Source organism: Miscanthus floridulus, chromosome 18 (genome assembly GCF_019320115.1).
Source record: "Miscanthus floridulus cultivar M001 chromosome 18, ASM1932011v1, whole genome shotgun sequence".
NCBI lineage: Eukaryota > Viridiplantae > Streptophyta > Magnoliopsida > Poales > Poaceae > Miscanthus > Miscanthus floridulus.
Window position 1 is genome coordinate 95864647 of NC_089597.1, and position 71873 is coordinate 95936519.

General features: G+C 48.1%; 2 protein-coding genes across 3 annotated transcripts; both read right to left on the reverse strand.

Moving 5' to 3' along the window:
- Positions 1 to 16459: 16459 nt before the first annotated feature.
- LOC136520952 (probable protein phosphatase 2C 57) lies at positions 16460 to 20653 on the reverse strand. Of its 2 annotated transcripts, none has more exons than XM_066514650.1 (4): positions 20429 to 20653; positions 18911 to 18958; positions 18518 to 18729; positions 16460 to 17270 (listed from the first exon to the last, which is right to left on the reverse strand). In XM_066514650.1, the coding sequence occupies exons 1-4, from the start codon at positions 20522 to 20524 to the stop codon at positions 16703 to 16705; spliced, it is 924 nt and encodes a 307-aa protein (XP_066370747.1). In that variant the 5' UTR covers positions 20525 to 20653; the 3' UTR covers positions 16460 to 16702. The 2 variants fall into 2 exon arrangements, with proteins under 2 accessions (XP_066370747.1, XP_066370746.1); XM_066514649.1 differs by having other exon boundaries at positions 18911 to 19117; positions 20429 to 20644.
- A 20599-nt stretch (positions 20654 to 41252) lies between these two features.
- LOC136524223 (uncharacterized) lies at positions 41253 to 41783 on the reverse strand. Its single transcript, XM_066517672.1, has one exon. The coding sequence runs from the start codon at positions 41781 to 41783 to the stop codon at positions 41253 to 41255; it is 531 nt and encodes a 176-aa protein (XP_066373769.1).
- Positions 41784 to 71873: the final 30090 nt, after the last annotated feature.

Consider the following 71873-nt stretch of genomic DNA (forward strand, 5'->3'; position numbering starts at 1 on the left):
CCCCGACAAGGTGCGGCAAGAACCTAGACAAGCTTAGAAAGAACCCAGGTTGATCAGAAAAGAACCCCAACAAGGAGAAACAGAGATCAAGTCAAGATTAGAAAGAACCCATATTGAAGAAAAACAACCAGACAAGTTGGGAACATAAATCAAGACAAAAAAGAACCTAGAGTGATCAGAAAACAACCCGGATGAGGTACATACAAGCTTAGAAAGAACCTGGACGAAGTGCAAACAACCTGGAAGAGGTACATCAAGAACCAGAGAAGTCTAGAAACGACTTGGATGAATAAAAACAACTCAGAAGAACATCATGGCTTAGTCAAACACTAAGCTCAAGGGTTCGGCATTTGCTTCAACTATGCCTGGGGGCTCAGATTTAAAGACGAAGGACCAAGAATACAAGAACTCAAGACTACAACAAACGACAACACATCAAAACCCTTCATCCGATTTCTTTTCTAAAGAAAAGAACTTGGAGAAGGCTCGGGGGCTACGGGATACATAACCCTAGAAATTTTTTAAGACAAGAATCTAGGCCCTCTAGCTTTTTTGTACCAAAAAAATAAGAGGCTCGGGGGCTACACTCAATGAGTGCAATTTTTTGCAAAATTGCACTCACTGCACTCAAAGGAAAAGAACGCAGAGGACATCAAGACAGAAAGACCCTCTAGCTTTTTGTGCCAAACAGCTGAGGCTCAGGGGCTGCACTCACTAAGTGCACTTTTTTCAGCAAAAGTGCACATCAGTTAGAAGAAGAATCAAAGAAGACCATCTCAAGATTTCACTTCAAGAAGAACCCGGATCAAGTCTACAACAACTCGGCCCTTGAAGCTCAATCATGAAATGCTCAGGGGCTTGTCGATGGGGAACCCTATGGGCCCCCATAGACCGTACTATAGGGAAGTGGGCCTTGGTAACAAGGCTCACAGCCCAATCGCCAAGAAGAGCACGGAGCAAAGCAACGTGTAAGACCAAAACTCCAATTCAGACTATACAAGGAAAGGCGCCTGAAGCATAGCTTAGGACTCTGACCTTGTATCCGAGTAGAACACAAACAACTCCTCTCAGCACCTGGACTATAAAGGGCTGGTGAGGATATCCCTTGTAAACGACTGAACATACCCAATACTCAAAGCAATACGACACAAACAGGCTAACGCCGAACTGGACGTAAGGTTATTACTCGATCAAGTCGAGGGCCTGAACCAGTATAAATCGTGAGTCTCTTTGCGTAACCGCCAAGTTCCACTATTTGTCGAAGCCTGAACAATTGTCCCAGGTACCCCCGTGGCAGGCTATCGGTGGTCAAACATTGACAGCTACAAGAGTTTCTATTCCTAAATGAGAGAGTTATAGGAGTTTCTGCTCCTAATAGCAAGAGGTACGGGAGTTTCTACTTCTAATGGCGAGAGTTACAGGAGTTTCTGCTCATGATGATAGAAGTTTCTTTCATGAGCGTCTCTTTCAACTCTCGGACTCTTGATCTCTTGTGCCCCTGCTCGGCTTCCTAGCTATGTGATAAAAGCAAGACACGCTTCAACATTTAGATGAGCTCTAGTCTCTCTCGTACATGCACCTCACCAATCTCTATCGAGTTGCCTTAGACCTTCCCCGTCACATTTCTCTATGCGCATGGGGAGTTGGGAGAGCAAGCCTCTAGAACCATTGTCCATCAAGCGACACCTGCTCGGGTGTGCGGGCGATCAAGTTTTTGGGGAGCCTCTCCACGACTACTCACTTCTTCAAATCATATTTGTCTTCTTCCTGGTGGTCACCGACATCGTCTTCTTCTTCTTCTTCGGGGTCATTGTCTTCTTTCTAGTGGACGTTCGAGGGACGGCACTGCAAACACCTTCCTGCATCAACTATGGTCCACGACCTCAAGCAACGCACTATGACGACTAGTGCGAATGGAGCCACCAGTGCCTTGAGCATGGGTCCTGCCGCAGGGTATAATTCAATCCTTGATTTTGTTAAATTCAATATCATCTTTTTCGCTATGATCAGTATGTTGTTCATGTTCATATTTGCTACATCTATGAGTAGTATTTTTACACACATGCACATACATGTTGTCATAAATTTGCTATGGTTTTTCTGGATTAAATTTAACTTGAAAATGCCTAAATTCTTAACAATCCAAAAATATAATATTAGGCAATTTTCTCTTAGTGGTTTTGCTGCTGCACTGAAGCCGAATGATTTTGATGGCACAAATTATAAGAGATGGCGTGCTAAGATGGTCCTGTGGTTGACTCCTATGAACTGCTATCACGTTGCACAGGGAAAGCCCAAACAACTTGCTACTGAGGATGAGCAAAAGTTCGTGGCGGCCGATAACCTATTGAAAGCATCTAGGCCCCTAGTTGGGTTTTGGTGATTAATGACAATACATGATTACTGTGACTAACGTGTGTTTTGTAGAAACAATTAAGTTAGGTCATGGTAATGGAGATCGATTGGGCAATCAAGGTTGTCATGCCGCTACGATGAAAATCGTTTCAGTTTTCAAAGGATGGACGACAAGGTTAAGGATGGACTAGTTCTAAGTGTCGATTGGAGTTGGAGAGACACTTAGAGTAGTTTAGGACTTTGTTTTTCCTTTGGCCGTACTATTAAGGGGGGTATGAACAGGTAGCTTGACCTAGGTGAGTTTAGTGAGTTAGGTGTGGTGCACACTTTTTAAAACTAGCACTAGGTAACTCCATAACAACCCTTTGATTCAATGGAGCAAACTTCATTCACATATGATCGAGAGTTGGAAGTGAATGGAGGGTCAAATACTGACCGGATGCTGGCTCTGATGTGACCGGACACTGGCTTAGGGTCCGGTCAGTTCATTTGACTAAGGTGAAAGCATCTGGAAGTGACTGGATGCTGCGAGGTCAAGTCACCGGACGCTGAGGGCCAGCGTCCGGTCGACTCCAGTAAGGTCCCAAAGAGGGGGAATCCTGATCGGACACGTCCGGTCAATGCTGATCGGACACGTCCGGTCAATGCTGATCGAACACGTCCGGTCAATTCTGACCGGACGCTGATCAGGTTCCAGCTACTGATCGGACGCTGCTTAGCAAGTGACCGGATGCTAGGGGTCCTATGTCTGGTCGACATTAGTAAGGTTCTAGTGAGGGGAAAACGTGATCGGACACGTCCGGTCAGTGCTGACCGGACGCTGGCTAGCATCCGGTCAACACTTAACCACTGGAGTTTAGGGTGTGCTGACCGGTGCATCTGGTCAACATGACCGGAGCGTCCGGTCACCCCGCAAAGGCACATAACGGTTCGTTTTTTAGCCGGTGTTATAAATACCACCTCCACTCATGTGTGGGGGTACTTTTGCTCATTCCAATAGCTGAGAAACACCTTAGAGAGTGCCAAGAAGAACAAGGTCCTAGTGAGGTGATTGAGATTTGAGAATCCCAAAGAGAGCCCTCATTAGTGAAGATCAAGAGTAGCAAAGTGTGCATCCACCATTCTCATTAGGCTTGTCATGGTCAAGTGAGAGTTCATGCTTGTTACAGAGGTGATCACCATCACCTAGACGGCTTGGTGGTGATTGGGAGCTTGGTGATCATCCAGAGAGCTTGTGGATGACCCAACTCAAGTTGTGAGCGGTTGTGGGTGATTCACCGCGATGGAGTGTCGAAGAATCAATCCGTAGAGAGCACTTGATCCTTGCACGGATCAAGGAGGAGCTACACCCTTGCGAGGGTGCTCCAACAAGGACTAGTGGGGAGTGGCGACTCTCCGATACCTTGGTAAAACATCGCCGTGTTCCTTCTTCTCTATTTACTTTGAGCAATTCAATACTTGTCTTTACAAATAGATGCTTGTTCTACTTCTATGTCTTGTGAGACTAACCTTTTGAAGGAGAACAATGAGCTCAAAAATGAAGTGAAGAAATTGAGCAACAAGCTAGAGAGGTGCTACAACTCAAAAGTCACCTTTGAGCACATGTTGAAGACTCAAAGAAACTATGGTGACAAGTGTGGCCTTGGCTTCAAGAAGAAGATGACAAAGGGCAAAAGAAAGAGAGAAAGAAAGATGAAGAAGCTACAACAAAGAAAGCTTTCTCATACCATGTGCTACCGGTGTCATGAAGCAGGACACCTTACAAATGATTGCCCTAACAATGAGAAGCTCAAGAAGATAAAAGAAGAAGAGAGGCTCAAGCATGTCAAGTACTTCAAGTGCCGCACTTGGAGTCATCTTACCTCAATGTGCCCAACCAAGCAATTGGTGAAGCAATAAGTGAAGCCTCAACCAAAGCCACAAGTTGAGCAAGAGAAGACACCCCAAGTTCAAATCAAGATCAACCATGAAGATGGTGGTGAATTGATGATAAAGATGAAGAAAACAAGAAGGGGTGGAAAGGCAAGGCATCCAATGCAAACTCAATATGCCAAGATGATGAGCAAGAATGAAGATGAGAAGAAAGATTATGCTTACATCAAGTGCTTCAAGTGTGGAAGTATGGGACACTTTGCCTCTAAGTGTCCTACCAAGCTTGAGAAGAAGGCTCAAGCAATCCATGAGAGGCAAGGCAATGAAAAGCACCATATGAGCAAGGAAGAGAAGGCTCAATCAAAGAGAAAGTGCTACTCATGCCGGGAAAGGGGACACATGGCACATTCATGTCCCCTAGGTAACACTCCTAAGCCTATTTCAATTGATGATGATTCTATGCTTAGGAAGGATGGCAATGGTACCTCTATGGTTGCAATTGCAAAACACCCCGCTATTCATACTAAGGCTATGCCTAAGTATGTTACTCCTAACTTGAGAGGATCCAAACTTGTTTGGGTACCATCAAAAAGTGAATGATTGATTGTAGGTACCATCGGCATTAGAGACTTGATTCAATTGATTTCATATTGATCATCATATATTGAGTCAAGATATAAAGCCTAGTGCACATCCAAACCCAATGCCATGACAAATTGAGTAAAGTCCAAATGTGCTACAACATACAAGTGTCAAATTCAAGTTGTTGGTGATTCATTGGATATACTTGATGACTCGCAAATAATTGAGTTGAAGCTTGCTAGTTGAATGATCATGAGCTAACCAAGGTATATCTCTTGTTGATCATTTCATTTGGGTGCATATGAGTTGATTGAATTGGATAAATATGCAATGTTGCTTGCTATGAGATGTTTGAATGGATAATTGCTTAGTAATCAAGTTTGGATTCATTTGTGTTGGATAAGTTCATAAGATAACATTTAGTAAGTGGTTTGAATGGATATATGTCTTATGAAAGTATTCAAACGAGTTAGTTTCAAGTTTGATTCATATTTGATGAAGTATAGCTCAAGTGATTGAAATCTGTCCTATATTGAAAATCTGAGTGAGCTGTGATCTTAGCCATGTTTGAGTAATCAACACTTATTGGATTGGAATAAAAATTGGTGTACATGCTCTAGACTTATGGTATAAGATGTTGTAAAATTTTCATGAGAATTGGATAAGAAATGCTTCGGTTTTGGAGTAGATCTTGTCAGCTATAGTGCAGCAGTTTTCAGCATGTAGCAGTGGTGGAAGAATTGATATATGGCAGCAATCTAGAAGTCAAATGAAGCTAAAAATTTTACAGCTGCTAGGTAACTTAGTATTGCACACCTCCACCAAATTTAGTGGCATTTGGATTTGTACTTTGGGAGATATGCTTATTTCTTTAAAGGGTACAGAATCTGCTAGAAAAGTGACAAATATTGGATTGATCTAGAGTCACTTTGATTGAAATATCCTCAAGTTGGAAACATTTTATAAGTGTTTGAGGTACCTAAGTTTGGTTTTGAGATGATCTAGAAGCGTGACAAGCAAAGAGTACAAGGCTATTTGATTGTGGAGTGTACTTTGCACACATTCGGTACTCAAATTGAAAGATCAAGATCAAACTCAAGATGAAGTTGAAGTTTAAGTTCTAGTGACTATTGGAAATCATTTGGTAGAAAGAAAATGACTTAAACAAGAAGAAAGAAAAGGTCTTAAAGAAGGAATCAAGGTTACTCACCAAGTTAAGTCCATCACTTGGATCAATCAATCAAGTCATTTCAAGTGAGTATCAAGCATGATTCTTGGAGAGAGGTCACTTCTCCCTAGTGTAGGGGCTTGCTGCCTATGTGTAGGTGAACCAAGTGTGGTACTTGGAAGGCTGACATGTAAGTGGTGATCCGAGGAACATTTGAGATGCTTAGTTGAAGCAATCAAAAAGGGTTGATCAAGAAAAGCAAGCAACATCCAAAAGAGAGCTAGTCATGATATTTTAAGTGGTATTCTCAAATTGATGCTCTCATGCAAGCAAAAATCAAAAGATAAAGCAAGCCAACCACAACAAGAAAGTGCACTTGATCATAAGTGGTATTCATTTCATATGGGTGAAGAATAAAATTCAACATGGTATCTATTGGTCTTCACCAAGCTTATAATTGGACTTCACATTGCTATTGGAGTAATGAATTGGAATCAATGTGACTATCCTCTACTCCAACATAGCAAAGGTATCATTGTAATGTGCATGATCATTTCATCCCTTACTAGTATGCGATTAGTGCATATAGTACATACTTCATAGGATCATGCATAACAATTGAAATGCTTAAATTCATAGCCTACCGCTATTGTTTGAATGATTACTTGATCTAGTGGTTAGTACATGAATTTGTTCATGAGCTAGTGAACCTAAGTACTTGACTCAATTTGGATTGATAACAAGTGACAAGTACAACATTGGCAAGATAACCCTTGCAAGAGGTGCGAAGAAGCTTGTCATTGGTTCAAACCGGACTTGGAAGCTTAGGCAAATCAATTTAGTTCAAGTCAATCATAGAAGCTCATGATAGTGATAAGAGTACAAGCATAAGACAACAATGCAAATGGATATCTAGTTTGTATGTTTCAAATGGTATCTAGACTCAAGTATTTTATCAAGAATCTACAAATAATGTCTAGATCAACTCGCAAGTGATATCCTATAAGTGGTACTCATGAAGATAGCAAATGTTTAAGAAATGGTCTTTATTGATAAATCAAACAAGTGGTTCCATACTAGAAGATTCTTTCAAATGGTATTCACTTCATACAAGTGGTATCGTATCTATACATAGTATCAATAATGCAAGATGATAGTTCCACAAGTGATCCTCAACTTTAAGTGATCATCAAATGAAGAATGCATCCCTCAACTACAAGAGCTCAAGTGTATCAAATGGATGACCCATGCTATCACATAGGGGGAGATATACCATAAATTGATATCAAGATCAAAGATCCTATATGTGGTATTTCAAGAAGCCTTACACAAGATACAAGTGGTACAAGTTACAAGTGGTATCTACAAGTGGTGTCATTCCAACAATCAAGTGATGTCCATAAAAAATGCAAGATTCAAGCCTCAACCATCTACCCCAAACATATACCTTTGCATCAATGAGAAGCTCACCTTTTTATGGAAATTGATGACAAAGGGGGAGAGGTTGTACAAAGATATGAAAGCTTTGAGATTGAGATTGTACAAGGGGGAGAGATAAGATATAAAAGCTCTAAGAAGTAGAGGTTGGACATGGACATGGAGAAAGGGAGCAACATTGAAGAAAAGAGATGGATCAAAATTCTTGGACAAGAGAAGCACACAAGTAGGGGGAGCGAGCTCATGAACTTTGATTGATTGCATTTGATGTGTGCATATTCATGTGCTTGCTTGCATTGCATAAGCTTTCAAATTCAATATGCATGCTTGTGTGGTGTATGCTAGTTGTAGAACTTAAATAATGATTTGATAACTATCATGCATAGGATGATAGCTAGACACTTGGTATGCTTTTCAAGTAATGCTAGTACCTTGCTTTTAATGTTGATCCCACAAGGTATCTAGTGCTTTTATTTTCAAGTGATATCTAGCTAACCATGGTGCTAAGGATGAACTTAAAGGTGCAACTCCGATTGGTATCACGCTTCAAAGGTTTATTCTATACACCTTAGCATCATTTGGTAGTAATTACTCTCCCACAATTTTAATCTATGCATATGTGCGACCTTCAAATCAAACACTCTAGCACATATGTAGGGGGAGCTAATACTACCATCTCGGATTTGTGGTACTTGTCCAAAATCATTTTTACATGGTAAAATTGCTTGGGCAAGCAACATGAATCCAAAAGAGCTTAATTCCCATATCTTTGTAGAGTTGTCATCAATTACCAAAAAGGGGGAGATTGAAAGGTCCTTGTGTGGTTTTGGTAATTGAGTGACAACCTAGGTGGACTAATTGTGTTTATATGAGATACACAGGTGATTAGTCCACAGGTATATGTGTGTGAGCAACATATGCCATGAAGGTGAAAATAGCTTGGAGATGTTGCAAAGCTCACACATGTGATGATGAAGGAGCTCATTGCACATGAGACATGACATTGAGTCATGTGATCAAAGGTGGAGAAGATCAAGACATGACTTAGCTTGATGGACCAGTTGCAAGCATGAAGGGTGAGTCAGAGGCTTTGGAGCGATGGACCACATGGTGGTGAAGCTTGAGCAAGACTAGGCGCCGATGGACGAAGGCAACGGTGAAAAGCAAGTGAAGTCAAGATCGATGAACCAATATGATCACGTGATGATATGAAGTGGATCATATCATTGTTGATCGTGTTGGTGCATGTGTTGCATCAATATTAGAGGAGATGAATTGGAATGCGCAAGGCAAAGGTATAACCTAGGGCATTTTATTTCACCGGTCATAGGTGTATAGAGAAGTTTATGACCGGGTTTAGGATAGATGGCTGTACTATCAAGAGGGGCAAACTTGTTTGTATATCGGTCATCTAGTGCCACTCGAGTGATCTAACTTTGCATTGTCGCTAGGATCGAGTGGCGTGGCAAGTTGAGTGGCTAACACCCTTGAAAATGTTTGTGAAAATATGCTAACACATGTGCACAAGGTGATACACTTGGTGGTTGGCACATTTGAGCAAGGGTGAAGAAGTTGGAGGTGAAAACAAGTTAGTCGCGCTGGTCATAGAGTGACCGGACACGTCCGGTATGGAGATCGGACATGTCCGGTATGTGGCTCAGGACTAGACTGCACAGTGCAACCAGACGCGTCCGGTCGCCACACCGGACGCGTCTGGTGTGAATCCATAAAGATGGTGTTCGGTAGATCTATTGATCGGACGCTGGTAGCGTCCGGTCTGGTGTGACCAGACGTGTCCGGTCGTTCGTGAGTGCTTACTGTACTCGACCGGACACTGAGGCTCAGCGTCCGGTCAGCTTCTAACAGACGCGTTCGGTCGGCCCTGGAGGCTTACCGGACTCGACCGAACACAGCGGCTGAGTGTCCAGTCATTTCGGTACTGTGCGTCCGGTCGTCTTGTCAGAGAGCCATTGGAGGCAATAGTGGGACACGTGGCTGTCTGGCAGCTACCAGACTCGTTCGGTATAGCAACCGGACACGTTCGGTATTCGCGATCGGTGCGTCCGGTGCTGCGTCCGGTCGACCCAAAAAATGCCCAGTGAAGGGGTAACGTCTAGTTTAGCCCATGGGGCTATAAATAGAAGTGATGGTCGGCCTTTGGCCGAGAGCTGAGCACACTAGAGCCTTGGTGGCTTGTGTGGTAGTGCTTGAGAGCCCTCCATCTCACACATACTTGATAGTGATCATCCGATTGTGTGAGTGAGCGATTCTAGTGCGATTGTATCGTGAGGTTGCATCGAGTGGCACTAGGTGATCGAGTTGCAAGCCGGTGGTGCTTGTTACTCTTGGAGGATTGCCACCTCCTAGATGGCTTGGTGGTGGTCTCCGTCGAAGCCCGCAAGAAGCTTGTGCAGCGCTCCGGAGAAGTGCTTTGTGAGGGGCATTGTGCTCGCCCCACGGGAGCCGCGAAGAGCAACTTTAGTAAAGCGTGTCATTGAGCTACCCTCACTTCCGGGATAGGTTCTTGCGGTGCCTGACATGCGGGCTTGGCGGGTGATGCCAATTAGCCGCCGAACTACCAAGTGAGCGGTCGACACAACAGGGACTAGCGTGTTGGCAAACACGTGAACCTCGGGAGAAAAATCACCGTGTCAATCTTGTTCTTCCCGTTGGTTTGCATCCCCGTTACACAAGCTTACGATTATTTTCATATACATTGTGCTTGTGTAGTTGCTTTTGTAATAAGTTAGCTTGTGTAGCTTACTAGTTATCTTCTTGCTTGTGTAGCATAGAAGTAGCTCCTTTGCGTGGCTAATTTGGTTTGTGTAACCTTGTTAGTCACTTTACTTAGTTTGTGTAGCTAAGTATTTGCGCTCTCTAATTTGGCATTGGTTGCCTTGTTATTGAGCATTGCTAGTGAGCATTAGGTGGCTTCGTGCTTTTGCTTACTAGCATGTGTAGGAGCTCCCTTGTTGCTTAGAGTACTAGTGGCATAGGTTTGTGTGACCTTGCTCCTAGAATTGGTTAGGTGAGCTTTAGCTAGCCCGTCACCTTTGTTGCTTGATTAGTATCTTTGGAAGGTGCTAGAGAACATAGATAGAGGGGTGTAGTTTTGGTTAGACCGATAGTTTTAATTTCGCACTTGTTTCGGCTAGCCGACGCGATTAATTTTAGAAAATACTATTCACCCCCTCTAGTCCGCCATCTTGACCCTACAACTGCACCTATCACAGCGACTACAGAGACGCTCCCCTCCTCAGTGGCATCATCAGAGCCGGCTGCTTCAGTTATACCAGCCCAGCCTATAGCAGCACCAGTTACTGATCTGACCCAGACTGCTTCAGCCTCACTTCCAGCTACAGAGGGTCAGACAGCTTAGAGCTCAGGATCGGATGATGATGGCACCCAGTTCCACCTCGCTCCTCGTACCTCAGCGCCCGGTTTGTCCGCTGCAGCCCTGTCGACCGACCCTTAGGTTTTGGTGTTTGACGCCAAAGGGGGAGAGGGTTCAAGTATGTTAGGCTTAGGGGGAGCGACATATCTAGGGGGAGCTTAGTTATTATAATAGCTTATCTATTATATTTGGAGTTTTTATGTGTGAGATACATTATGCATTCACGTTTACTGCTATTTTTATGTGACAGTGATATCTACGTGATCGTGATATATGACATGTGTGCTCTCTACTTTGAAATTCTTTATATGACATATCACTAGTGCTATGCTCATTTACCTTTGCTTCCGCGTTTTACTCTGATGCAAATGAGCTTTATTACTTGTACTTATGCTTATTTCATATCTTTTGAGTACATCATGTTGGCTTGGGTCATATAAGCTTGCCTAACACTTTTGTTCTTATTGCCAAAAGCTTATATAAACCAAGCATGTTAAAAACCTCATCTCTTTCACATACTCGAGGTAGTATTGTCATCAATCACCAAAAAAGGGGAGATTGAAAGCATCTAGGCCCCTAGTTGGGTTTCGGTGATTAATGACAATACGTGATTACTGTGACTAACGTGTGTTTTGCAGAAACAATTAAGTTAGGTCACGGTAATGGAGATCGATTGGGCAATCAAGGTTGTCATGCCCCTACGATGGAAATCGTTTCAGTTTTCAAAGGATGGACGACAAGGTTAAGGATGGACTAGTTCTAAGTGTCGATTGAAGTTGGAGAGACACTTAGAGTAGTTTAGGACTTTGTTTTTCCTTTGCCCGTACTATTAAGGGGGGTATGAACGGGTAGCTTGACCTTGGTGAGTCTAGTGAGTTAGGTGTGGTGCACACTTATTAAAACTAGCACTAGGTAGCTCCATAACAGCCCTTTGATTCAATGGAGCAAACTTCATTTACATATGATCGAGAGTTGGAAGTGAATGAAGGGTCAAATACTGACCGCACTCTGGCTTCGGTGTGACCAGACGCTGGCTCAGGGTCCGGTCAGTTTATTTGACCAAGGTGAAAGTGTTTGGAAGTGACCGGACGCTACGAGGTCAAGTCACCGGACGCTGAGGGCCAGCGTTCGGTCGACTCCAGTAAGGTCCCAGAGAGGGAGAATCCTAATCGGATGCGTCCGGTCAATGCTGACCGGACGCTGACCAGGTTCCAGCTACTGACCTGACGCTGCTCAGCAAGTGACCGGACGCTGGGGGTCCTACATCCGGTCGACATCAGTAAGGTTCCAGTGAGGGGAAAACGTGACCGGACGCGTCCGGTCAGTGCTGACCTGATGCTGGCCAGCGTCTGGTCAACACTTAACCACTGGAGTTTGGGGTGTACTGACCGGTGCGTCCGGTCAACATGATCGGAGCGTCCGGTCACCCCGCAGAGGCACATAACGGTTCGTTTTTCAGCCGGTGTTATAAATACCACCTCGACTCGTGTTTGGGAGTACTTTTGCTCATTCCAACAGCTGAGAAACACCTTAAAGAGTGCCAAGAAGAGTAAGGTCCTAGTGAGGTGATTGAGATTTGAGAATCCCAAAGAGAGCCCTCATTAGTGAAGATCAAGAGTAGCAAAGTGTGCATCCACCGTTCTCATTAGGTTTGTCGTGGTCAAGTGAGAGTTCGTGCTTGTTACTCTTGGTGATCGCCATCACCTAGACGGCTTGGTGGTGATTGGGAGCTTGGTGATCATTCGGAGAGCTTGTGGATGACTCAACTCAAGTTGTGAGCAGTTGTGGGTGATTCACTGCGACGGAGTGTCAAAGAATCAACCCGTAGAGAGTACTTGATCCTTGCGCGGATCAAGGGGAAGCTACACCCTTGCGCGGGTGCTCCAACGAGGACTAGTGGGGAGTGACGACTCTCCAATACCTCGGCAAAACATCGCCGCGTTCCTCCTTCTCTATTTACTTTGGGCATTTACTTTGTGCATTTATTTTGAGTAATTCAATACTTGTCTTTACATCCATAGAATTGCCATTCTAGAGTAGGATTGGAACTTGGGTTGAAAGTCTTTTGTGCGGTAGAACAATTAGAAACACTTTCTAGGCACAAGGGGTTAATTGGGCTAACCATAGGATTTAATTATTACAAAGAAATTTAGAATTAGCTCAATTCACCCTCCCCTCTTGGGCATCTTGATCCTTTCACCTGTTTCAAGGCGCTGTGATTAGTGCACTTCATAGCAAATATGAGGACAATTACATCATATGCGCGACAGACAAAGAGTTATGGGATGCACTTGATGCTCAGTTCAGTGTTTTCGATGCTGGTAGTGAGCTGTACATCATGGAGTAGCTATATGACTACAAAATGGTTGATAACCGTTTAGTAGTGGAACAGGCTTATGAGATACAGGCGCTGGCTAAGGAACTCGAACAGTTTCCTTGTGTGTTGCTTGACAAGTTTGTGGCCGGCAGTATAATCGCTAAGCTGCCGAAGGATTTTGCTACTTCTCTAAAACACAAGAGACAACAGTTTAGCGTTGCTAAGGTTATTGGGTCTCTTAATGTTGAGGAGAGGACGAGAGCAAAAGACACATGTGGAAAATGAGTTGAGTCTTCTACAGCTAATATGGTGCAGAGAAAAAACAACAATGCATCTCGTAACAAGAAAAAGAAGAACAAGCAAGAGAACAACTCGAAGCCAAATCAAACAACCAGTTTTAAGAAAAAAAAGAACAAAAAAGGCGGTTGCTTTGTTTGCGGGAGCGATGAGCACTGGGCAAGTGCATACCCAGACCGCAAATTCAAGCAAGAAGATAAAGCTGCAAGCATGGTTGTTAGCGAGGCTGAAGGAGCAACATCTGGGTATAAAAATTCTTTACCTACTGTTCTTTCTGTCTATCATTCGTCTGAGTGGTGGATGAATACTGGGGCTAACATAAATATGTGTACTGATGCTTCTTTGTTTTCTTCTTATTTGGCCGACAGGACTGGAGCCTTACTGATGGGGAACGGGTCCCATGCGCGTGTTTTTGGTATTGGTACAGTTATTCTGAAGTTTACTTCGGAAAAGATGGTGCTGTTGAAGAACGTGCAGCATGTCCCCTCCACAAAAAAAGAATCTAGTTAGCGGCTCTCAACTATGTCGAGATGGTTATAAAATTATCTTCGAGGCTAATAAATGTGTACTGTCGAAGTATGGAACATTTGTTGATAAAGGTTATGATTGTGGGGGCTTGTTCCATTTATCTTTGCATAATGATGTGTGTAATAAGGTTGTGAACAATGCTATTATCTCTGATGAGTCAAATATTTGGCATTTATAGGTCTATCATGTTAATTTTGGTTGTCTATCATGGCTAGTAAATTCAAATTTAATTCTAAAATTTAATTTAATTTAATTTATATGTTCTAGGCCAGTTCAGTAATACAAAAATAATATAAGTTCAAGGCTAATATATTTGGCTCGTTAACTATACGAGCTAAAATGCTGACTCAGTTCACTGAAAAATATAAAAGAGCCAGCCCAGTCGAATGAGCTGCCGGGCTGCGAACGTTTCGTCCAGCCCGATGTGCATGCATACATAGCTATGAATTTGCGTGCAGTGTCTACATCTGATTAGCAAAAAAAAAAAAAAAAAAAAAAAAAAAAAAAAAAAAAAAAACTGAGCAAAGTCAGAGGAAGTGAAAGGGGCATTTCCTTTTGTTTTTCTGCCTGTCATGGCCTTGCTCGCTGATGGTTTACAGTCTTACGGGCCGCCGAAAGCAGCAACAACCCTGTAAACGTCAACTGGGCTAACAATGTTATACGTGTCGCCGAGCAACTTGCGCAGCCCAGTCTGAACAGGAGAATCCCGTACGTTTCTGCAGTTTTTCTTTCCCGAGACGTTTCTGCGGAATTTAAGCCTGGTTTAGTTTCACTCCAAATTCCTAAAAAGTGCTACAGTACCTATCACATCGAATGTTTGCGGCCTATATAGAGCATTAAATGTAGACGAAAAAAAACTAATTGCACAGTTTTGTGGAAAAATTGCGAGACGAACGTTTTGAGCCTAATTAGTCAATGATTGAACATTAGTTGCCAAATAAAAACGAAAGTGCTACAGTAGCCCAAAATTCCAACTTTATGAAACTAAACACACGCATACTGATTCTTGTGAGACTAGTGCACTATGCAAAAAAAAAAGATTTTCTATCATATCAAACTTGTGGTACATGCATGGAGTATTAAATGTAGACAAAATCAAAAACTAATTGCACAGTTTGCTTTAACTTTGCGAGGCGAATCTTTTGAGCCTAATTAGTCAATGTTTGGACAATAATTCACAAATACAAACGAAAATGCTATAATGGAGAATCGTGTACTATGTAAAGTTTATAGGTGCAAACTTTGCCGAACTAAACGCGCCCTATCGTGAATTCTTTCATATCCAAACATACCATGGCAACGTACATACGAGTCATCACTCTGAGTTCCGTCAAGGTTCGTTGAGTGTTTGATTAGTTCAGCATTCGTTTCTTCACCCTGTTTGTTTGTTGGTTTCAGCCAGCCAACAGTGTTTCTCTTTCACAATAAACCAGCACCAGTCAGTCTAAACTAGCCCAGAAACCAACCAGCGAACATGCCGCTTGTTTCGTCCTTCTAATGATTGAGAAGTACTGAAGTAGTAACACCTGGATGAACCCTTGCATGAGGCAACTGGCATGACCAAATCACTCAACGTGATGGTGAAAATCAGTGGGACTTTGTTATAGGCTTCATTTTAGATGCACATGTATTCACCTTAATCCATGTGTTAGAGTGGATTATAGTGTAACTTAGTTTATTTCGACTCCAATCCATTTTAACACATATGGGCAGGGTTTTCAATTTCAGTTTTAGAAATATTTCGCCACCACCGAAATTACTGAATTTCAGGCGAAATTTCGCTGAATTTTTTTAGACTTAAACATAAAGCCTGTTTTTTTAGATCTAAACAAAATAGTAGCATGATTTATGACTATACATGTACTAAGTAGAAGAATATCCAATATAAACAATAGAAAATATAAGTCTACAGTTGTATAGCACATTAATTAGTGTGATACGAAATTTTGGATTTTTTCGACCACCACAGAAATTCACGAAATTTCGACGAAATTTTGAACCCTGCAGTGGGTTGAGTACATTCAAACAATCCCTTAATCCACATATGTTGAAATGAATTAAAGTAAAAATTAGTTATTTTTCTACTCAAATACACCCTAATACACGTGAATTGAGGTGCATGTAACCGTGATTGAATCAGGTGCAAAAGCAAGTTCAATCACGTGTCGCCAAGATTAGCTAGAGCCTGATAGCGATAATCACCTGGTTTCCCCTCGTTACTTTTCTCAATGATGATTGCAGTACCAACAACAAAGCATCCAACCAGAAGCAAAAGCATACCCTGGTCTGTCGTCTCGCCCAGCACTCTGGATATACATTTTGGGCCAGGCAATCCATGTATCTTGAAGCGGAAAAAACTGCTCGGCTACTGCAGTTACAAACATGTCTATGTCTGTCTTAGAAAATTCAACCACTTAGCAGCAAAAATAGCAGCTTTCCAAGTTAATAACTATCCAAAGCGAACAACGGAAAATATTCAAGGGAGCCTTTTACCAGGACCAACCACCAATTTTATGGAGACTTACGAAATGCCGACTAGTCATTCAAGGCTTACAAAGTCAACATGTCCCAGAAACTGATAAATAATACTCTTTAACTGCTGATACAATTAGCCGCAGCATATTTTACAACTCTGGATCACTCAACAACAGCCATCTCAGCGAAATTATGAGATAGCACATGCTAAACCTATTTCCCAAGCTAAGCTATGGAAAAGGTCAAAACTTATAGTGGGGCTGCTAGAACCCCCATGTCAATCGGCCAAGCTATCAAGGAAGCTCTGTAGCTCCCTCAGGCCCTCTGCAGATATGCTTCTCTGTACACGAGGCCTAGGAGTTGTTAGAACAGGAGGCGGCCTAGAGTTGAAGCAGACGACAACCACAGAAAGGTTATCACCACTCTTCCTCTTGATGGCCTCATCAACTAGTTCTTTACAGCAAGTGGCCGGGTCATTGTGCTCTTGGAGCTTACGGCGGGCAAAATCTACCACATTTTGGCTGCGGAATACATCCCAGATCCCATCACAACCCATGATCAGGAACTCGTCCTCTTCAGTCAGATCTGTTGTCATTACCTCAGGCTCGGCACTGAGAGGGCCAAGACCATCACATGCTTTCATGCCTTCCATATGCCAATCCCCGATTGCTCGCGCGACATTAAGCTGCCCGTTCAGGTACTCATCATCGACATATCCACCCAATGCCTCAATACGCATCTTCTCCCTGTTGCAAGATGGTTTGTGATCCCTGGACATCTCTATTGCCTTTCCACGACGACAAAGTACTGCTCGACAATCACCAGCATTCGCGACCAGAAGTGACCTGTTGAGCACCCAGAGACAGAAATATGCCAGCAGCTGAGGATGAAGTGAAAAGCATGTGCAAAATTTAACAGATCAGAACTCACAAATTTAATTATTCACAAAATTAGCTATCTTCAGGACATTCATTAAACGAGAACACATGAATATTGTTGAGAAAAAACACATGCATGCACCATAAAAATTTGCAAATATGCAGTCACCAAAGGGCAGGGGATGCAGATCCTTGTAGGCAGAGCCAGCCGAAAATTTTAGCTAGGGCATACTAAATGAACAAATCGCATATACCAGCGCAGTGTCATCAAGTCTAGCAACAGGCCTAGTATCCTACACAATATACTAAGTTCAAACTCTCCGTTAATGGCAGACAAACTGTTTACAGCACTGAGTTCCATGCAAATTGCTAATGACGCATTTAGCGAGAGAAAATTTTAAGCCCAACCAGTAATGTTTGAGAAAATTTCAAACCTATTATGTTTGCTTAAGGCCAATGGGGACAAATTGAGCAAAACTTATTGTACAGAGAGCAATAAAGAAGTAATTCCCTAACTTGTTATATTTCCCACTTGACCAGCTCTCCAGTAGCCTTGCTTCCCATCGAGGACGATAGCGCCGAGCATGACGAGCTGATGGACGATTGTGCTGCTGCGTCTCTTCTTCCATTGTTAGGTTGGCCTCTTTTCGTTCCGGGCCTGCTAGCCAGTTAGGCTATGGACCAGTAAGCCCAACGAGCCATACCCCTTCAGCAGACAGTAGTAGTAGTTTCTTGCCCGATCGTTTAGACGCTGAGTTCGACCGCCGCCGAGTCACTGAGCTTTGCAGTTGCAGCGGTCATGGAGATGAGGGAAAACTGAATGGGGTAATGAAGTTGGCTGGCTAGTAGCTGGGGCGGCCGCCCCATGTTGCCCAGGGTGGCTCCGCCCCTGCTTGTAGGGAAAAAGTGAAGGCACATGTAGCTCATTTGCAATTAAGCGCGCGAGTGCAATGTGTTAGAACAGATTTGGCCAGGTGGGACAAAAGGGTACATGATGCCATAAACAGCAAATAGTAAAGGCTCAAATGATAAACTTCAGATAGCAGTTACCATGTGTCATATCATGTGATGTCAGAATTGATTTTGGCAGATTGGATTAAAAAAAAACAGCTCCCATCGTCCATATGTAGTGAGAAACTTCAAATAGCAGTTACACCTATTCTATACAATGACTTTGTATGGATCACAGTTGCAGAAGTTAATGAGAGCATTACCTCCCAACCACAAGTGCTGCAAGAGCAGTTGTACCAGAAGCAAGAGAGCAGTTCAGAGAACAAGCATCTGCAAAAGCAGCATCAACCTGCAAGAATGCAGAGGATACTGCTTTCACTATCTCCCTAGGAAAACCCTCATCCTCGACAATAAACCTTGGTAAATTGTTGCACACAAAATCAGCTGCATGCTTTCCACCATGCCCATCAAAAACCTGAATAAAAAATGGAAATAAGGTTAAACACGCAGGAAATGCTAGCCAGATGGATGGACCAAATTATTTTCCAAATAGGATGCCTATACTGTTTCTCTAGCCAAATGACTAAAACCAGCTAAGATATATAGCAGTATTGACAAAGGAGATTGGACACTGCCACAATTCATTAGGAACATACCCCATAAAAGGCACTGGGGCCTTCGCCAGAACTTTCAAATCCGAAGTCCTGCATGAAATTATCAGAGCAGATAAAGACATCCTCCATTGTGTGCCTTGAGCCAATATCAGCCCACCCACCAGATCGTACAACTGGAATAAATTCAGTGTCTATGCTTTCAAAAGCTCTCTCATTTTCAGCCTTCGTATTGTTTGCAGGACTCCTCACCTTCAAAACCAGTGTCACTTATCAAACATACAAGAAAAGGATACACACTTTCAAACTGAGGTAAAAGGCCTTGTTTTATTTCCTTTTTTTTCACTATAATTAAAAGGTAAAAGACGAACATGTCAGATATATACCACCTTTTTTGATTCGCTAGGTGCACATACCGTGCACCGTGCCACCAGCACACGAGTTACAAACTCGTGCTCTGAGTGTGCCTTCATTCGGCACATATATCGCCTTATTAATCATACTATATCAAGTAAATCCTCACATTGATACTCATGATCAAACATAAACCAGGTACCTAGTAGAACTATGAGATCAGAACCAAAACCCCTCAGCTTCTGCTTCCTAAATTTGCTTGATGGTCTTTCCAAAGAAAAAAAATCATTTGATGGTAGAGTATAAAATTAGTTTAGGGGTTTTCCAACTGTTGAGGACTGGAGAAATTTATTGGATCAATCAATCAACATATAAAGCAGAGTAGCAGACAAAAGACAGAACTTTGAATAATGTTCTGGGGGCCATGAGGCCAGAACAGGGCGTGGGGGTATCAGACTTTTCATGACATATAAGTACTGGATTAACAGTTCAATTATGCCCTTTTGCCATGTACTCGAACCACCCAACCTTTTCACCACAGGGCATGATAAAACAATAATCTTTACCAGAACAAAACCCCCAGGTCAAGAAAAGTTACATCATCATGTATTCATGTTCATTACCAAGTACCTGTGTCTGCAATAAATTATACACGACGAAATTACTAGGGAAGCATCAGGTACCAAGGCAGGAGTATCTACTTCCCACAAACATTCTGGAATGTCCCCTGCCTCGAACTTGACCCATTTGATACTAAAACCTATCATTTCATATAATCCAAAGCAGTCTTTTCAAAACACCACCGGATCACATATAATTGCTTTCCAGACTCCCAATTGCGTGCATCCACATAAACGGCCTGGTTCCAAGCATCTAGCCCCTCTACTTACTAGTCACTACCAGTACTCTAGTACAAACAAGGATGTACCAGGAGCTTCAGAGAACTCTTTTCCCTCCCACTCTTCTCTCACCTCCCAGATCCAGGACAACACGTCCCATCCCATCACACCAGTGCAAACCCTAGCGCCTTGGCACAATCGGCTCGCGCCACGCAGCTGAAGCGGCAGCAGCCACACCAAACGACACAGGTTTAGCATTCGAATCATGCCGACCACCACACAAAAGCTCCCATCTTTCGCGCAGATTACGCAAGCTATCTTGCATTCTTGCTAGCCGCGGAGGAAGCGAGATTCAGGAGAGCCAACTTACAAAAGAGGAGTGCCGCGCGAGCGCCGGCTTCCTCGCCGCCGCCGGGATCGGGGGCCTTCCCCCGCCGCCGCCGCCTCGAGGAAGTTGCTCTTCCATCACCGACCAAATCGGCTAGGGTTAGGGTTCGGATATGGTCCTGGGAGCTGCCTGCCGGTAGTAGCCTCCGTACTGTGGGGTGTGAACAGTAGCAGCAGAAAAGGCAGGGGAGGCCAGGAAAAGGCGAGGGGAAAACGAGGGGCACCACAGGGGCGTTTCGGTAATTTCGTTGGTGATTAAGCTAATCATGGCGAGTAACAGCGGCGCTTAGCCGCTGGTCTTTGTGAGATGCGAGATCCGGTTTCCGGGGCTCGCGCTGCCATTGGTGGGGCGGCGCGGTCGCGGGCGCGCGGCTGTGGATAGGGGCACGTGCGGAAACGTGTACGTGTCGAGCGGTCAGCGGACGGGGTGCTGGAGCCGGGACGAGAGGTCGGGGCCTGCATCTGCATGGCTATGACACAAGCACGTGCGACGGGACTAGAGGCGGCGGCGGAGCCTTCCCATGGCAGTCCGGTCTGGCGGCGGAACCACGGCTGGAAGGTGGAAAGGGCAGGACACCATGGCCGCGAGTGACGGTGAGTGTGAGCCAGGGTAACGCTGCTTAGGTCCTCTTTGGTACGGCTCCACGTGCTTCGGCTCCAGACACTGCAGCTATACTGTAGCCGGAGCCGCGGAAACCAGATATTCGAGCTTCGCCGGTTTCATGAACAGTACAAACGCTACAGTGAGCCGGAAAAGGTGGAAAGAGAAAACCGGCTCCAATGTACAGCGTTGCTACAGCCCCCCGTGCGCAGTGTCTGTCAGGCGGAGCCGGAGCCACGGGAGCGGTCCCAAAGAGGCCCTTATACGTCGTCTGTGGTCCTGCGGCTTGCCCGTGTCGCTCACTCCGGTGTCGCGTGCTCACTCAACGCGCTGCGCGTCTGCTCTAGGACGGACTCCGCCCTCGGCCGTGCCGCCCCCGCTCACGCCGCGCGGCCTCGCCCGCGTCATGTGCCCCGCCGGACTCACGCCTCCCCTGTCCTTGCTGAGGTCCATGCCACCGACGAGCTTAACACCAGTGATCTCTGCGCCACTCCACGGCATCGAGCTCCACGCCAGCGTCGAGCATTCGTCAAAGCAGCAAGCAGATGCTACGCTAAAAAAAGCATGTTACAATTGTATGTTTCAAGTACTTTTCAGATATTTCAGAGGTATGTTGCAAAGGTAGATCGAGATGTTGCACATGTTATAATGGCTATACATGTATGTTTCAAGTGTATGTTCCAAATGTTTCATCTGTTCCAGACGAATATTGCAAGTGTTATATATGGATGTTGCATATGCATGCATATTGCAAGCATATGTTTCAAGTGTTTCATACGTTTGTTTACGAGTGTTTTATCTGGATGTTGCATATGTTTGCAATGATTTTCAAATGTTTTCAGGCATTTTTCGCAAGTGTTTTAGACGCTTGTTTTAAGTGTTTTATTTATCTTTTTTTTTGTATGTTGGATCTGTTGCATCTGGATGTTCTAAAAGTAAATCAGGTGTTGCATATAGGATGAGCGTGGGAAGCGGTCGACGACATGGACAACGTTTAGGGCGGTGCAGGGCCACTGATGGTGCGCTCCCTCGCGAGCCCAACACGCTATGCGCTCGTTTGCTCCCTCTGCGCAGCAGCGTCCTGACGCTAGTGTCTCGGACAGACGTCCTAGCGCTAGCAAGTCTGTGAGCCAACCGCTTCTATGTATGTTCGAGGTTAGCAATTATGGCAGAACCGTCCGAAATAACACGCTTTTGGAGATGCTCATCTTCCACTAGACACTAAGCACCCCGAAAGTTAGTTACATCGGACAGTTCCATCGAGCACACCCCAAGGGAGAACTCGAAATAATTCACGCTTTACATCCAAAATCCAATAATGAGTGCGAGCTTACAATACTTAGTCATTTCATATGACCAGAGTTCTTGGAAATCATTTATTACAATATCAGAGTTTAGAGTGCAATAATTAAACAGCAGAATGAAAATAAACATCTAGCGAAAACGATACGAGGATTCGTCTGTGCCCACCAGAAGAATCCTCCATACAAGAGCTACTCCTCAAGCTGCACCTGCAACAGGGGTAAAATAAACCCTGAGTACATAATATACTATTAAGACTTACTCGACTAGTGGGAATAGCTTCCTGACTCAAGGAGTATGATAGGCAATATGGTTTTGCTGTTTTCTTTTGTTTGCGAAAAGCATTACTAATAGTTCATCCTTACAGTCAAGTTTTATTAGCAGCCATGATTACTTCATTAGCTAACCATTCTAGGTAAGCACATGTTCTACTTTCAAGCAAGGGTTAAGCAATTAGAACCATTTCACCATCTTTCATCTTCCAGTTCTTACTACGGTGCTAGACCATAGGCAAGTCATACCATCTCACAAAAATTATGATTCGTGAACCAATATATCCTAGCTGGGTACCCCAAAACACATGCCCCGTTTGTAACCCAGGCACAAACAAGACCAGCCCATTCCACTCCTATGACAGGGTCCAGGTCCTCGTCCAAACTTGGACTCTAAGCCCCCACACTTGAGACCCCGTCTCAGTATGGTGCTTAGACCTCCATCTTTTCCCGCCTCCAATCAGTCGGTTCGAAATGAGCCGAAACCCACAACAAGAGCGTAATGAGCCTTTCTGCTCCCATAAGCAAGTATGTGCTTAGGATAATAAGTCTATGACCTGACTATCATCCACAACAATGGACGGTCCTTAATCGACACAGATAAGAAAAATAGTATAACCAAGCTAAGCCCCGATGGCCACAGAAGATAACCTGTTACACCCACCAATACTCATACCATATCCCTGCCCTGTCTCCATTTTTCCTTTCATCGTTTTATCATGAGAGTAATTATAATAATCATGTATTGTGAGTAACGACAGGTTACTCATGCTACCAAAAACCTAAGCAAAGTAGCTACTCGAACCTACACTAGTAAGACTCTTAGGACAGATATTGTCGGTGTGAAAAGTGACCAACAAGTAAATATTTGTAGTTGTGTCGTACGTTGTGATCGGATGTGGCCTAGCACTCAATGACATAGGGTTTATACTAGTTCAGGCAACGTGCTCTACGTCTAGTTCCAATCAGTCGAAGACTTTATTCCTGAGCCTAGGTGCTCAAAGTTTGCTGTGGGGTTACAAACGAATATGAATAAGAAGGGGGTGTCAAAGGTCCGGTCGAACTCTGAACCGAAGGGTCCAGAGTGACGGGAGCTCCAACATGCGCTAAGTATTAAAACGTATGCTCTGTGTAGCCTTAGAGTTCTAAAGCTGTGGAGCTGTTCGAGTACTCAAAATGTCTAAAGCTTAGCAGAGCATGAGTCAGAATCCCCCTTTTTCGTTGGAAGAGAGCACATCCCCTTTTATAGGTGAAGAGGATGGCCTTATAAGTGAGAGAGAGAGAGTGAGAGGGTGTGTGCTACCTAGTCTTGTTGCCCACGCCGTCGGGTACAAGATAGTTTATCGGTGCCCACAATACTGTTGACGCCTAGATGCATGTGGCAGGCTCCATCGTGTTCTTCTGGTATGGCAAATGTCGGCGCCTACCATACTGTAGGACAAATGACGACGCCCATAACACTGTTCGTGTTCTAACATGTCAGAAAGGTTGCATAGCACCCTTCTGGTATGGCCTGACAGTACTGTCCTATAGGTGTGCAGGGTACGGTCCTCGGTACTGCGGTTGACTTTGAGCGTCTCGCCTTATTTGCTCTGCTTGATTCTTGGGTCCTCACCGAGCAGGCGTCCCCGGTCGGTTGTTCCCAGTTGGTTCCGACTATGTCGGTCGGAGCAGAGCTATAAGCAGAGGTTCCCCACATTCCCGATCGGAAAAGCGGGTCGGAGTCGGAAGCGAGCGTCGTCCCCTCCTTGGCCAGGCCTTCTGATCAGAGAAGAGCTATAAGCAGAGGTTCCCCGCATTCTCGGTCAAAAAAGCGGGTCAGAGTCAGAAGCGAGCGGCGTCCCCTCTTTGGCCAGGCCTTCCGGTCAGAGACTGGTTTGCTCTTTCGGCCTGTCATTAGGTAACTAGGCTGGCCTATGAGTCGCACGTTGTTGTGATGCCATCTGCTGGGCCGAGCTTTTGCTAGGAAGCAGGCCCATCGGGGACCCTAGGTTTATGAACCCGATAGGAGCCCTCGAGCCCTTTTGGGACTTCTACGAAGTCGTGAAGGGGATGTTTATAATCATTTGTATGAGAGCAATAGATGGGTGTAAGATCACGAGTCGCCATCGGGCATGATGGAAAGTGGACCCAGGCGTCGGACCGATGAACCAACATGCTGGTCGATGATGCTAGAAGTTGGACCTAGGGTCGTAGTGGTTGGTGGTAGCGTGAGCTTCCATTAGGAACCGTGTCTGAGGGATCAGGCAAAGTGGGGCCAACCCTCGGATGTCAGGCGAGGCGGAGCCAACCTTTAGGAGTCGGACGAGGCGGAGCCAAACTTTGGGAGTCAGCTGAGGCGGGCCAACCCTTAGGGGTTGGACGAGGTGGAGCCTAGCAAGGGGTGTGACCTTGGTGATCCTAGAGATCGCCTAAGGGATTTTTTGACTTGCTAGTGGGTGCGCGCGAGCGCACCCAGTGGGTGTAGCCCCTGAGCCCCTGGGCGATTCAGGTAGAATCGCCTGGGAGATTTTTCGACTAGCCAACATTCTGAGCCATCATTCCTAGGAGCACGGACCCAAGCATCGGGCAACAACCCAAGCATCGGGCGCGACTGGGGGGTCGGGCACAACAGAGCATGGACCCAAATGCCAGGTGTGCTCGAGGGGTTGGTCTAGTTTCGTACATTACCCCATTCACGGTTTCCACAACCGGAGGGGCTGAGCTAACGTCGTTTGCCTCGATGGCTCGAGTGATGCGCTCATTGAGCTCTCTAATGGGTATGTCCGAGTGGAATCTAGGTCCATCGTTCATAATGGGGTTGGCATAGCCTTCATGTGGCATTCCACTACTCCTTAACCTGCCTCCTGGCAGATGCCTGAGCCGTTCTAGAGACTAACTTAGGTGGCCTGCTGACCTCCCCTCGATGGAGATTCTATGGGCATGGTTCGAGGTAAGGATCAAATGAGAAGGTCAAGATGACCCTGTCTGCTTCTGAGCAGATTGAGCGAGGGTTGCTGGGACTCATCTATGTTTTCTCCCCTGGCTCTATTTGACGCGAGGCGGCCTCAAGCCCTTCGCGGATCGGCCTTCGAACCCCGGTCGGTCATTGCTCATGTCGAATGAGGTGACTACCGCTTCATGACGCAACACAAAGCATTGTGATGCATCAATTGCATATGCAATGCTTTGGATGTATGGGATGAATGAATGATTATGCATTAGAAAATAGAATAAAGTATGAAGGTTTGGTAAAGATACCTTGATGACACGAGTGGCGGGTTTGAGGAGCTCTTATTGGATATGTCCGAATGTGATCCGTGTCCATCATTCATGACGGAGTCGATGTAGCCCACATGGGGCATCCCACTGCTCCTTACCTGTCTCTCAGCAGTCACCTGAGCCGTCCGATTGACTCAGGTAGCCCGTTGGTCTTTCCTCGATGGAGATCCTATTGGTGGGCCCTTCCAAACCCTGCCAGGGAAGGCAAAGGGTTGTTTGCATGTGGTTGTGCCTTGTTTCCTATGCCTGGGTTGTGGTAGTGGTGGGCCCAACCTAGGCCATGTCCCATTTTAACCGGGTGACGTTTTGTTGGGCAGGGTACATCCCATCAGTCAGGACACATCCCACCACATGCCTATCCGCATTAAATAGGGGAAGAGAGAGGGTTTTCGTCCCATTCCTTTGCCTTTCTCAACCTACCACATCTCCTCCTTCTTCCTTCTTCCTTCTCGCCAAGCTCGTTCATGCGCCGTGGTGGTTTCTAGGAGAGAGAGGGTAAAGCGAGGGAGAGGAGAACTCACATATTCGTTCGTGAATTCGGAGCGCGATGTCGAACTAGAGGCCATCCAACGTAGACGAGGCGGTGCTGGCCGCCTTCACTAAGAAGGGGCTACTGTCGTCGAAGGAGGTGGTGCATTAGAGGGCACCTGTGCTAGGGGAATCTATTTCGCGACCATAGGACGATGACGTTATCTCCTTCCTCGCCTTCCACGAGCGCGGGCTTGGATATCCCACGCACTGGTTCTTACGCGGGCTCCTCAATGAGTGGGGCCTGGAGCTACAGCACCTCAATCTAACTAGGGTGCTGCACGTTGCCGGTTTCATCACCGTCTATGAGGCCTTCCTTGGGATGGAGCCACATGTGGACCTCTTCTGGTGGATCTTCACCGGGTGAGCCTTGTTGGAGGGGAAGCCACCTAGAACCGTGCCGGTTGGGGGCTTTGCCTTATAGAAGAAGCTGAGGCCATTGGGCTCCTATCCCTTGTACTCCCCCTATGACTCCAATCGGGGATGCCATGGCGAGTGGTTCTACATCAGGAACCCAGAGGAGGCGCCATTCCCGCCATTCACCGGAAGAAGGCTAGAGAGGCGGGAGAGCTGGTCATGGGGTCCTTCTAGTTGGCAGGACAAGCTGGAGGTCATTGAGGCGGAGCTTCAGATGCTGGTGCAGCATGGCCTCGATGGGCTACGGGTGTTCCACACCTTCTTCCACCGTTGAGTCGCCCCGCTAGTGGAGAGGAGGCGACCGATCTAGGCTTACTCTGGCCCAACGGATCCCGACCGCTCGTCGCTGGAGGAGTTGCTGAAGGACAAAGTCTGGAGTTGACTCGACCAGGTGCTGCAACTGAGGAATAAAGAGTTCCTTGAAGGAAAGCTTGAACCTCTTCACGCCGTGAAGCTCTCCAATCTGGTATGCTCCCCTATTTTTATTCCATGACCTTTTTCCTTCTTGCTTTCCCTTGTTTCGTTCGTTTCATAGGGGCTCACAGGTTACAGATCTCGGCCGCATCTTTCGAGGGGACCGAAGGGCGTAGCTCGGCAAGCTGCTCTAAAGGAGGCAGCGGTTGCCAAAGAGAAGAAGAGAACTAAGAAGGCCCAGAGGAGGCTCAAGAAGGAGAAGGAAATCGGCTGGTGGGTCTGGGTGGGTGAAAGTAGGAGCGACGTGGAGGCAGAGCTCGAGTTAGAGGAGCCCATGGAGATGGGTGGCGATGCAAGCACCTCAGAGGATGAAGGAGATAGGGGTGTCATCATGACCTTGGTGGAGCATCGTGAGCCTGTGGTCATGTCTATCGGCGATGGGCAGGATACGGAGAGGCGCAACGATGTTCTTGAGTCAAGGAAGCGCGTCGTGAGCTCAGACACCGCCGTCGAGCGAGAGGCAAAGCAGGGCTCAAGGCTTCACACTCTCCTGCTCCGAGCATGGTGGGGTATGCTGGTCGGTCAGAGGAGCACATTCGTACCCCCACATCTTAGGGGTCGGTGCATGCGCGCGACCCACAATGGGGAGATGCCCTGTCAGTTGCTCTGGTGGGTGCACCACGAGCCAATGGTCACGGCCATTCACGGGCCGATCAGGAACCGGCCGGGTCGACTCCTCCCTCGATCAATATGAGGGGGCGTGGGTCACGACCCATGAGCAGTCCTCGTCTGGTAGGCTCATCGCTAGGGGGTCAGGGCTTCAAGTCCCTGCCGCTTTCATCTAGGTATTTATCTATGTTCCTTTTTGATCTCACAGTTGAGTTCTTTGAGCGTGACTGACCTGTACTTATTTGACAGCGGCCAGGGACTAATGGGACTGGGCATTAGCCCACCTCCCATGCAGGAGGATTGGAGACCTAGCCTACAACGAGTCATGATGAGCGGTGGGGAAAGCAGACTGGTGGTGGTGCGACCTTCCCTTCTGGGGGTTGTGCCCTCCTGGCCGGTCGTGAGTATGGTGGCAGCGGCGGCGGTGGTGATGGCAGCGATCCCTGTGGTGATAGCGGAGGTTAGGCCAGAGGTGACCCTTGCAATCCCTCCCCCAACAGCCACAACGGAAGAGAGGAAGGAAATTAGGCTTCCTGCCTCGCCTGGTGGAGGAACGCATGGTTCGCCCTCCTAGTCGGAGCTGGAGGGGTTAGGAGGAGATGTGGCCAGGCCAGAGGCAGAACATCTACTGGCGGCCCATGAAGTTCAGATAGTGAAGATCCTCTGCTCTGGTGAGGCAGACACTAGGGTGGAGCCGCTATCCATCCCGCCATCGTAGGAGTTGGCGATGGTCCGGTCGTCGCATGATATTGTGATGGCTAGATCTTCCAGCGTTTTGGGGATGACCTGTGAGCTGGTGTGGCCCTACCCTAGCAACCAAAGGAAGGCTCGGTTCGTCCTTCGCGATGAGGAGGAGGTGGGCCTCTGGCAGTTGCTTGAGGAGGGAGGACTATCGATGTAGTTCGATCTCACCCAAACCAAGGCGAGACTCAAGGAGGCCTTGGAGCGGGTCTAGCTCGTCCATCAGGTAATTTTAGTCGACCTGCCACGTTGAAAGGTCCTAATAGCTAGAGGGGGGGTAAATAGCCTATTAAAAATTTCTACAACAACACTTAACAAACAAGTTAGACAATTATGAGGCGAAGCAAGTGTTGCGTTAGCCTACTAAAAATGCAAGCCACCTACCACAATTCTAGTTTATATAGTTTCTATCCACATAATAGCTATGACACTACACTAAGTTAGTGTGCTCTCAAAAGATAACTAAAGAGCCACACTAACCAAACTAACAAGCTCTCACAACTAGCTACACTAAAGAGCTTGACATCTAGTTTGCGATAATGTAAAGAGAGTAAGCAATTTGTTTATATTGCCGTGTCGAAGAAGGAGGCAATCAATCACAAGAATGAATATCAATGAAGACCAATCACCTCGGAATCAAATAATGAACACAATGATTTTTTTACTGAGGTTCACTTGCTAGCCGGCAAGCTACTCCTCGTTGTGGCGATTCACTCACTTGGAGGTTTACGTGCTAATTGGCATCACACGCCAAACCCTCAATAGGGTGCCGCACAACCAACACAAGATGAGGATCACACAAACCACGAGCAATCCATTAGAGTACCTTTTGGCTCTCCGCCGAGGAAAGGTCAAGAACCCCTCACAATCACCATGATCGGAGCCAGAGACAATCACCACCCTCCGCTCGATGATCCTCGCTGCTCCAAGCCATCTAGGTGGTGGCAATCACCAAGAGTAATAAGCGAATCCTACAGCGAAACACGAACACCAAGTGCCTCTAGATGCAAACACTCAAACAATGCACTTGGATTCTCTCTCAATCTCACAAAGATGATGAATCAATGATAGAGATGAGTGGGAGGGCTTTGTCTAAGCTCACAAGGTTGCTATGTCAATGCAAAATGGCCAAGAGAGTAAGCTTGAGCTGGCCATAGGGCTTAAATAGAAGCCCCCACGAAATAGAGCCGTTATACCCCTTCACTAGGCACAACTCGGGATGACCGAACGCTCCGGTCGGATCGACTGGACGCTGGCCCTCAGCGTCCGGTCATGTGATACACGCCACATGTCCTCTCTCTTTGAATACTATTCGCTCGATCTCAATGGTCAACAGTCGACCGGATGCTGCGACACAAGTGACCAGACACTGAGCCTCCAGCGTCCGGTCGTTTCTAGTAAGGTTCCAAAAACAAATTTCTTCAACCGGATGCGTCCGGTCATGCTCGACCGAACACACCTAGCGTCTGGTCACTCAATGACTCCTCTATGCATGACCATGTCAGTGTGACCGGACACAGCCAGCCAGCGTCCGGTCGTTTCAGCGCTAGTGTCCGGTCGATGACCGACGCTGTGCTTCTTCAGCTGCTACTGACCGGATGCGCTGGTTCTATAGAGACCAGCGTCCGATCACTTACAGTGACCTCCATCTTTTCTGTCTAGGGTGCCGGTGGCACCGTCAGACTGTCTGTACTCTACGGGTGGACACTCCACCGGTGAAGTTCCTAACCCTTGCTCAAATGTGCGAACCACCAAGTGTATCACCTTGTGCACATGTGTTAGCATATTTTCACAAACATTTTCAAGGGTGTTAGCACTCCACTAGATCCTAAATGCATATGCAATGAGTTAGAGCATCTAGTGGCACTTTGATAACCGCATTTCGATACGAGTTTCACCCCTCTTAATAGTACGGCTATTAAACCTAAATATGATCACACTCTCTAAGTGTCTTGATCACCAAAACAAAATAGCTCCTACTATTTATACCTTTGCCTTGAGCCTTTTGTTTTTCTCCTTCTTTTTTTCAAGCCCAAGCACTTGATCATCACCATGTCATCACCATCATCATGTCATGATCTTCATTTGCTTCACCACTTGGAATGTGCTACCTATCTCATGATCACTTTGATAAACTAGGTTAGCACTTAGGGTTTCATCAATTCACCAAAACCAAATTAGAGCTTTCAATCTCCCCCTTTTTGGTAATTGATGACAACCCTTTCACAAAGATATGAATTGAAAATTCAATTGAATCCATGTTGCTTGCTGAAGTATATTTACTATGTGTAAAAGGATATGGACAAGTTTCATGAACTCTATATGGTAGCAATTGCTCCCCCTACATATGTGCTAAGAGTTTGGATTGTAGCTTGCACATATGCTTAGATAGGAAATATAGGAGACAATGTCTACCCAATGATGCTAAGGTATAAAAGATGGACCTTTGAAGCGTGATACCAATCGGAGTGCACTATTATACCATCCTTAGAACCATGGTTAGCTCGATACCACTTGAAAACACTTGGAAATGAAATCACTAGATAACCTATGCATGCTAGATTTTTATTTCATCATTCAAACCTATAACTAGTATACACCACACAAGCATGAATATTGAAATTAAAACTTGTGCCATGCAAGCAAACATATGAAATGCACATTCAAATGCACCATACAAGTTCATGAGCTTGCTCCCCCTACTTGTGTGCTCAACATTTTAATTGATCCCTTTCCTTTGTCATATTTCTCCCCTTATGTCAAGTTCTCCCCCTATCACTTGTATCTTTATTTCTCTTCCCCTTTGTGTTGTCTTTTCACTATCTTTGTGCACTATTTCTCCCCCTTTGTCATCAATGACCACAAAGGCTTAAATTATAGATAGGTTGAGATTATCAATATCAATCAATGGTGTGAGGATCATATTTCCAAATTTGGTCCAATCTAGATCATTTGTCAAAGATATTTAACTTGGTTTGATCCAAGGACAAGCTTCTTCACACCTCCAAATAAGGGTTATCTTGTACCATGTTGAGTTAAACACTTAGAGCTCATTTTCTAGATTAAACACTAGGTTTACAAGCCCACAAACATGTCATATGCTACTACTAGATCAAAATAAGCATAGAAGCAATAGTGGTACCATACAATCATCAAATTGATTTGATTTTTATGAATGAGCCTATTAAATGTGAAAGATGTCTAGATGCACTAAACAAGTCCTTAGCAAGGATGTATGTCATGCCAATCAACTTTTACCTTGGGTTGCTCGAAGGAGAGGCATGTCATATAAGTGAGGGGTGCATCAACACATATTTGAGAAATCCAATATGTTCAACTCATTCCTTAGCTTGCAAAACCTTTTCTCATCCAATGGCTTGGTGAATATATCAACAAGTTGATTTTCGGTGCCTACACTCTCAATGCAAATGTCCCCTTTTTGTTGGTGATCTCTTATGAAATAGTGGCGGACATCAATATGCTTTGTTCTTGCATGTTGAACCGGATTGTTGGTCAACTTGATTGCACTCTCATTGTCACATAGCAATGGCACTTTCTTACACTTGATTCCAAAATCACTCAAAGTGGCCTTCATCCAAAGTATTTGTGCACAACAACTACTGGCAGATGTGTATTCAGCTTTGGCGGTTGATAATGCAACACTATTTTGCTTCTTTGATGACCATGAAACAAGCGATCTTCCCAACAATTGACATGTGCCCGAGGTGCTCTTCCTTTCAACCTTGCATCCCGCATAATCTGAGTTGGAGTAACCAACTAGCTCAAACTTTGCTCCTTTGGGATACCACAAACCAACATTTGGTGTATGCTTCAAGTACCTTAATATTCTCTTTGTAGCCTTCAAATGACTTTCTCTTGGTGAGGCTTGAAATCTTGCACACATGCATACACTAAACATGACATCCAGCCTTGATGCGGTCACATAGAGTAGGCTTCCAATCATAGACCGATACAATTTTTGATCCACCATATTTCCACTTGCATCATTATCCAAGTTACCATTGGTTCCTATTGGGGTGCTAATGGCCTTGCTATCACTCATGCCAAACTTTTTGATCATGTCCTTGATATACTTGCCTTGACTCACAAATGTACCATTCTTTAATTGCTTGATTTGAAGACCAAGGAAGTAACTCAACTCTCCAATCATAGATATTTCAAACTCATTAGCCATCATCTTTCCAAACTCATCACAAAAATCTTGATTGGTTGATCCAAATATGACGTCATCAACATAGATTTGTAACACAAAAAAGTCTTTTCCAATCTTCTTGACGAAAAGAGTGGTGTCAACCTTACCCATTATGAACCCTTTAGAGAGTAGGAAGTCCCTCAATCTCTCATACCATGCTCTAGGTGCTTGCTTCAAGCCATACAATGCCTTCTTCAACTTGTACATATGGTCGGGCTTCTTGTCATCTTCAAAACTGGGAGGTTGCTCAACATATACTTCTTCATTGATGTAACCATTGAGAAATGCACTCTTAACATCCATTTGATAGAGCTTGATTTTGTGGGCACAAGCATAGGCTAGCAAGATTCTAATTACTTCCAATCTAGCAACCGAGGCATATGTTTCTCCAAAGTCAAGACCTTCAACTTGTATATAGCCTTATGCTACTAATCTTGCTTTGTTCCTTACTACTATCCCATCTTGATCTTGCTTGTTTCTAAAGACCCATTTGGTTCCAATCACATCGTGTCCCTTTGGTCTCTCTACTAATTCCCATACTTGATTTCTTGTGAACTTATTCAATTCTTCATGCATAGCGTTCACCCAATCAACATCCTTCAATGCTTCATCTATCTTCTTTGGTTCAATGGATGACATAAATAAGAAATGCTCACAAAATGAAGCCAATCTTGATCTAGTTTGCACACCTCTTGAAATATCACCAATGATAGTGTCCAATGGATGATCCCTTGCAATATTGGTTGATTGGAGGATTGAAACTTGATTGCTTGCACTTGCTTGATCATTGGATTGAGATGATGTACTAGCCACTTGATCTTGTTCATTATCATGAGGGCCACTTGTACTAACTTGATTTGTATCATCTTGCACATTTGAGTTAGAGAGCACTTGCACTTGATCATCTTCATCATCATTCACTTGCCTAGGCCTCAATTCACCAACATCCATGTTCTTCATGGCATTTGAAAGTTGAATGCCTCTAACATCTTCCAAGTTCTCATTCTCTACTTGTGAACCCTTGGTTTCATCAAATTCAACATCATGAACTTCCTCAAGAGTACTACTATCCAAATTCCAAACTCTATATGCTTTGCTTGTAGTGGAATAACCAAGTAGGAATCCTTCATCACATTTCTTGTCAAACTTGCCCAATCTAGTACCTTTCTTCAAGATATAGCATTTGCAACCAAAGACCCGAAAATATGCAATGTTGGGCTTTCTACCATTCAAGAGCTCATATGGTGTCTTCTCTTTCAATGGGTGACAATAGAGGCGATTGCTATAATAGCAAGCCGTGTTGATAGCTTCGGCCCAAAAAGATTGACTAACATTATACTCACTAAGCATTGACCTTGCCATATCAATGAGTGTTCTATTTTTCCTCTCAACAAGGCCATTTGATTATGGAGTGTACTTGGCCGAGAATTGATGTCTAATTCCAAATTCATCACACAACTCATCAATTCTAGTGTTCTTGAACTCACTATCATTGTCACTTCTAACTCTCTTGATGGTTGTTTCAAACTCATTGTGAATGCCCTTGACAAATAATTTGAATGTTGCAAACACATCACTTTTGTCTACTAGAAAGAACATCCATGTGTATCTAGTATAATCATCCACTATCACAAAGCCATATTTGTTACCACTGATGCTAGTGTATTGTGTTGGCCCAAACAAATCCATGTGCAATAACTCAAATGCTTTACTAGTGCTCATCATGCTTTTCTTGGGATGGGTGTTTCCAACTTGTTTTCTAGCTTGACAAGAGCTACAAAGCTTATCCTTTTCAAACACAACATCTTTCAAGCCTCTAAGCAAGTCAAGCTTAACCAATCTATTCAATTATTTCATTCCAACATGATCAAGCCTTCTATGCCATAACCAATCCATGCTAGACTTAGTGAACAAGCATGTAGATAATCTATCTTCACTAGCATTGAAATCAACTAAGTATAGATTCTCATATCTAAAGCCTTTGAAGATCAAGTTAAAGCCATCTACACTTATGATTTCTACATCATCTACCCCAAATATGCATTTGAATCCAAGATCACACAATTGAGCCACAGATATCAAATTGAAGTTCAAGCTCTCTACTAGCAACACATTGGATATGCTCATGTCATTGGATATTGCAATCTTACCAAGCCCTTTGATCTTGCCTTTGCCATTGTCACCAAATGTGATACTATCATAACCATCATTGCCATTGGTGTTGATTGAGTTGAACATTCTTGCATCACCGGTCATGTGTTGAGTACACCCACTATCAAGAACCCAATGCTTTCCTCCAGCTTTGTAATTGACCTACAAAAGAAGATCAATTCTTTTTAGGTACCCAAACTTGCTTGGGTCCTTGAAGGTTAGTTACTAAGCTCTTTGGTACCCAAATGGCTTTCTTCTTTGAGCCCATCCATGGTTTACCAATGAACTTAGCCTTTACACCATTTGCACCCTTGGTAAGCATATAGAAAGAATCAAGCTTAATGGAGGATACATTAGCATTTTTGCTCTTGTTTTTGCATTCATGCTCTTTATGACCAACTTGCTTGCAACTAGTGCAAAACCGACCATTGTTCTTCATAAAACTAGTCTTGTGAGGAGCAAAGGCCGCCTTGCCTTTCTTGGGGGGTATAGCCCAATCCCTCTTTGTAGAGAGAAGCTCTTTGGCTATCCAAGCACATAAGCAAGCGGTCCTCACCACCATAGGCCCTAGCCAAGGTGTGAGTGAGCTTATTGACCTCCTTCTTGAGGTTCTCATTCTCAACCATTAATGAGGCATCACAAGTGTGACCATCACTACTAGATGAGGTGGAAGTAGAAGTACTACAAGAAGGGTTAGTGGGAGCAACAATGATAGGTATAGATAATGATTTATCAATTATATCACAAGTTAAGCCTACATTACAAGTTTCAACATGCTTCTTTTTATTTTGCTCATCAAGCAAAGAGGAATGAGCTTTTTCAAGCTTCTTGTGAGCCTTGCCAAGCTTCTCATGGGCTTCCTCTAGCCTCTCATGAGTTGCTTTGAGCTCATCAAGGGATTGCTTAAGGGTTTTTACCTCCTTATTCAAGCTCTTGCATTCCCTTCTCTTAATGTCAAAGTGTTCTTTAGCATCTTCTAGCATGTCAAATAATTCATCTTTAGTAGGTTCATCATCATCACTATCACTATCATTTTTATTAGCATGTTCATCATCACTTCCATCATCACAAGTTTGTACCTTAGTGGCCTTAGCCATGAAGCATGATGGAGTGTCGAAGAGAGAAGGCTTCTCATTGATGGCAATGCTTGCAAGTGCCTTCTTCTTGGTGGTCTTGTCATCATCACTATCATCATCATCACTTGAGGAAGCATCACTATCCCAAGTGACCACATATGAACCACCCTTCTTCTTCTTGAAGGTCATCTTGTCCTTCTTATCTTTCTTTTCCTTTTTGTCCTTCTTGTTCTTCTTGTTGTCATCATCATTGTCGCTATTGTATGGACATTGAGCAATAAGATGATCTTTGCTTCCACATTTGAAGCACCTTCTTGATTCTTCCTTGTTCTTGGATGAAGATTTCTTTCTTCTAGCATGGTACCCTTTCTTCATCATGAATTTGCCAAATTTCTTGACAAAGAGAGCCATCTTCTCATCATCATCATCATCCCATGAGCCATCATCTTCACTTAATGTATCTTGCTTTGCCTTGCCCTTGGATGATGTGGCCTTGAATGCCACACTCTTCTTCTTCTCATCCTTCTTCTCATCTTTCTTTTCCTTCTTTTCTTCCTTCTCATCATCATCTCTATATGTATCATCGGTCATTATATCTCCCAACACTTGGTGTGGTGTCATGGTGTCCAAATCACTCCTCACTAGAATAGTGACCAATGTGCCAAATGTTGAAGGTAAGCATCTCAAGAACTTGTGTGAGAAGTTCTTGTCCTTCACCTCTTCTCCAAGTGCTTTGAGATCATTGACAAGCACTTGAAGCCTATGGAACATCTCCAGCACACTCTCATCCTCCTTCATCTTGAAGCTTGCAAACTTCTCTGTGAGAATGTATGCCTTTGCACCCTTCACGGCTTGAGTGCCCTCAAATAATTCTTCCAACTTCTTCCAAGCCTCATGAGCCATCTCAATATTCTTAATTTGCTCAAAAGTTCTCTCATCAATTGCATCATGAATGGCACTTAGAGCAATGTCATTGTTTTGGAGAAGCACTTCTTCGGCCGCGGTGGGATTCTCTGGATCACCAATCTCAATTTTGGTTTCTACCACCTTCCACACTTTTCTATTGATTGACTTGATATGTGTGGTCATCTTTGATTTCTAATACGGATAATTTGTGCCATCAAATTGGGGTGGCTTCTTGGTGTTGTTGATTTGAGCCATTTTTACACCGAAGGTTGTTAAGCCTCAAATCACGGTGACCTAGGCTCTGATACCACTTGAAAGGTCCTAATGGCTAGAGGGGGGTGAATAGCCTATTAAAAATTTCTACAACAACACTTAACAAACATGTTAGACAATTATGAGGCGAAGCAAGTGTTGCGCTAGCCTGCTAAAAATGCAAGCCACCTACCACAATTCTAGTTTATATAGTTTCTATCCACACAATAGCTATGACACTACACTAAGTTAGTGTGCTCTCAAAAGCTAACTAAAGAGCCACACTAACCAAACTAACAAGCTCTCACAACTAGCTACACTAAAGAGCTTGACAACTAGTTTGCGATAATGTAAAGAGAGTGAGCAATTTGTTTATACCGCCGTGTCAAAGAAGGAGCCAATCAATCACAAGAATGAATATCAATGAAGACCAATCACCTCGAAATCAAATAATGAACACAATGATTTTTTTACCGAGGTTCACTTGCTAGCCGGCAAGCTACTCCCCGTGGCGATTCACTCACTTTGAGGTTTACGCGCTAATTGGCATCACACGCCAAACCCTCAATAGGGTGTCGCACAACCAACACAAGATGAGGATCACATAAGCCATGAGCAATCCACTAGAGTACCTTTTGGCTCTCCGCCGGGGAAAGGTCAAGAACCCCTCACAATCACCACGATCGGAGCTAGAGACAATCACCACCCTCCGCTCGATGATCCCCGTCTAGGTGGCGGCAACCACCAAGAGTAACAAGCGAATCCCACAGCAAAACATGAACACCAAGTGCCTCTAGATGCAAACACTCAAGCAATGCACTTGGATTCTCTCCCAATCTCACAAAGATGATGAATCAATGATGGAGATGAGTGGGAGGGCTTTGGCTAAGCTCACAAGGTTGCTATGTCAATGCAAAATGGCCAAGAGAGTAAGCTTCAGCTGATCATGGGGCTTAAATAGAAGCCCCCACAAAATAGAGCCGTTATACCCCTTCATTAGGCACAACTCGGGGTGACCGGACGCTCCGGTCGGATTGATCGGACGCTGGCCCTCAGCGTCCGGTCACGTGATACACACCATGTGTCCCCTCTCTTTAAATACTGTTCGCCCAATCTCAACGGTCAATAGTCGACCGGATGTTGCGGTACAAGTGACCGGACGCTGAGCCTCCAGCGTCCGGTCGTTTCCAGTAAGGTTCCAGAAACAAATTTCTTCGACCGGATGCGTCTGGTCATGCTCGACCGGACACACCTAGCGTCTAGTCACTCGGTGACTCCTCTATGCATGACCATGTCAATGTGACCGGAGGCATTCGGTCGTTTCAGCGCCAGCGTCTGGTCGATGACCGACGCTGCGCTTTTTCAGCTGCTACTGACCAGACGCGCTGGTCCTACAGAGACCAGCATCCGGTCACTTACAGTGACCTCCATCTTTTCTGTCTACGGCGCCGATGGCACCGTTGGACTGTCCGTACTCTATGGGTGGACACTCCACCGGTGAAGTTCCTAACCCTTGCTCAAATGTGCCAACCACCAAGTGTATCACCTTGTGCACATGTGTTAGCATATTTTCACAAACATTTTCAAGGGTGTTAGCACTCCACTAGATCCTAAATGCATATGCAATGAGTTAGAGCATCTAGTGGCACTTTGATAACCGCATTTCGATACGAGTTTCACCCCTCTTAATAGTACAGCTATCAAACCTAAATGTGATCACACTCTCTAAGTGTCTTGATCACCAAAACAAAATAGCTCCTACTATTTATATCTTTGCCTTGAGCCTTTTGTTTTTCTTCTTCTTCTTTTCAAGTCTAAGCACTTGATCATCACCATGGCATCACCATCATCATGTCATGATCTTCATTTGCTTCACCACTTAGAATATGCTACCTATCTCATAATCACTTTGATAAACTAGGTTAGTACTTAGGGTTTCATCAATTCACCAAAACCAAACTAGAGCTTTCACACGTGTCATTGAGGTAAGCTTTCTACATTTTTACCGTTTGTCCTTGACTCCTTGTTTTTTCACTGGTTGTTTCAGCCTGTTTGTTTCTCGCTTTATAGGATTTAGAGGCGATGTCGATCCACAAGTCCTGTTTCCTTCGAGTGGAACATGGTCGGATGGAGCAGGAAGCCATGATGTCGTGGCAGGTCTATGAGCTTGAGCGCTAGCTAGAATCCGTCCGCCATGAGTCCCAAGGCAAGGCAACTGAGGTGACAGGAGCATGGGCGATGGAACTGCTCATGGTGGAATGGGCGATTGCTGTCGAGTGGGGACTCGACGTAGTGAAAGTCCACCTAGTGAAGACTGAGGTAGTGCTCTAGAAGTCTTTGGAGGCTCTAGAGATGGAGCAGAGGGCCTAGTCGGATGCTGATCAAGAAGTGTTCATGCTCCAAGGGCAGGTGCTTAGGGCGGAGGAGTCAAACGCTCGACTGCTTGAGAAGGTGACCCAGCAAGAGGAAGGACTCTCCATCCTCGAAAGCACCCTCCTTGGTTTGTATCTGTTCTGCCTTTGGTTGATGCCTTAGTTTTTTCTTTTCTTTGCTTCTGAATTTGTTGTCCTTTTTCTAGAATTAGGTGGAAAGATTGGTTCCCTAGAGTGAGAGCTAGAGACAGCCAAGGCGGCGATCGGTCGGAGCGCGGAGGCTCTAGCCAAGTCCCTTGAAGGGCGACATGCTCTCGAGGGGGAGCTCAACTAGATTCGCAACGTCACCTAGGTGGTCGTTTCTGAGGTGTTTGGGTTGGTGCTGAGCACCAGTACGCCCGCTGTCCAGCTGGCGGAGGTCCCAAATGAAGTTCGAGCGCTCATCTCTGATGGGATGTTCTATGAGACATTAGGGGTGCTAACCTCAGTGGTGATGCACCACCTAGACCTGGACTTCATCGTCATCTATAGAGGGTATGCCGATGGCTGGAGCACGAATGCAATCCATGCGCTTGGGGAGAGCTTGGTGCCATACGCACAAATGGTTGCTGAGCAAGTCTCCACACAATGGCTGATGGAGGCTCACCGTTTGAGCATGGCTAAAGGTGTGCGCTAGGAAGACATCATCTAGCCTACGGACGGAGTGGAGACTAGGTCAAAAATGAGCGTCGTCCCACCTTCGACTGAGCTGAATGTCGTCCCATCGAAAAGCGAGAAGCCCTTATCCTTGTCGACCATGCCGTCAGCCAATGCCATTGGGCGACCACAATACAATTTAGTGTAGAAGCAGTCAGTATATGTAAAAGATAAGTTCATGGGGGATCCCCTGTGTGAATAGTTTTTTGTATCCATGAATAATTCAATATCATTTTGTGATGGAATCACTTCATAAGAGGAAGCTTGTCCCATCCATTTCTTGTTTTTACCCTAGTATAGCTTTGTTTTTTATCATTTCTTTTTCGCACCAGCCCGTTTGACCCATTAGCTGCAACCTTAAGAACCCAGGCATGGCCCGCAAGGCTCAGCTGCTTGTAACCATAGGTCATGGCGGGGTGTGATCGGTCGGGAGTTTAAAACATAAGTTACGTAGGGTAATTAAAGCAACAGACTACCCTTTTGTTTGGGTGAAAAGTATTTACTATATGATAGTAAAAAAGAGAGGTGGTATCACACCCTCGTGGAGCCCCCGAGTGACCCAGGCTAAGAGTGCTTGGGCTAGGGTGCTTGTAGGAGCGAATGTTGAATGAAAGAAAATGGTAAGACCAACCTTTAGGGGAAGAAACGACATAATTGCTTGATGTTCTAAGTGTTGGTGAGAATGTTGCCGTTGTCATCCTTTAGTCGGTAGGTGCCCGGTCGGATCACCTCGGTCACCATATAGGGTCCTTCCCATGGCGGAGAGAGTTTATGTTTCTCCTTGGTTGATTAGGTTCTTCGGAGTATGAGATCACCGACCTCGAGGATCCTCCCTCTAATTTTTCTTTCATGGTACCTACGGAGAGTTTGTTGGTAGCGAGCAAAGCAGGTGATGGTCGTCTCATAAGCCTCCTCAAGCAGGTCGACCGTGTCCTGCTAAGCCTCCATGGCTTGGTCTAGGTCGAAGGCCTTCACTCTTGGGGCACCATGGTTGAGGTCGGAGGGCAGCTCCGCTTCAGCTCCATAGGCCAGGAAGAAAGGTGTGAATCCTATGGATCGGTTCAGGGTCATTCTTAGGCTCCAGAGGATCACTGGGACCTTTGCAACCCATCGCCCAACATACTTATTGAGTTGGTCAAAGATGCGTGGCTTAAGTCCTTGGAGGACCATGCCATTGGCCCATTCGACCTGACCATTAGTATGTGGATGTACGATCAAGGCCCAGTCGATCCTGATGTTGTATCCATCATAGAAGTCCAGGAACTTCTTCCCAGTGAAGTTAGTTCCGTGGTAAGTGATGATACAGTTAGGAACACCAAAACGATAGTTGATGTCAAGGAAGAATTTGACTGTCTCTTCCAAGCGAATGTTGGTGATGGGCTTCGCCTCTATCCACTTGGTGAATTTGTCCACCACTACGAGTAGGTGGGTGAAGCCACCTAGGCCCTTTTTGAGGGGTCCTACCATGTCGAGGCCTCAAACCATGAATGGCCAAATGATGGGATGGTTTGAAGCTCCTATGCCAGCAAGTGAGTTTACCGAGCGTAGAACTGGCATCCCTTACACCTACGGACGGCCTCCTCTGCATCTCGTAGTGCAGTGGGCCAGTAAAAACCTTAGCGAAAGGCTTTTCCAACTAGCGACCTTGGGGCCATGTGGTGTCTGTAGATTCTGGCATGGACCTCGAGGAGGAGCTGCTTTCCTTGGTCGATAGGGATGCACTTCATGAGTACTCCCGATGGACTTCATTTGTAAAGTTCGTTACCAAATGTGATGAACATCTTGGCATGTCGAGCAATTCATCGTGCTTCAGTCCTTTCTGGTGGGAGAATCTCCTTGAGGAGGTAGGCGAGTCATGGTGCTCTCCAGTCAGTTTGATCGAGTGCTACTACGGCGATGTCAGTGGGCAACGTCGTCATGGAGGCATCGAGGTCGGAGCCCCCGAGTGCTAGGTTGGTGTCAAAGCATGTTTGGATAAGACCTTATAGGATGTGGGTAGATAGCTCATGGAGGTCATTGATGAAGACCCCATCTGGAGATGAAACCTGCCTGACAGCCAATTTTGTGAGAAAATTGGTGGCATCGTTGTCCTTTCGGGGGACATGATGTAGTTCGATCCCTTGGAATTTGTCCTCAAGCTTGCGCACCTCCTAGCAGTATGCTACCATGAGGGGGTTTTTGTAAGAGGACTCCTTCACAACTTGGTCGATGACCAACTCTGAGTCACCATGGACGTACAGCCGCGTAGCGCCAAGCTCGATGGCGATGCGCAGTCCATTGATGAGGGCCTCGTATTCTATGGTGTTGTTTGAGGCCAAAAAGTGGAGATGGATCATGTAGCAGAGCCTCCTCCCATCTAGGGACATCAGAACCACTCTAGCGCCTAAGCTAGGTGCCATCACTGACCCATTGAAGTACATCGTCTAGTACTCAGGGGTGAGTCTGGGGTCGGGAGCTGGACCTCCGTCCATTCAGCAACAAAATGCGTGAGCGCCTGAGACTTAATAGCGGTGCGAGGGATATACCTAATGTCGTGGCCCATTAGCTTGAGTGCCCACATGGAGATCCACCTCGTGGTGTTAAGGTTGTGGACGATGTGTCCAAGTGGGAATGAAGTGACGACCATGACTTCGTGGTCGGTGAAGTAGTGCAGGAGCTTCCGGGTCGCCATCAGCACAGCGTATATAAGTTTCTACACCTGGGGGTACTGAACCTTGGCATCGGTGAGTACCTCCCCGATGAAGTATATGGGTCGTTGGACCTTCAGGTGGTGTCCCGGCTCCTCCCTTTCAACGACTAGGGTGGCGCTCACGATGTGGTTGCTTGCCGCTATATAGAGGAGGAGGGGTTCTCCCTGTTCGGGAGCGATGAGGATTGGGGCTGACGTCAGTGATGTTTTGAGGCTTTCCAAAGCCGTCTGTGCTCCCTTAGTCTAGACAAATGCATCTGTCTTTTTGAGAAGTTTGTAGAGAGGCATCCCCCGCTCACCTAGTCGGGAGATGAACCGGCTCAGGGCGGCCAAACCGCCGATGAGCCTTTGTATGCCCTTGAGTTGCGTATGGGACCATGTTGGAGGTGGCTGTGATTTTTTAGGGTTGGCCTCGATGCCGTGTTCGGACATGATGTATCCAAGCAGCTTCCCCTTTGGAACCCCAAAAACACATTTTTTGGGATTCAATTTGATGCTGAACCTTCAGAGGTTCGTGAACATTGTGGCCAATTTTGCGATCAAGTCGCAAGCTTAAGCCGTTTTGATCACTATGTCATCTACATAGATGGCAATTGTTGGTTTTGGTCGCTCGACTTGGTCAGGCTAGTTGAGCGGGTCGATTTGGTCGGCGAAGCATTGCTGCATGCACCGTTGATAGGTAGCGCCAGCGTTCTTCATACCAAAAGGCATGGTTATGTAGCAGTACGAACCATACGGGGTGATGAATGACGTCGTGAGCTATTCAGACTCTTTCATCGTGATCTAGTGGTAGCCTGAGTAGGCATCCAGAAAGGAGAGGATTTCGCATCCTGAGGTGGAGTCGACTATCTAGTCTATGCGTGGTAAGGGAAAATGGTCCTTCGGACATGCCTTGTTGAGGCCTATATAATCAACGCACATGCTCCATTTCCCGGTCTTCTTTTTAACAAGAACAGGATTGGCAAACCAGTCAGAGTGGTATACCTCCTTGATGAATCCTACCACTAGGAGTTTGGTGATCTCCTCACCTATGGCTCTATGCCTCTCATCGTCAAAGCGACACAGTCATTGTTTGGCGGGCTTTGAGCCCGAGACGAGGCGTAATGCATGCTCAGCGACCTCCCATGGTATGCCTGGCATGTCAGATGGTTTCCATGCAAAGACATCACGATTGGCGCATAGAAAGTTGGTGAGCTCACATTCCTATTTGGATGAGAGCTTGGCCCCGATCTGCACCTTCTTGGTTGGGTCAGTGGAGTCAATTTCCACCGCCTTAGTTTCCTCGATTAGGTAGAAGATAGTTGAGGAGGTTGGCTTGTTATAGTCTAGGACTGTCGGAGTTGACGAATTTCTGAGCTGAGGGAGCTTCGCTGAGTTGATGATGGCAGTGGTGAGCTCGAAATGCTCGTGGTCGCACGTGTAGGCATGCGAAAAGGTGCTACCCATAGTGATGACGCCATTCAGTCCTAGCATCTTTAGCTTGAGGTAGGTGTAGTTAGGGATCGCCATGAACTTAGCGTAGCATGGCCGCCCCAAGATGGCATGGTAGGACCCTAGGAAGTCCACCACCTCGAAGGTGAGGACCTCCGAGAGGAAGTTGGCTCGGTCACCAAACGTGACGGGTAGGTCGATATGCCCGAGCGAGTATGCTTGCGTCCCTGGGATCACGCCATGGAAGGGAGAGCTCACTGGGAGGAGCTCCGACCAGGGGATGCGCATGGTGTCGAGGGTGTCGACGTAGAGAATGTTGAGGCTATTGCCTCCATCCATTAGCACCTTGGTGAGGCGCTTCTTGCAGACAATGGGGTCGACAGTGAGCGGGTAGCGACCCGGTCTAGCGATGTGGAAAGGATGGTCCCTCTGATCAAAAGTGATAGGAGATTCTGACCAACTAAGGAAAGAGGGGATGGCCATTTCGGCGACGCATGCCTCTCTATAGCGCACTTTGTGCTAGCGCTTAGAGTAGATGGCATCGGATCCCCCAAAGATCATGAGGCATTCCTTGGGATTGGGAAAGCCCTTCCCAACCTTGCTCGCCATGCCTCCCTTCTTGGCCACTGCCTCCTTGCCCTTTCCTTCTTTTGGTCCACCAGCCTAGCGCAGAAAGAGATTGAGGAGTTTGCAGTCCTTGTAGAGGTGCTTGATGGGGTAGGTGTGGTTGGTGCATGGGCTCTCCATGAGCTTGTCGAAGTGGTCGGGCTAGCCCTACTGGGGCTGCTTGCCCGCATGCTCAGCCGCGGTGACCAAAGCAAAGTTGGCTGGTCGGTGCCGATCCTTCTTGTCCCTTTGCATGGAGGGGCCCTCGTCTTGGTCCTTGTGCTTAGCCTTGCCCTTGTCCCAGCCTCCACTAAAGACCACTCCACGCCCAGCGACTGTAGTGGTGAGTGGATGGAGCGATTTGACTGGTGCGCCCCTATTCCCTCGGTAGGGAAAGAGGTCGCGAGCCGGTGTCACGACATGGATCTCTCCGCCTATTGAACAATGGCAGTTTCCAATAGCACATGGAGGTTTTGGTGGATCGCTTGCTCCTGGGGGTCGACAGGCTCAGGAAGGCCGTGCAAAAGCATTGCTGCAACGACGACGTTCTGGCTAGCCTGAGCGAACTATGGGGGATCGTTTCCTCCGTGCATGATGTTGCACTAGACCTGATGGGCACAAACCCAGGTGCCGCTCGCTGGGTTACGTGCATGTGGCGCAGCGTGTTGAGCTGAGCATAGGTGGTAGTTGGTTCTACTGCTTTTGTCGCAACTCTTTGCCATGCTCCTGCACATGAGCGAGGGCCTCCTCACAAGGGTCTAGAGGGGTGTGAGTCTGTAGAGAGGGTGGCTAGGTGCCACGATGTCGCCGATGCTGGAGCCGTCACTATCAACCTCATCATACACAAGGTCATGGAAAGAGACGGTAGCGTATCCCACCATCCCCACGAATTTGGATGTGAGAGGGGGCGGCATCAGCATCTTTTGGAGCCCCCACGTGTATGCATCTATGGGGGATGTGAGGCCGTAGGGGAACTAGTTGCACAGAGGTTGCGGTGAGGACAATGGGGTCCCTCTAGAGAGTCAGCAGAAGATATTAAATAGAGAGTAAAGAACAATATGTGCATTACTCACACTAGGGTTTGAGCCCAGTGTGGGCTCAGAGTGGAGCGTAGGTGTCTCATCGTTGAGGTCGTCGGGTGGCCCGGATCCGACGAAGGGTGCTCCTCCTCCGACAGGCGCCGAGACAAGTGCATCCCTGTGGAGGTGAAGCATGCCGAGCTGGTTGGCGATGAAGTCAATGCTTCCGAAGAGGAAGGTCTATAACAGCTCGAAGACAGGAGGAACCCACGTCCCAATAGGTGGGAGCGTGGGAAACTCCAGCGAGCCAAAGCAAATCATATCGCTTGAGCTTGTCATGCCAAAGATGGCGGAAAGGTGGGCCATCCGATGACCAAAAGCATGAACATACGGCGTCCTCCCCATGGATGGTGCCAACTATCAGTGCAAAAAATGACCAACAAGTAAATATTTGTAGTTTTGCCGTATGTTGTGATCGGATGTGGCCTAGCACTCAATGACACAGGGTTTAAACTAGTTCAGGCAATGTGCCCTACATCCAGTTCTAGTCGGTCGGAGACTTTATTCCTGAGCCTAGGTGCTTAAAGTTTGCTGTGGGGTTACAAACAAATAGGAATAAGAAGAAGGGTGTCGAAGGTCCAGTCAGACTCTAAACCGAAGGGCCAAGAGTGATGGGAACTCCAACATGCGCTAAGTATTGGAACGTATGCTCTGTGTAGCCTTAGAGTTCTAGAGCTATGGAGCTGTTCGAGTGCTCAGAATGTCTAAAGCTTAGCAGAGCATGAGTCAGAATCCCCCTTTTTTTGTTGGGAGAGAGCGCATCCCCTTTTATAGGTGAAGGGGATGGCCTTACAAGTGAGAGAGAGAGAGTGAGAGGGTGTGTGCTACCTAGTCTTGTTGCCCACGCCGTTGGGTATAAGATAGTTTGTCGGCACCCACAATACTATTGATGCCTAGATGCATATGGCAGACTCCATCGTGTTCTTCTGTTATGGCAAATGTCGGCGCCTACCATACTGTAGGACAAATGATGACACCCATAACACTATTCATGTGCTGTCCTGTCAGAAAGGTTGCATAGCACCCTTCAGGTATGGCCTGGCGATACTGTCCTACAGGTGTGCAGGGTACGGTCCTTGGTACTGTGGTTGACTTTGAGCGCCTCGCCTTATCTACTCTGCTTGATTCTTGGGTCCTCACAGAGCAGGCATCCCTAGTCGGTTGTTCCCAATTGGTTCCAACTATGTCGATCGGAGCTGAGCTATAAGCAGAGGTTCCCCGCATTCTCGATCAGAAAAGCGGGTTGGAGTCAAAAGCGAGCGTCATCCCCTCCTTGGCTAGGCCTTCCAATTGGAGAAGAGCTATAAGCAGAGGTTCCCCACATTCCTAGTTGGAAAAGTAGGTCAGAGTCAGAAGCGAGCGTCGTCCCCTCCTTGGCCAGGCCTTCCGGTCGGAGACTGGTTTGCTCTTTTGGCCTGTCGTAAGGTAATTGGGCTGGCCCAGGAGTCGCGCGTTGTTGTGATGCCGTCTATTGGGCCAAGCTTTTGCTGGGAAGCAGGACCATTGGGGACCCTAGGTTTATGAACCCGACACATATATTTATGCATGTGGTTTTCATAAAATTCCTATAACATAAATGCACGTCACATATATATATATTCAGTGATTATAAAAAATAGGGGTTATGTACCGAGGCTTGCCTTGGGCAGGCACGGTGTCAGCTGAGTCAGTCAGTGGTGGCTCTAGGACCTCCTCCTGCATGAGAATCTCCTCCTCATACTCCTCAACAATCTCCTTGAACTTGTGATCACCGATGGTCACGATCTCCAGCAACTCGTTCTCTACATGCATGCGATGATGATGCAACACTTAGCATTTATGCAACAACAACTCTTAACATAAGAATACACATGCGAGGCGGCTCATGGCGAGGAAGCTAGCGTGCACTAGCGCTTTTGCAGAAATGCTCCCATGCTATCCTCTATTAACATGATGACTATGCACACAATTTCTACAGACATCATTTTTGCAAGAAGACCCTCGTATTAACCCGTCTTCGCATCGAAGAGGTCCCCGACGCCTCCGCGCTCACCGGCACAACATTGACCAACACTAGGCCGCTATGCTAGCCAACTAGGGACCCCCCTTGACCCATCTAGAGAACCGATGCTCACCTATGGGACAACGTGCAACAATGGGCAGCGATTTAGAGAGCGAAGACGAGGTAGGGCAACCTCTCCACGTCAGCGGACAACCTGTCGTGGCGACAATGATGTTCCATTGAGGCACGATGCTAAGGGAGTAGTAGTGGTAGCAGGTGAGCATCAGAGACTCACCAAGGACCTAGCCAAGGCGATGGTTTAGCTAGAGATGCCCCGAGCAAGGCTAGCCACGTACGCGTGGCGAGCTCAATGATGAGCCATGGTGGACACGACCACGTCAGCAGTGTCCGTTGGGACAGTGGTAGGGGTATGGCTCAGGTGCGCATGGCGAGGAGGGGTTCAAGACGAGTCTAGCGGTGCAACCAATTTGGCCCGATGTGGTCAGATGAGAGCTGCCCTCGGCGATGGGTGGAGTCGGCCTTATCGGCACGGTGGCGGGAAAAGCTCCAAAATTGGAGCTCGATCGGGCGCCATTCAATGTGGGGTAGGGATGGGTAGCTAGGTAGCTGTGTGATGGAGCCAACAACATGATGAATCAACTTGAGGTGATCTCTCCATGATGAATTTAATGGCGCGCTCGACGGTGGCAATAGAGGGAGAAAGGGAGAAAGAGAGAGACGGGACGCGGCAGGTGGCTCGGCTCGTCCTCGCCTTGGCGGGATGCGAGCGACGCGATTAGGACACCCACGCACGGTGCTACAGACAAGGCATGCACGCATCCGACCGGCATGGCCTGCACGGCCGTAGTGTCTTAAATGACAAGGTGATGGTGGCTCGACCACATGCGCGCGGCAGTGGTGGCCTTGAACTGGGCCAGCTGCAACACAGGGGGTACAATGGATAGGCGCAGATGCGATGACGATGCAATGACTATGCGATGGCAATGGTAGCATTGCGACGCAAGGCATGTCACTAGTGCGGCAAGGTAGCAGTGGGCGGATGTGACAGCAGCGCAGCGCGAGGCTAGGCAGCAGGGCATGAGGCCAGCGGCTCACTGCGGCCAGCCTCGGCCAAACCCAGGCAACCCGATCGACCTAGCATGGCAACATAGGGTGACCACACGGGATGCGGCCATGTGCGCGGCGTGGGGTGACCGCGCGCATGGCGCCAACAATCTAGATATTATAACGCATGAATTTTAAAGCACCCAAAATGACTAAATGGTTGCTCTAGGAGCCAAACCATCTTCACCATGCTCAAGAGGGCATATGAGACCACCAAATCTAGCTATAATACTATACCACCCCTTAACCCAATCTCTCAAAATAGTTTGCTAAACATAGCAATGTCTAGCTATTAACAGACTTGGATATTTTCTAAGTTTTGAGCTGAACTTGATTTCAATTTGCAATTTCTAGGCTAGTAGAAATATTAGCTAGTAATATAATTTTTTGATAGCAAGTATTTCACTATCATCTACAAAGTTTGTACTTCAATCTTTATTTAAGTATCACACACATGTTCTATAGTATTTTTGCTTAATAAAAATTGGTTTTCAACCCTACTTGATATACATGAGCTATTGAATCAACTTTCATTTAGCATATTTATTGATCATTTTAAGTTACAAGAAAATTATCTACACATTCTATCACATGCATTAACACATAAACATGATGCTCATGACATGTTTTTGTAAATGATTTAGGGTGTAACACCAAGGGTGTTACAACTCTCCCCCCTTAAACAAAATCTTGTCCTGAGATTTTGTGAGTGCCTAGTGTAGGAAAAAGGGTAAGAGTGAGCTTTTAACATAACTATTACCTCAGCACACCGAGGAGAAGATGGGGATAATGCTCCAGAATATAACTCTCCTGCTCCTAAGTTGCTTCGTCCGCTGAATGATTTTACCACTGGACTTTATAAAATTTCACTACTTTATTCCTAGTGAGTCTCTCTTTTTCATCCAAGATTTTGATAGGATGCTCAATATAAGAAAGATTAGGTTGAAGAGGGAGTCCTTCAATTTCCACCACTTCCTCTGGAACCCGTAAAAACTTCTTTAATTGGGAAACATGAAAGACATTATGTACTGCTGACAAAATATCTGGAAGTTTGAGACGATAAGCAACCACACCACATCGCTCCAAAATCTTATAAGGTCCGACATAACGAGGAGCTAACTTTCCACGGACTCTGAACTGATGCACACCTCTCATCCAGGATACCTTTAGGTACATATGGTCACCAACTTCAAATTGCAAGGGTCTTCTTCGCTTGTCCGCATAAGTTTTCTGACAATTTTGAGCCACCTTCAAATGTCTCTGAATAACACTAACTTGCTCTCGAGCTTCCTTGATAAAATCAGGTCCAAAATAACCACGATCACCCACTTCAACCCAGTTAAGAGGTATTCTAGATTTCTTGCCATACAGGGCCTCAAAAGGTGCCATACAAATGCTTTCTTGATAGCTTTGTTATAAGAAAACTTAGCTAGAGTCAAGCATTCATCCCACTTTTCTGGAAAAGAGATGACACAAGCCCTCAACATATCCTCAAGTACCTGATTGACTCTTTCTGTCTGACCGTCAGTTTGCGGATGATAAGCTAAACTTCTAAGGAGACGAGTACCAAGACATTTCTAGAGTTGCTCCTAGAAACGAGAGACAAAGACCGACCCTCTATCAGAAACAATGGTAAGAGGAACTCCATGTAGGGTCATAGCCCGATCAAAATACAACTTGGCATACTTCTTGGCTGAATACTTGGCATACTTCTTGGCTGAATACTTGGCATACTTCTTGGCTGAATACCTGATCAAAATAAAACTTGGCATACTTCTTGGTAAGAGGAAATGAGCGGACTAGGTAAGATGATCCACAATGACCCAAATAGAGTCATACCCATTTACCATGCGGGGCAAACCCACAACAAAGTCCATGGAAATATCCTCCCATTTCTAAACGAGGATGGGCAAGGGCTGTAGAAATCCAGGTGTACACATATGGTCTGCCTTAACCCTTCCACAAATGTCACATTCTGAGTTGTATTTGGTAATATCTTGTTTAATATTTGGCCACTAATACAAGTGACACAAATCATGATATATCTTGTTACTTCCTGGATGAATGGAGAACTTGGAATTGTGAGCTTCATCCAAAATTTTTCTTCTAAGCTCATCACTTGAGGGAACCACCAACCGGTTCTTGAACTTCACCACACCTTGATCATCAACACTGAAATGAGGACCACACCCTTCCGTAATTAACTTCTTGATATGCGGAATTTCTAATGCATCTTGCCTTTGCTCTATAATAATTTGCTCAAGTAGAACCGAGACTAGAGCAATATGGGCTAACACCTCAGAATGGTTGAGAGACAAAGATTCTTCTTCAACTTGGCGTGACTTCTAACTTAAGGCATCAGCTACCACATTAGCTTTTCTAGGGTGATAACGAACTTCTAAGTTATAATCTTTGATTAACTCAAGCCACCTCCATTGCCTCATATTCAACTCGGATTGAGTAAAAATATATTTAAGGCTCTTATGATCTATAAAAATGTGTATTTTATTTCCCAACAGGTAATGTCTCCAAATTTTTAGAGCGTGCACAACTATGGCCAGCTCTAAATCATGGGTGGGATAATTCAACTCGTGCTTTTTTAGCTGATGTGAAGCATATGCGATCACACATCTGCCTTGCATATGCACACATCACAGTCCAGTCCTAGAGGCATCACAATACACATCAAATGACCTATCAATATCTAGTTGGGCAAGAACAGAAGAAGAGGTAAGAAACTTCTTTAGGGCTTGGAAAGCTTCTTCACAAGCTAGACTCCATACAAACTTGATATCCTTCTGGAGCAACTTGGTCATTGGTTGAGCTATTTTGGAAAAACCAGAGATGAAGCGCCGATAATACCTAGAACGAAGATCAATCTTTGAAAACACTTTTGCACCAGCCAACTAATCAAACAAAGTATCAATACAAGATAAAGGATACTTGTTCTTAATGGTTACCGCATTGAGAGGGCGATAATCCACACACATCGGAAGAGTGTCGTCCTTCTTCTTCACAAAAATAGCTAGACAACCCTATGGTGAAGAACTAGGATGGATAAATCCCTTCTCCAACAATTCTTCGAACTGTTTCTTTATTTCTGCCAGTTCCTTTATAGCCATGCGGTAGGGACACTGCAAAATAGGAGCAGTACCAGGTTCTAATGCAATTGCAAACTCAACCTCCCAATCCGGTGGTAACCCAGGTAAATCTTTGGGAAGACATCCAGAAACTCACAGACCATAGGAATAGAGGCAAGATCAGGAGAGGCTTCAGTATGAGCAATAACTGGTAGGGTGGAAACTAAAGACATAAGTAGAGATATTCTATCCTCAGAAGAAGGAAGCTTCAACTCAACAACTCTTTGCCTAAGGTTCAGGACTACCCATAAGTTCTCAACCAGTTCATTCCCAGAATTGCATTTATGCCTTGCCTAGGCAACACCATGAACTAGAGACGATAAGAGTGAGTTACTAGCACTAGTCTTACTATGTCTGTCCGAGTTTTAACACACAACTGCGTACCTAGAGCTCTAATTCCATAGGCAATAGGAATAGCAATAGTAGATATATTGTGCCTTTGTGCAAACCCCATACTCATGAATGAATGTGATGCACTAGAATCAAATAATACATATGCTGGGTGGGAATCAATGAACATACTAGCCATCACGGGCTCTCCCTACAAGATCTCCTTAGCCTCAGTGAAGTTAACCTATCCTGAGCGGCTCATGGGCACCTTCTTCCTGATGATAGTCCTCTTAACCAGACAAGAGTTGGCTGAAGGCTAAGAAGACTAAGTAAGCTGGTTCTAGGGGCACTCACAAGCATAGTGGCCTTCCTTGCCACACTTGAAACAAGCACTCGGCTTGTTCCCTAGTCCCTAATGAGGCGAAATGTGTTGTCCCTAAGGCTACTGCACTTGCTGAGTAGGTGCACGGTACTAAGTGGGAGGTGCTTGGTGAGTCTGCTGAGTTTGGTGAGACGACTATCCACCCAAAGAGTGATAGGACACCCTCCTCACAATCTATACCTTCTATGACTATGGGTGACTAGGAGACCCAGTGATCACCCTCTTGCACTTCCACTCAGCCTGAGAGTCACAATGAAGTCCCTCCATAGCAATGGCAGCATTCATCAAAGCACCAAAGGTCTGATAGCACCCTGTATATAGCTTCTCTTGCAAGATGCAAGAGAGACCATGATTGAAACAGTCCATCTTCTTCTCATCAGTATCCACATGAGTCCCAGTATACTGTGCAAGATGATTAAATTGTTCACATACTCCATCATAGTCATGTTTCCTTGCTTTAGCTCTAGAAACTCGGACAACTTCCTGTTCCGCAAACTAGCAGGAATATAGTACTAATGGAAAGTAGTGGTAAACTCTCACCAAGTCACATGGTGGTCCATAGGCAGCATGGCGTTGAAAGTGTCCCACCAAGGACTAGCAGATCCCAGAAGCTATTGTTCGACAAAGCGCACATTCTGCTCGTCAGTCACATTGAGCAGCTAAAACTTCTGCTCTAGAATATGAAGCCAATGCTCCATGTCTAGAGGCTCAGCAATCAGCGTGAACATGGATGGGTGTGTTCCTAAAAAGTCCTAATAGGAATAGGGCCTCTTGGGACTGCGAGCACCACCCTATTCCCGCCATTGCCACCGAAGCCTCCATGGGTGAAGCCACCAATAGCCTGTGCTACCATCTCTAGGGCATGGGCTGACTCACGATGAGCCACCAACATCTCAGCCATCATCTTGGCATGGGTCATCGAAGGCAGTGGTGGCGGAGGAGGAGGGCCAAGGAATGGGGCCTCGTGGCTCTCCCATTGGCATTGCGATGATCATCGCCACGACCATTTTTGCCCTAGTCTTCACCAAGACCATGGCTCGTCCCAGCACTAGTGCTCCCATGACTAGACCTCAGGTTCATCTATAAATAGATAGGAACCCACCATCAGGGACAAAGCCTCCATATCTAGAAACAAAAGGTTAAAGAGATGATAAAGCCCAATAAATGGTTACTAGCGAGACTTTTCCTTAAGAGCTAATGCATTTATCTTTATTTATTATCCTATCAATTTACTATCCTAAAATTATACATGTGGGGGAGTTTAGTTTAAACAAGATTCTCTTTTCATGATGCATGGATCGACCTATTCATTCGCTCAGGCCGGAATATAGCAGCATTCGTATAAAATTTTTGGCACATCATACTCTCACTTCTATAAGCTAATGATTCTTACGCAGCGTAAGTTAGTGTACCTACAGAAGATTGATCAGACAAAACTAGTGCCACTATCCTAGATAGACCATATTACTAGGGCTTATACTTATTTACGTAATTTATCGCATCCTACTTTTCGCAACGCTTTGTCGATCAAATTTTAGGTTTTGAAAAGAGTTTTTAAACTCATAGACTCATTATTGGCTCTGATACCACCTGTGGTAGAACCGCCCAAAATAACACGCTTTTGAAGGCGCTCGTCTTCCACTAGACACTAAGCACCCCGAAAGTTAGCTACATCGGATAGTTACGTCGAGCACACCCTAAGGGAGAACTCGAAACAATCCATGTTTTACATCCAGAATCCAATAATGAGTACAAGCTTATAATACTTAGTCCATTTCATACAACCAGAGTTCTTGGAAATCATTTATTACAATATCAGAGTTTAGAGTGCGATAATTAAATAATAGAATGAAAATAAACATCTAGCGGAAATGATACGAGGATCCGTCTGTGCCCACTAGAAGAATCCTCCACACAAGAGCTACTCCTACTCCTCAAGCTGCACCTACAACAGGGGTAAAATAAACCCTGAGTACACAATATACTTGTAAGACTTACCCGACTAGTGGGAATAGCTTCCCGACTCCAAGGAGTATGATAGGCAATATGGGTTAGTTGTTTTCTTTTGTTTGCGAAAAGCAATACTATTAGTTCATCCTTACAGTCAGGTTTTATTAATAGTCATGATTACTTCATTAGCTAAGCATTCTAGGTAAGCACCTATTCTACTTTCAAGCATCAGAACCATTTCACCATCTTTCATCTTCCAGTTCTTACTATGGTACTAGACCATAGCCAAGTCGTACCGTCTCACGGAAACGGTGATTCACGAACCAATGTATCCTAGCTGGGTACCCTGAAACACACACCCCGTTTGTATCCTAGGCACAAACAAGACCAACCCATTCCACTCCAGTCATAGGGTCTAGGTCCCCGTACAAACTTGGACTCCAAGCCCCCACACTTGAGACCCGGTCTCAGTATGGTGCTTAGACCTCCACCTTTCCCCACCTCCAATCAGTCAGTCCGAAAAGAGCCGGAACCCACAACAAGAGTGTAATGAGCCTTCTCGCTCCCATAAGCAAGTATGTGCTCAGGATAATAAGTCTATGACCTGACTACCATCTACAACAACGGATGGTCCTTATCGACATAGATAGGGAAAACAGTGTAATCAAGCTAAGCCCCATTAGCCGCAGGACACAACCTGTTACACCCACCAATACCCATACCATATCCCTGCCCTATCTCCATTTTTTCTTTCATCATTTTATCATGAGAGTAATTATAATAATCATCTATTGTGAGTAACGATAGGTTACTCATGCTATCAAAAACCTAAGCATAGCAGCTACTTGAACCTGCACTAGTAAGACTCTTATGACATATATATTTATGCAGGTTGTTTTCATAAAATTCCTATAACATAAATGCACATCGCATATATATATATATATTCAGTGATTATCAAAAATAAGGGTTATGCACCGTGGCTTGCCTTGGACAGGCACGGTGTCAGCTGAGTTAGTCAGTGGCGGCTCTAGGACCTCCTCCTGCACGTTAATCTCCTCCTCATACTCCTCGATGATCTCCTCAAACTCGTGATCACCGGTGGTCATGATCTCCACCAACTCATTCTCTACATGAATACGATGATGATGCAACACTTAGCATATATGCAACAACAACTCTTAATATAAGAATACCCATACTAAGCTATTAAGCTAGCTCTAATGACTAAGATACTAGCTAACTATCATCTTCATCAAGCAAAACATTAGGTTCAACTAACAAACACCTAGCTCTACAAATGAAGGATATATCTTTATTTCTACTAATGATTTAATGTATATTGAAACAAAGAGCATCTAACTACCCTAATGTTTAGTCTATTCTAAAGCTACAAAAATTATAGTAAGCACATAATAATACAATGAAGCTACTATAAAAATTTTAGGACTAAAGCTATCACCAATTTACCACAAAAATTCCTACAATAATTCTTCTAACAATATTAAACATTTTCAAATGATTTAATAGCTCCTGGTATCAACATGTATATATATGAACTAAATACACTAATAGATAGAGCAAAATTTGTTTCACAATTTTTGGATACCTACATGATTTTATATGATTTACCAAAGATCAGCTCAAAAATTAAACTAGAAAATTATTTCTAATTCCTTATGAAAAAGAAAAACAAAATCTCCCGCGTGGCCCACACGACACCGGCTCACGCATGTGAGGTGGCCCACGGCGAGGAAGCCTACATGTGCTGAAGCTTTTGTAGAAATGCCCCCACACTATCCTCTATTAACACAATGACTATGCACACTTTTTCTACAGACAATGTTTTTGCAAGAAGACCCTCGTATTAACCCATCTTCGCATCGAAGAGGTCCCCGACGCCTCTACGCTCACTAGCGCGGCATTGACCAGCATTGGGCCACTACACTAGCTAATTAGGGACCCCCCTCGACCCATCTAGAGGACCGATGCTCACCTACGGGATAGCGCGCAACAATGGGTAGTGATTCAGAGATCAGAAGCGAAGTAGGGTGACCTCTCCACGTCAGCGAACAACCTGTGGTGGCGACGATAATGTTTCAATGAGCCATGACGCTAAGGGAGTAGTAGAGGTAGCAGGTGAGCTTCAGAGACTCACCAAGGACTTGGCCGAGGTGATGGTTCGGTTAGAGATGCCCCGAGCAAGGCTGGCTGCGTACGCGTGGCAAGCTCGGTGATGAGCCACGGTGGACACGATCGCGTCAGCAGCTGTCGGTGTTTCGGACCAGCGAGCCCTCAACCAACTAGTAAATTTGTACTGCATGTTCCCAATCCTAGATGGTGATGCAAAGAGACACAAAGTTTATACTGGTTCGGGTGAGGAGTACCCTACATCCAGTTTGAGGGATCAATCTTGTATTCCTTGCACCAAAATGCTCATAGTAGGGGGTTACAAGCAGGGCGAGAGAGGGAGCTAGTCCTAGGTCTCTACGTGGAGTGGCATGGATTGCTTGAGATGTTGATCTCAGGCAGCGGGGGAACTCGAGCATTCGTCTGTGCGTTTATGCATGAATTTGTTGCATGGGCATTAGCCTAATTGTCCCTATCCTCCTAGAAACAGTCTAGGTCCCTCCCTTTTATAGTTGAAGGGGGGACCAGGGTGATACATTCGCTAGCTACACGGCGTCGTGCGGGTGGAGGCAGCATGTTCGAGCCCTATAGTCCGTTACTGTGGCGGCGTGGGTGATAGAGTGGTCTCATCCTTGAAGTACTGGGGCGACACGCCGGTCACATCCGATCCTGTGCGTCATAGGAGCTCCAGTGTTATCCCAAAGCGGGCGTGGCGGTCGGCGTGCTAGTCACTGTGCGTTGACTGCGCGAGAAGCCAAGGCTCAGTTGGCGCCGAGGCTGAGCCATCGTGGGGGTCTCGGTAGACATGAATCCCAAGGTTGCCGAGACCCTGATGTAGATTGCCGAGGCTAGGAGGGAACAGTTGGTCTCGTACACTGATTCCAAAGCTATGGTGACCCGGACTAGACTCCCCATGCCACGTTGTCTCCAGGGCGGGGGTTACGTGGCATAGTGTAGTGCAGGCGCTGATCGTGGGCATAGCACTAGAACACAATGATCGGTAACCCCAGCCGCGCCCTGTCCTAGTCGGTATGGTGTTGACATGACTCCTTGTCCCGTCGGCCACTCTATGGTGTCGAGCCATCGTCCGACTGAGATTGCGGGAGTGGTTGACGCATTAATGGGACGTGACGCTGTCGGGGAGCTCGGTCGAGGCAGAAGTGATAGATTATTACTGAGCTAGCTTCAAGCGAGATGGAGAATCGACATCTTGTCTGAGGCTTTACACGCGGAGCCTCGGGCGAGACAGAAAATCGGTTCCTCGTCGAGGCCCCCTATGCAAGGCCTCGCGCGAGGCGAAGGTTTGGCAGGCCACCGAGACCTCCCGTGCGAGGCTAGGAGCGAGGCGGAGAGCCGGTGGGCTCGGACGAGGTCAGGGTTTAACCGATGGTTTACCTTTTGGCCTTGTCTTTGATAGGGCTTAAGTGATTCACTCAGTAAACATTCGGGGTACCCCATTTTATGGTACCCGATAGTAGCCCCCGAGCCTCAGGGAGAGCATGAGCGCTCTTCTTGAGGTTTTGACCAGGCTTGACTCGCGGCAGCTCCTGGTGAACTAGTGTTTCGTACTTCGAGGCCTCGGTGGGTGCGCTTGAGCGCACCCGCCGGGTGTAGCCCCCGAGGCCCTGGGGGAGTGGATTCATTCCTCTAGGGTCTTTTTCTCACATTGACCGAGGGATGTTATCATATTTGCTGAGCCCACAAGTGCGAGTTCGGGTCACGGGGTCTCGGCAAGATCACAGGAAGAACCCCTAAGCCTCTGCACGGAGCGAGAGGGCGATCAGGAGTCCTCCTAACTTTTTGTGTGACCCTCGTGCTTCCTTTTTGCTCGGAAGGAGGGGTGGAATATGCTAGGCTACCCTCGGTGGGCGCGAGCGGTGACACTTTCGGTGAGCTGTTATTGGGTAAGTCCGAGTGGAGGCCCATGCCCCGTTCGCTAGGGGTCGGCTAGCGGTCCAGAGACGCACTCCAAGAGTACCAGAGGGTTTCTCTAGTGGGTGTCGGGACTGTTCGCTAGGCCCCGGTGGCTCGGTGCCTCCCTACGGTGGGATCCCATTCAGAGACCTCCCTCCCGGTCTCGGACATGACTTAGGGCGTTCCAAGCATTTTATTTGCTTAGGTCTTGGCCTCGTACGGGCTCACCCATAGTCATCCCTGACTCTATTGCCCTAGGGCAGCTGTCGAAACCCTTAGGGGCCCAGCCTTCGAACCCCTGGACCGTAACGGGCTTGATGCCCTTTATCGTGTTTTCTTGAGTTTTCAAGTGCGGGCTTGGGTCACTTGTCTTTGTCTTGGGTGTGGGAGGAGCCCCCGAGCCTCCGCACGGAGCAAGAGGGCAGTCAGGGGTCCCCTGACTTTTTTGTTCAACCCTCGCATATCCTTTTCGTTCGGACAGAGGGGTTTTTTGCTGAGCCCACTCATGTGCGAGCCTAGGTCGCTGGGTCTCGGCAAAATTGCAGGGAGAGCCCCCGAGCCTCTGCACGGAGTAAGAGGGCGATCAGGAGTTCCCCTAGCTTTTTGTATGCCCCTCGCGCATGAGGGTTTGTTTGCTGAGCCCCCCTCGAGTGCGAGCCTGGGTCGCGGGGTCTTGGTATATCTGTAGGAAGAGCTCCCTAGCCTCTACACGGAGCGAGAGGGCCATTAGGAGTTCCCTTGGCTTTTTGAATGACCCTCGTGCGTCCTTTTCGCTCGGAAGGAGGGGTTGTTTTGCCGAGCCCCCTCGAATGCGAGCCTAGGTTGCTGGGTCTTGGCAAGATTGCAGAAAGAGCCCCTTAGCCTCTGCACGAAGCAAGAGGGCCATCAGGGGTTCCCCTGGCTTTTCATATGACCCTCGCACTTCCTTTTTGTTCGGAAGGAGGGGTGGAATATGCCAAGCTACCCTCGATGGGCGTGAGCGGTGGCACTTCTGGTGAGCTGTTATCGGGTGAGTCCAAGTGGAGGCCCATGCCCCGTTCGCTAGGGGTCGACTAGCGGTCTAGAGACATGCTCCAAAAGTACCAGAGGGTTTCTCTAGTGGGTGCTAGGGCCGTTCGCTGGGCCCCGGTGGCTCAGTGCCTCCCTACGGTGGGATCCCATTCGGAGACCTCCCTGCCGGTCTCGGACATGACTTAGGGCATCCCAAGCATTTTGCTTGCTTGGGCCTCAGCCCCGTGAGGGCTCGCCCATGGTCGTCCCTGACTCTGTTGCCCTAGGGCGGCTGTCGAAACCCTTAGGGGCCCAGCCTTCGAACCCCTAGACCGTAATGGGCTCGGCGCCCAGTTCCTTCGTCTGAAAGGAATAGGGTGGGGGGATATCTCCCCCATCGGCTCGACAACGGCTAGCGCGCCTTTTGAGGTGATTTTCTTAGGGAGGCGGAACGACGCCTGTCACCGTAGTGATCGAACGCGATGTGGTGTTAGTGGATGGGACATAACTGTTCCCACGATTAATGAGGAAAAGGTGGGCATGTGGGCGGTAAAATTGGATCGGGATTAACCGCGCTGGATCTGAGGGAAACTTCCCCGATTTCGTCGCCTGTCCGTTTTGCCTTCATCCTGCATAAATACGCAATGAGCCTCACCCCTCCCCTCCTTACCTTGCCTGCATTAGCTTTGCCACCTTTGAGCCGTCGCTAGAGCAGAGAGCCTCAGGAGGAAGAAGGGAGAGAGGCAAGGCGGAGAGAGAGGGGGGGAGAGGGACTCACCGTCGTAGTCAAACCCTCCACTGCACTCATGGCCGGCGACATTATCATCATCGAGGCAGACCCTTGGGGTCCATCCGACGTCACCATGGAGATGCTTCAGTCGCTCGTCGATGGCGGGCTTCTTTGTCCGGTCACCGACCCCAACAGGCCAGAGTGGATCGCTCCGTCGGGTGAGCCAGAGCCGAGGCCTCGCGACGGTTATGTCGTGAGCTTCGTGTCTTTTCACGAGCGTGGCCTCGGCTTTCTGATGGACCGGTTCATGCAGGCGCTCCCGCACTACTACAGCGTGGAGCTCCACAACTTCAACCCCAATTCCATCGCACAGGCGGCCATCTTCGTTGCTGTCTGCGAGGGGTATCTAGGGATTGCTCCCCATTAGGAGCTATGGCTCCACCTCTTCCGGGTGGGGCACACTAGCATGAGGAAGGCGGTGAGGGCTGGTGGCTGCACTCTCCAGGTGTGCCAGGACCGTCAACACCTCTACATACCGGCCCAGCTCACGTCAACCAATCGCCGATGGTACATGAGCTGGTTCTCTCTTCACAATGACGACGGTGGACTTCCCCCCTACACCGGGCGGATCGTGGGGAGCTGCTCGGAGAGGTGGAAGTATGGCATCCTGAGGGAGGATCAGCCCAAACTGCAGCCGCTCCTAGAGGGGCTGGAGAGGTTGCAAGACCATGGCCTTACTGCGGCTATGGTTGTGGCCGCCTTCCACCGCTAGAGGGTGCTACCGCTGATGGCTCGGCGGCGGTGCCTGTTCGAGATGAGGCCGGATGAGCCGATCGAGGGCATCCAGATGTCTGCCTTCGCCCTTTCTGATGAGGAAATTCTTTGCCGGGTGAGGGAGATGGTGGAGGCGAAGCTAAGGGGCGATGGCCTAACCCCCTTCGTGATGCACCCATCACGGGGGTTCCTCTCACTGGTAAGTCACGTGCCGCTACAGCCCCTGAGGCCTCCCCGTTTTTCATTGTTTCTTGTTCCCTTACCCATGTTTGCCGTTCCTGTAGGGGATGAGGGACATGCAAGCCTCCCTGCCGCCCGTTCCCGAGGACGTGAGGTGGCGGGCGGTCAACCGGGCGCACGCCGAGGCACAGAAAAGGCGGAAGGACGCCATGGTGACGAAGCGCACGAAGAAGATCCTCATGCGCAAGGAACTGGATAAGCGCCACCGGCAGCAGAGGAAGGATGGTCTCTCATTAGAGGAGTCCCCATCGCCGTCGCTATCGACGGAAGCCTCGGACGGAGATGACGAGGGCGAGATTGGGCGGGGTCCCCTGGACCATCTTCCTGACATCGAGGAGACTGTGCCCGGGGCATCGGCAAGCAGCCTAGCGCTCCTAGGGGGAGGAGGAGGAGTTGCCCTAGGGTCGGCAATCGCCCGCCTTAGGGCCGAGGCTGACACGCCCGAGGAGCAGGAGCTAGGAAAGCATGCCGTCAGTCAGGTGGGCTCGACGACAGCGGTAGAGCAGGTGGCGGTGGGGGCGATGCAACTGCCCCCACAAAGGACCGAGGGGGCACTAGGGTCCGTTGAGGACTGGCCGGCGCTGGTGAATACAGAGGCCATGCCTCTGCCACCACCACCGCCTTTGCAAATGAGGGTCGCCGTGCCAAAGCAGTTGCAGCCCCGCTGGAGGTAAGCGTATATTTGGTAGAGCTGCAGCATTTTCTGTTCGTTCTTCAGTCTCGTGCTGACCCTACAAGTGTTTTGTCCTTAGCCGAAAGCGACCTGCGGAGGTGCCTACCTTGGCGCCCCTTAAGGCGCTCAAGGTGAACCCCAGCTCCACCACCCACTTGGTGGTGGAGGCACAAGCCACCATACAACGTGGTGTAGTGTCGGCGAGGGCCGACCCGAAGGAGCCGACCACCCAAGGAGGGCCTGCCAAGGCAACCCCGACACAGATGAGGGAGGGAGCACCTCCGCCCCATGAGGGCAAGGCTCGTGAGTCAGATAGGGCCGAGGTGCCCTCAGTTGCCGAGGCCACCGAGGTCGAGGCCCCCAGGGTCTCCAAGGCCGAGGCGGCGGAGGCCGGGGCGCCCAGGACTGCCGAGGCCGCAGCGGTGGGCGCTGGAGCCCCCGCGACCACCGAGGCCACGATGGCGGAGGCCGAAGCCCCTGGGACCACCGAGGCCGACGTGATCGCGGCGAGGCCGTCAGCCTAGGAAGTGGAGATGAAGGCGACGGAGGCCTCGGTGGCACCCTTGGTTCAAGGCCCGCCGTCGTTGCGGGAGAGCGCCTAGGAGGTGGAGGTCCATCCGATCTCCTTCGACGATACTTCCCGAGAGCAGGAGGTGGTCGACGTCGAGGTGGCCAGCGCCGTGGAACAGCTAGTTCTGACCCTAGGCGAGGGAAGTTTGGCCCTCGCGCGGGTATGACCCGAGTCCCACGGGTGGGATCACCCGCATGTCCTATGGCCGAGCTAGGACGACCCAAATGCGGAGCCTCTATTTGCCCTCGAGGACATGGCCGAGGGCGGGCGCTGGGACACCTTCGAGCAATACTACCAGCTGGTAGAGCGGTCACTGCGGACGGCGCTGTCTATGGTGGCCGATGATCTGCCCGGAGTCGCCCAGGTTCATGCTTTCTTTTCTCATGCGGTGTTTTCTTTTTCCTAGTTTTTCTTGTAGTGAATGACCCTTGTTCTGCTCACCTAGGAGCTCAAGACCTGGTCCCTTGGGAAGTTGGTCTTTCTCCGGTGGGAGAGGGACGTCTGGGACCAGCTTCAGTGGCAGAAGGGCCTGCTTGCCGACGCCAACGAGCTCCTATCGGCGTGGAGCGTAGAGGTGGAGGACCTCTGCCTTCGTTGTGCTGATGCAAAGGTCAAGGTGGCCATGGCCCAAGAGCAGGTCGCCCCTCTGGCTGCGCGGGTCAAGGAGTTGGAGGAGGAGCTGACCCGCATGGCTGGTGATCGGGATGCCTTCAGGTCCTGGGCTGAAGAAGCCACGGCCACGGGCAAGGTCCTTGCTGGGCAGCTAGGGGTGGAGCAGAGTGCGCACTAGCTGATGAAAGGCGCCTTGGATGAGGCCCTTAAGGTGGCTGTGGCCTTCCGGACTGAGGTAGTGGTCTAGAGGGGAAAGGCCGAGGGTGAGTCTTGTTCCCTTTATTTACTTTGTTTTTCTTGTGCTCGGCCCCTAACTCCCTAGTGTGATGCAGAGCTGGGGAGCAAGGCTTCCAGGGTAGCCAAGGCTGCTCGGGCCGAGGCCCAGCGCCTGAAGGAGAAGGCCGAGGCTTCCCAGGTCGAGGCCCAACGCTGGAGGGAGAGAGCCGAGGCCTCTCGGGTCAAGGCCCGACGCTGGGAGCAGAAGGCCAAGGGTGAGTCCTGTAGACTTCTATCCCTATTTGGCTTATTTTCCATTGCACTCAACCCCATCCTGTTTCCTATGGCGTAGAGTTGGAGGCGGAGGTCACCCGGGCCACCGAGGCTTCCGTCGCATTGCAGGTGGTGCTCGAGATCGAGATCGAGGAGCACGACGCACTAAAAGGTGCTGCCCGTACTGCCTGTGAGGCCCTAGAGGTCGAGGGGGTTCAATTAGGTAGCTCCCTTAGGAGCCGTCTGGTTGCGTTGAGCGGCCAAGTGCGCAAGCGGCTCCGAGGAGCGCTGCACACGGGTGTCAAGCGCACGCTGGCCGTCATCGCCTCGCACTACATCGGCATTGACCTCCAGGCCATTAGCGATGGCTACGTCCTACCCGACAATGACGAGGAGGCCGATGAGGCAGTCACAAAGCTAATAGAGGCGGCGGAGGACCCCGGCATGGCGCTGGCCAAGCTGTTCGAAGAGGAGGTGGTCCCTCCCCCGCCGTCCGCCGATGCTGGAGGCCCTGAGCCTTGACCTGGGCCCAAGAGGCCATGTAAATAGAATAGGGATTACCTTTGTATCGTAACGCTTGTGGCCGTCGAGGCCTTTTTTAAAGTACTCGTGCTTCTTAATCGTTTTTCTTGTATTTCCGAGCCTCTGCCCTCTTGTTGTCTCTGATCAGATGTCTTTTGCAAAAAACAGCCCCTAGAACCTAAGCCGCCTCTTGGGTGAAAGGTGCTGAGGGAGTGTCATAGCCCGGAGGCGTAGGCCATCTCGCAACTCTACCGGCCTTCTAGCCCTGAGACAGACTTTCGGTCCTTAGGTTTTTCACAGCCGATTCGTCAGAGCATGCTAGAGAGTTTGGCGTAGGATTTTTTTTCGAAAAACGACTAAAAAATGGTGCGTGGGACTTAGGGGGGAATCCCCCATCTAGCCCCTGAGGGAGGCTCGGTTCTGCAGAAGCAGAGCCGTGTCTCCCTTGTGATGTTATCGTACTGTTGAGGCCCGTGATGAGGCTCAAGGGGTTTCTCGAGGAATTAGAACAACTGAAGAATGCTTCTTAATTGTATTTCGAGAAACAATGTATATAATGCTTGGAAATTTAAGGGTAAAAGCGATGTAGCTATTCTATGTTCCAAGCGTTGGTGAGGATTTCGCCCTTCTCGTTGGCTAGCTTTTAGGTCCCGGGCTTCAGCACTTGGGCGACGATGTATGGTCCTTCCCATGACGGGGTCAGCTTGTGGCGGCCCTTGTTGCTCTGTCTTAGCCTCAACACTAGGTCACCTATCTTTAGGTCTCGGCTTCGAACGCGCCGGGCCTGATAGCGCCGTAGGGCTTGCTGGTACTTGGCCGAATGTAGTAGCACCACATCTCGGGCTTCCTCTAGTTGGTCGAGGGCGTCTTCGCGGGTGGTGCGGTTGCTTTGCTCGTTGTAGGCCTGTAGCCTTGGGGAACCATATTCCAAGTCAGTGGGGAGGACAGCCTCGGCTCCATAGACCAGGAAGAAAGGTGTGAACCCCGTGGCTCGGCTTAGAGTGTTCCTTAGGCTCTAGATGACCGACAGGAGCTCAGTGAGCCATTTCTTGCCAAACTTCTTCAACCGGTTATAAATTCTTGGCTTGAGGCCTTGTAGGATCATGCCGTTAGCACGTTCTACTTGGCCGTTTGTCCTTGGGTGTCCTATGGCCGACCAGGCCACACAGATGTGGTGGTCATCGCAGAATGTCAGGAATTTTTGGCCGGTGAACTATGTCCCATTATCGGTGATGATGGTGTTCGGAACCCCGAACCTGTGGATGATGTCCGTGAAGAACAGCACCGCTTGCTCGAATTTGATTTGATTGATCGGGCGAGCCTCGATCCATTTGGAGAACTTATCGATTGCTACCAGCAGATGGGTGTAGCCCCCGGGGGCCTTCTATAGAGGCCCGACCATGTCAAGCCCCCACACAGCAAACGGCCATGTGATGGGGATGGTTTGGAGGGCCTGGGCCGGGAGGTGCATCTACCGCGCGTAGTACTAGCATCCCTCGCAGGAGCGTACTAACTTAGTGGCGTCAGCAACCGCCATCGGCCAGTAGAACCCTTCGCGGAAGGCGTTTCCGATGAACGTCTGAGGCGCCGCATGGTGCCCGCAAGCCCCCGCGTGCAAGTCCCAAAGTAGGGCCAGACATGCCTCGGTGGTGATGCATCATTGGAGGACGCTAGATGGACTTCGCCGGTATAACTCGTCGTCGCAGAGGACGTAAGTTTTGGCTTGTCGTGCAAGCCGCCAGGCTTTGGTCCTATCAGTAGGAAGCTCTCCACGAGCGAGCCAATCAAGGAATGGGACTCGCCAGTCTGTGTCCTGGTTGGTTTGGGGAGGCTCCGTGTTGACTTCCATGACCTCGGGCTCGGCTGAAGGAGTCTCAGCGGTAGAGGAGGCGTCGAGCCCTGCGGTGGGTTCGGCCGGCAAGCCCACCTCTGCTGCCGAGGCGTAGTCGATGGAAGGCTTGTGGAGGTCTCTGGAAAAGACATTTGGGGGGACCAGAGCCCACGCCGACGCCATCTTTGCCAGTTCATCCGTGGCCTCGTTGTATTTCCGCGCGATGTGGTTGAGTTCGAGACCATCAAACTTGTCTTCTAGGTGACGTACCAATTTGCAGTACGCCTCCATTTTGGGGTCGAGGCAGTTTGACTCCTTCATGACTTGATCGACGACGAGCTGCGAGTCGCCTTGGACGTCGAGACGCCGTACCCCAAGTTCAATGGCAATTTGCAAGCCGTTGATGAGGGCTTCGTACTCGGCTACGTTGTTGGAGGCGGCGAAGTCGAGCCAAACCATGTAGCGCATGTGTACTTCGAGGGGTGAGATGAAGAGCAGACCTGCGCCTGCCCCGGTCTTCATCAGGGACCCATCGAAGTACATGGTCTAGCACTCTGTCTGAATTTGAGCAGGTGGCAGCTGGGTGTCGGTCCACTCAGCCACAAAATCAGCCAAGACCTGAGACTTAATCGCTTTCCAAGGCACAAAAGTCAAGGCTTCCCTCATAAGCTCGATGGCCCACTTGGCTATCCTACCCGAGGCCACTCGGTTATGGATTATCTCTCCCAAGGGGAAAGACGACACCACGGTTACTGGGTGGGACTCGAAGTAGTGACACAGCTTGCACCGGACCAGGACTACAACATAGACCAACTTTTGGATGTGAGGGTAGCGCATTTTGGTCTCGGAGAGCACTTTGCTAATGAAGTAAACAGGTCATTGGACGGGTAGAGCGTGTCCCTCTTCCTGCCTCTCCACTACCACGGCCACGCTGACCACTTGGGTCGTTGCGACGACGTAAAGTAAGAGGGCCTCGTCCCTGGCTAGCGGTACTAGGACGGGAGGATTAGTGAGCAGTGCCTTGAGCTTGGCGAGGGCTTCTTTGGCCTTGGGGGTCCAAGAAAAGCGTTCGGATTTTCTCAAGAGGCGGTATAGAGGCAAGCCTTTTTCGCCAAGGTGTGAGATGAAGCGGCTCAGGGCCACAAGGCATCCCATGACCCTCTACACTCCCTTGAGGTCTCGGATTGGTCCCATGCTGGTTATGGCCAAGACCTTCTCTGGGTTGGCCTCGATGCCGCGCTCCGAGACTATGAATCCCAAGAGCATGCCTCAGGGGACCCCGAACTCACACTTCTTGGGGTTGAGCTTGATGCCCTTCTCTCTGAGGCATTTTAAGGATATCTCCAAGTCATCGACGAGATCCTCGGCCGTTCTGGTCTTGACCACGATGTCATCCACATAGGCCTCGACGGTTCGCCCTATGTGCTTGCCAAAGACCTGTGTCATGCACCGCTGGTATGTGGCCCCTGCGTTTCTGAGGCTGAAAGGTACAGTCACATAGCACTACATGCCAAATGGTGTGATAAAAGAAGTCGTGAGCTGATCGGACTCTTTCATCTTGATTTGATGGTAACTGGAATACGCATCAAGGAAAGACAGGGTCTCGCATCCTGCAGTGGAGTCAATGATTTGATCGATTCAAGGTAATGGGAAGGGGACTTTTGGACAGGCTTTATTCAAATCGGTGTAGTCTACACACATCCACCACTTCCCATTTTTCTTCTTGACTAACATGGGGTTAGCCAACCACTCTGGATGGAATACTTCCTTGATGAATCCGGCCACCAAGAGCTTCTACACCTCCTCGCCGATGGTCCTACATTTTTCCTTGTCGAATCGGCATAGGCGCTACTTCACCGGCCTGGAGCTGGCCCGGATGTCCAAGGCGTGCTCGGTGACCTCCCTCGGTATGCCCGGTATGTCTGAGGGACTCCATGCGAACATATCAGCATTCGCGCGGAGAAAGTCAACGAGCATGACTTCCTATTTGATGTCGAGAGTGGCGCGGATCCTCAGCGCCCGGTCGTTGGGGCAGGCGGGGTTGACTGGGACAAGTTTGACGGCCTCTGCGGGCTCGAAAGTCCCAGCTTGATGCTTGGGCTCGGGCAGCTGGCTGCCGAGTCGGTCAAGGTCGACGATGAGGGTCTCGGCCTCCACGAGAGCCTCGGCGTACTCGATGCACTCGACGTCATAGTCATATGCATGCTCGTACGTGGACTCAATCGTGATGACGCCGTTGGGTCCTGGCATCTTGAGCTTGAGGTAGGTGTAGTTGGGGACCGCCATGAACTTGGCGTAGCACAGCCACCCCAGGACAGCATGGTAGGTTCCCTTGAACCCAACCACCTCAAAGGTAAGAACCTCCTTGCGGTAGTTGGAGGGGGTGCTAAAGCAAACAGGAAGGTTGATGCGCCCGAGGGGTCACGTGCGTTTCCCCGGCACGATGCCGTGGAAAGGCACGGTGTCACCCTAGAGCCGTGACCGGTCGATCTCTAGGAGCTCTAGGGTGTTGGCATAGAGGATGTTGAGGCCGCTGCCTCCATCCATTAACACCTTGGTGAGTCGGGTGTTACCGATGATCGGGTCGACAATGAGTGGGTACTGCCTGAGATTTAGGACATGGTCGGGGTGGTCATCCCGATCAAAGGTGATCGCATCTCGAGACCAGTCGAGGTATTAGGGAGTAGCCACCTTAACCAAGAAGACATCTCAGCATTCCCTCTTTCATTGGCGTGCCGTTAGGCACACCGAGGGTCCGCCAAAGATCATGAAGGCGTTGTGCACCTCGGGAAACCCTTCGTCCTTGTTGTCGTCCCGGTCGCTGGCGCCCCTCTTCTTGGCGTCGTCATCGGGGAGCCTGAGCTTGGCATAATAACATCGGAGCATGGTGCAATCCTCGAGGGCGTGCCTCACCGGGCCCTGGTGATAAGGGCAGGGCTTCTTTAGCATGTCATCAAAGAGCCTGGGGCCCCTGGGGCCTCAGGGATTCTTGCGCTCCGTGGCCGTGACTAGATCAGCTTCGAGGATCTCCTGCTTCCCCTGGCAACCCTTTTTCTTTTTCCTAGGGAGGCGGGGAGCCGGTGCCTCGGTGGCCTCATCCCTCCGCTTCCCCTTGGCGTCATTGTCAGGGAAGATGGCTCCAACTGCCTCTTCACCCGAGGCGAAGTTGGTGGCGATGTCGTGGAGTGTGGTGGCCGAGCGCGGCATGTTTCGGCCTAACTCTCAGACCAAGTCTCGACAGGTGGTGCCTAAGAGGAAAGCCTGGACGATTTTTGAGTCGCCGACGCTGGGCAACTCGGTGCATTGTTTGGAGAAGCGCCGGATGAAGTCTCAAAGAGACTCATCTAGTTTCTGGCGATAGCTCTTAAGGTCCCAGGAGTTTCTAGGGCGCACATACGTGCCCTGGAAATTCCTGACAAAGATCCTAACCAAGTCACGCCAGTCGTGGATTTGTGAGGGAGGAAGGTGTTCAAGCCAGGCTCATGCCGAGTCTGACAAGAGCAAGGGGAGGTTGCGGATGATGAGCAGGTCATCATCCATGCCGCCTAGCTAACAAGCCAGGTGGTAATCGGCCAGCCAAAGCTCGGGGTTGGTTTTGTCGCTGTATTTTGTGAGGTTGGCTGGTTGGCAAAACCGGGCTGGAAACTGAGCGCCGCGGATGGCCCTGCTAAAAACTCGGGGGCCAGGCGGTTTAGGAGAGGGGCTGCGGTCCTCCCCACTATCATAGCGGCCGCCTTGGTATGGATGGTAGCCACGGGTGGGCCCCTCATTGTCGTGGCGTTGTCGCCTGCTGACCACCACATGGTCGTCCCGTGCCTCGCATCGGTTGTCGAGGCGGTTGTGCAGCAAGGGGACCCTGTTGATTGTTGGCGCCCAAGCGGGCTTGGGACGAACCGAGGCCTCCCTATCCTGTCGATGCGGTGTCGAGGGGAGGTCCAAGGCGGCTCCGTGCCACCGGGAGGCAGAACTCTCAGCCTACTGTACCGCAGTGGTCTCGAGGAGATCCCGGAGCTCACTACGAACCCGTCGCCCCTCCATGGTAGAGGGCTCAGGCATCGCACGCACTAGCATCGCCACAGCCACGATGTTCTGGCTAGCGCGATTGAAGATTGGGGGATGATCGCCCCCTTCGTCGTCGTTGATGCGATGGTGGACATCGCGGGCCTGCCGCCTGGCTCCTTCGCCGTCACCGCGACCCTGCTGCTCCTGCTCAAGAGTGTCTCAGAGCTATTGCACAAGGAGTCGATCTTGCTCGACCTTGGCCTAAAGCTCTCAGAGCTGGTCTAGGTCTGGGCATCGAAGTTGTCCGAGGGCAAGGTTCTCATTCCGCGCTGCTGGCGGGACAATGCGTGAGGGTGTGGCATCGCCCATTCCCTGGCAAAGCGGGGTACGGTTGCCTGCCCCCTCATCCTCATCACCGATGCTTGGCATCCCGAGTCCAACGTGGAAGCACTCACGAGCGGGATCATAAGCGCCTTCGTCATCGGAGTCGGAGTAGCCGAAGCAGTAGTCGCTCATGGCCAAGAAGCAGCGCATGGCTTCAGGGTCGCGAAGTCCGGAGAAATCTGCTCTAGCCCACGCCTCGTCCTCTTTCGAGGAGTCAGCATGGGAGTGAGTCGAAGTCGTGGTGTCGAGGTCAAGGGCGAAACATTGGTGGTGTCCCGAGGGCTCTGCGTGAGCGGAAGCGTAGGCATGAGCTTAGGAGGCGGCGGCATTTCTCAACCCGAAGGGGTATGGAGATGGTGCCATCACCGGGTTTTGCTTTGCCGGAGCTAGCTCCTCAGGAGGTGGCAGGGCAGAGCTTGATGATGGGGCATTGCCGCATGCCACCGGCGTCTTTCCCTTGTCCAGGCTCAGGCTAGATAGGTCCCCAACCAGGGACCTTGTGCCAACAGCTGGGCATGGGATACCGGTGGGGCACGGCGTGTGGCCCTGAGTTCGCATGGTGTCGGCGTGGCCCTACTTGCGTCGTGCCTGGTGAGCATGGCGAGAGCGGCCACCCGGGCGCCGCCTGCGCCTGGGCTGTGCGTGCGTGATGTCATCATCGGTCGGCGGGGCTCGGGGTATGAGAAGTACCATATCGTACTCACATCCTAGAGACATGAACTTTAGTCTCCCAAACTAGATCACCGTGCCGAGTCGTAGCGGCCGTACGGGGTTTGCCATCCGGAACTTGTTGGGATGACGAAACTGACATGCAGAGGCCCCTACCTGGTGCGCCAACTGTCGGTGTTTTGGACTGGTGGGCCCTCAACCAACTAGAGAATTTGTACTATGTGTTCCCAATCCCAGATGGTGATGCAAAGAGACACAGTTTATACTGGTTCGAGTGAGGAGTACCCTACGTCTAGTTTGAGAGATCGTGTTA

What these genes read in the sequence shown, in the direction of transcription:
- LOC136520952 (XM_066514649.1), bottom strand. Translation starts at nt 20,524, where the DNA reads ATGGAAGAGCAACTTCCTCGAGGCGGCGGCGGCGGGGGAAGGCCCCCG. An exon ending in GCCCCAGTGCCTTTTATGGG is followed by an intron (nt 18,730 to 18,910) that starts GTATGTTCCTAA and finishes TTTTTTATTCAG; the next exon opens with GTTTTTGATGGGCATGGTGG. An exon ending in GCAGCACTTGTGGTTGGGAG is followed by an intron (nt 17,271 to 18,517) that starts GTAATGCTCTCA and finishes GGTGCTCAACAG; the next exon opens with GTCACTTCTGGTCGCGAATG.
- LOC136524223 (XM_066517672.1), bottom strand. Translation starts at nt 41,783, where the DNA reads ATGGTAGGACCCCTCAAAAAGGGCCTAGGTGGCTTCACCCACCTACTC.